This window comes from Balaenoptera borealis, assembly GCF_965194805.1.
Source record: "Balaenoptera borealis genome assembly, chromosome: 2".
Classification (NCBI taxonomy): Eukaryota; Metazoa; Chordata; class Mammalia; order Artiodactyla; family Balaenopteridae; genus Balaenoptera; species Balaenoptera borealis.
The window spans coordinates 158,944,441-159,016,529 of NC_138867.1; the positions used below are offsets into that span (position 1 = coordinate 158,944,441).

Genomic DNA, 72,089 nt, shown 5'->3' on the forward strand with positions numbered 1-72,089 from the left:
AGGGTGCCATCTCTTTAAGACGAGTTCTCAAGAGGAGCCAGAATCCACTCTTGGTGGTGCTAGTGATGTTGCTCGGCAGGGCACATCGCTTGAAGGTTTAAACCTCCCATGTTTTAGGATGTTAACTAATTCCATTTTTAAAGTAAACTCTGTGTGGTCCCAACAAAACCTATCCAAGTGCTGCATCTGGTCCGTATGTCATCAGTTTAAGGTCCTTAAACTGCTCGAATGTCCTTTTCAATACTCTCTGATAGCTGCTTACTCTGGCCCAAGGTGCTGCTACCCTCTTCGCACACCATCTCATTAACCTGCCAACCTGCTTCTGAGGAACGTCCCCCTGTGGGCTCTGTTTCCAGACAAGGGAGATGGTCCCGGACACAAGCTGCTGAAGGGGAGAGAAGACTAAGGCCGGGTCTGTTTGTCTCTACAGTCTGGGCAACTTGATTTTTCTCCTAATTGTGTGAATGAGAGATGAAGAGAAGATTTCCCATAAATGTGACATGTGAACTGGGTCTCATTGGGTTAGGAGTTTGCCAGGCAGAGGGAACAGCAAGTACAGTCGTCCCTCGGTATCCGAGGGGGATTGGTTCCAGGACTGCTCCTCTTCCCCCAGGCTCCGTGGATACCCAAATCCTTAGATGCTCAAGTCCCTTATATTAAATGGCGTTGTACAGTCGGCCCTCTGTATCCGCGGGTTCTGCGTTGACAAATTCGACCAACTGCGGCTGGAAAATCCATTGGTTGAATCCGTGGATGCGGAACCCAGGAATATGGAGGGCCGGCTCTGCACATTTTAGGGTCAGGGTATTCTTTATATCCCAGGGCATTACAACACAGGGTAAAGAGGGCACTGTCACAATTGTTCACATTAAGCTACTGCTGAGTCAGCGTTTGATAAATTCCATGAATGCCTGGAGTGGGCACTGTCTTTGAGATGGTCCCGAAACAGGGCACAGTGCATTGGGCATGGAAAAGCACCACGTGAGGGCCCTATGGAGAGCCTGCGGGAGACCCTCCGCGGGGGACCCCGGAGATAACTCAGCAAAGCCTTGCAAGGGGAAGACTAGCAGATGGTGGCAAAAGGCAGCTGTATTTGAGTTAATGTGACTTCCTTTGTACACACAGGCCAATGAAGAAACTTGGGGATATGTTTGTATTTACATCAATGAATATAAATATATCAAAATACTAACAGAGCTTCTTTTGGTGATAGAATGACTTTTTGCTCCATGTTATTCGTTTGTTTGTTGGGATCATCATATTCATCACAAGTCCTCTATTTATTGGCTATGTTTTCTAATGCACCAAATGAGCTGTTTATGACTTCTGCTGGATATTTAGAAATTTGACTCTTCCTATTTAACGTCTCAAAACAACCATTTTCGATCTCAGAATGTTCCCTTTTCAGCTACATGAAAATCTATGTTGATTTCCAAATACATACATACATATGCATGTATATATATTTTTTCCTGCTTCTTCCTTAGATGGATATTTATTCTTGACTCCTCAGATTGGAGTCTTCTCCTAAACAATGAATCTTCCAGGTGAACAAGGATTTTTCTCCTATTTGCTCCCTATTATGGGATATTTGTCCAGTACTGACAATTCAGATAAATTCTGGGAGAGGTGGGATGAGTCGTGACTTACGTTGTTCAGACACACAGAGGGTACAGAACTATCTAGAATGAAATGGTTTACTTCACCAGGTAACAGCCTGTGTCTGAAGCAGAAGTGGATATACTGTGAAGGATTCTTAGATGGGATATAGATAGCAATAAATATATAAGAAAAAATTGATAAATTAGACTTCGTCAGAATTAACTTCTACTCCTCAGAAGACGTCATTAAAAAGAACAAATATGTCATTATACATTTGTCCAAATCCGTAGAATGTACAACACTGAGAGGGGACCCTAATGTAAACTATGGAGGTTGGGTGGTAATGATGTCTCAATGTAGGTTCATCCTTGGAACAAAGGCACCCTTTGGCGCAAGATGTTGATAATGATAGAGGATGTGCATACGATGAGGCAGAGGTTATATGGGAAATCTCTGTACCTTCTGCCCGATTTTGTTATGGATCTAAAACTGCTATAAAAATAGTGTCTTCAAAATAATTTTTTAAGTGTACATATTTCTAAAATGAAAAGGCAAGATACAGACGGGGGAAATATTTGCAAAACATATACCTGACATGGAACTTCTGTCCAAAATACATAAAGAACTCCTAAAACTTGCTAATAATGAGACACAATAGCCAAGTTTAAAACATAGGCAAAATACACTTCAAAAAAGAAGATATCTCAATGGCCAATCAGCGTACAAAAATAATCAACGTCATTGTTTATTAAGAAAGTGTGAAATAAAATCACATTGAGATACCACCACATACTTACTAGAATGGCTGAAATTGTAAAAGAGTGAGAATACCAAGTGTTGGTGAGGATGTGGAGTTACAAAGACCCATTCCTGGTGGGAGGGTAAAAAGTACAACCACTGCAGAAAAAAATTTAACTGTATTTCATAAAATTAAACTTACATCAGTCATATAAACCAGCATTTACCCAAGAGAAATGAACACATATATCCATAAAATGATTTGGACATGAAAGTTTATAGCAACTTTATTCATAATAGTCCCAAACTGGAAGCAATCCAACTGTCCATCACTAGGAGAATGAATAAATCGACTGCAGCATATTTACACAAAGGAATAAGACTCAGCAAGTAAAAGGAACAAATACTAATATGAACAATTACATGGATGAATCTTACAGATCTGTTGAGAACAAAAAATCAGAGACAAAAGAGCACATGCTGCATGATTCCATTTATATGAGGTTCAAGAAGAGGTAAATCTAATGCATGTTGGAAAAATTCAGAATATTCCTCCCCCCCATCTCTGGGGGGAGAGGAATTGATTGGGAATGTCTATGAGGGAACTTTCTGGGGTGAATGGCAAGATTCTACGTTGTATGGAGATGTGAGTTACACGATTGTGTCATTTTGTCAAAATCCTACATTTAATAGTCATGTATTTCAATGTATGTAAATTTTACCTTAAAAAAAACTATAAAAGCAATGATTGAGTGGGGATTTGGGGGACTGGGGAAGCAAAGGTGCAAAAAGAATGACAGAATGTTGATCCTTGTTGAAGGTGGATGATGGGCATATGTGGGTTCCTTGTATTATTCAGTTTACTTTGTATGTGTTTGAAAAATCCCATAATAAAAAGTGTTTTTACAGTCTCATAGGATTTCAGAGCAGGAAATGCTGCTGTTTCAACACCTTAAGCTCATTCCCATCTCAGGGCCTTTGCGCAGCTATTCCCTCTGCCGGAAACGCTCTATTCCCTGATCTTGGAATGTTCAGGACTCAGCTTACATGTCACCTCCTCAGGCCTCCTCTGACCAACTTAGCTAAAGTAGCCCCCAGGCATTCTCTATTTCATCTGTACATTTCAATTCTCAGCATAGCACTTATTTTTATATCTTGTTTTCCTGTTTATGTAATATTTGGTGATCGTCTGTCTTCATCAAAAATGTAAGATCCATAATAGTGGGGATGTGTCTGCCTCATTCACTTGTTCCTCCCCACAACCTGGCCACTGTCTGATGTTGTGTAGGTTTTATTCAATATCAACTGCTGTAGAATGAATGAATTCAGCAGATAAGTGCCAGAGCTGGTGTTAGGGCTGAATTCATATGCTGAAGTCCTAACCCTCAGAATGTGACTTATTTGGAGATAGGGTCTTTCAAGAGGAAATTAAGTTAAAATGAGTATGAGTTGGCCCTAGTCCAATAAAACTGGTGTCCTTATAAGAAGAGGATATTAAGACAGTGACAGGTATAGAGGGAAGACCATGTGAGGACAAAGGGAGAAGGCAGCCATCTACAAGCTAAGGAGAGAGGCCTCAGAAGAAACCAGCCCTGCCAACACCTTGATCTCAAACTTCTAGTCTCCAGAATTGTGAGAAAATAGATTTCTGGTGTTTAAGTAACCCATTCTGTGGTATTTGTTACAGCAACCCTAGTAAACTAATAGAGCTGTTACCTGAATGCAATTGTGTTTGAAGCCTCTAGACTTATTTGCCTTCCAAATAAGAAAGCCAGCTGAATTTAGAGTTGCCAGATTGAGCAAATAGAAATGCAGGACACCCAGTTAAATTTGAAAAATAATTCTGTTGGATTTTTATAACATATTGAAAAAAAGCTAAATATAGAAAAATGTTTTATATGTATGAGACACAAAGAAACCCTAACAGAGGGGATTCTAGAATCCCAGTCTCCTGGCTCCCATTCTAATGAGGCACAATTTGAAGACAAGAAGATGGTTAATTGAAGAAAACACCCCCAATCATTCATTCCTGCCCACTAAGTTTCCCTGGACCAATCTGGTTTGGAATGGCAAGGTGGGAACTATACCAGTAGGTGAGGGAGGCTCCTTCAGAAGCTTACCAGGTGAGACACCATGATGGATACTTAAGTCTGGGCAGAAGAATGTTTTCCTAGGATGCTTTTTCACTTGCACAAGAATCTAATGTAACAGGGAAAGCCTGAGTTTTATTGGAGGGCAATTTTGAAGCATTAATAAAGTTCAAAATCCAACACCCACCAATTCCAATTCTCTGTATCCACCCTAGAGAAGCATCCCCACATGTGGTCCAGGAGGCATAAACAAGAATGTTTGTACAGTGGAAAACTGGGGAAAATGGAAATAGGGATATAAAAGTAATGGTATGACTGTTAAATGGAATACTACGCAGCTGTTAAAAAGGATGAGGGCCATCCATAGGATCCGTAGCACCATATGGAACCTCAAGATATATTATTAGATGGAAGACCAAGTTGTAGAAAGAACAGAATGCAGGATAACATATAATATACACACACGTAAAAATGCCATTTGTTTATTATGGGTAGATAGCTATGCGTGCAAACGAATGAGAAATGTTCTGGTGGGCAGCCTCTTAAACTGGTAACCAGTGGAGCAAATACATCTCTGGAGATGGGAAGGAGCCAAGATTGCACTGGGGGGAGGGCTGTCAAAAGAGGCACTAGCTTTACCTGTAACATTTTGAGTTTTAAAAGAAAAATATTTTGATGTCTTATGTAATTATAAGATTTTTTTAAGAGAAAGATTATGGGTTTTGCAATCAGACATACCAGTGTGTGAGTCCCAGCTCTGTCACTCACTGACTATGTGGCTCTGGGCACTGTGGTTGCTGAATAATGGTCCCCAAGATGTCCATGTCCTAATCCCTGGAACCTGTGAATGGTAACTTACATGGCAAAGGGGACTTTGGAGTTGTGGTTAAGTACAAGATCTTGGGATGGAGAGATTACCCTAGATTATCAGGTGGGCCTAAATGTAATCACAAGGATCCTTGTAAGAGGGAGACAGAAGGAAACTAGACTACAGGAGAGGAAGAAGGGGACGAGGGAAGCAGAGGCAGAAAAGATGATGTGACAGGGGAGGCGTGAGCCAAGGAATGAGGACAGCCTCCAGGAGCAAGAAAGGGCAAAGAAATAGATTATTCCTTAGAGCCTCCAGAGGGATGATGGTCTGGCCATCACTGGCCTTGATTTGCATCAAGTGAAATGCTTTTCAGACTTCTGGCCTGTAGAACTGTCGGAGAATATATGCATGTTGTGTTTGCACCACTAAGCGTGTGATAGTTTGCTATGGCGGCGGTAGGGAACTGATTCAGCAAGTTATTTCACTTCCCTGAGCCCCTGTTTGCTCATCTGTAAAATGGGATGGTTCCAGGACTTCACAGGCTGCTGTGGGGACCAGAGCTCACGTTTGTGCAGCCAGTAGTAGAGACATTATTGCAGCTAACATTGAGTGGACTCTTCTTCTCAGCCAGCTGCCATCCCCTGCAAGGCTCTGAGGAAGGAGATGTCTGCTAACAACTCAAGGCATGTCAACCCAGACCTATGCTCTGAATGCTGGAGCTATCCTGCCTCTCAGGACAGAGCCCATTCTGTGGTTGGTTCTCAGGAAACTCTCCTTGTAAGACGTACATGACCAATTACTCGATACGGTCTGGGAATTCCTGAAATGAATAACCCTGTTTAGAAGCAGTTCTCCCCTGGGTCTTGTTTCACTTCCTGGTGTTTTCCTCTTGTGGTTCAGGGATGACTGGTGCTGTCATAGAAAGTTTGGAATCGGTTTAATCATGGCTTCCAATGTCAAGGTTGACTAATTTTTACCATACTTGAAGATCATCATTGCCTAGTGCAGTAATAAACTCAGTCTCTGTGCTCGGGGAATTACATCCCTCTTGGGAGCAAATATCAGCAGTGAACTCCAAGAAGGCAATGTGTGTCACTCCCACAGCCTCTAGGCCCCTGATGGGAGGTACTGCTCGTATAAACAGAGAAGGAAGGCCCCTCTTGAGTCTGGAGATCCAAGAATCATCAAGAGGTAGAGAGGGTCCCAGGAGGCTCCCTGCAATGTCCACAGTTTATTACTTATGTCATGGAGAAGGCAAAGTCCGAGCCACTTCCTCCCAGTCCTGTCACAAGCTCCCAGCCTCAGGTGGGCTGGGCTCCAGGGGAACAATAGCTTGGAGACCTCCCAGCTATCAGCTCGGACAGGAAACCATGATCTCATGTCAGAATCAGCTGAAAATGAGCCCAAGCTTTTTGACATCACAGCACCTGTGCTTTATCAGCCAAAGCCTTCACTGTAGGCACCGAACACTCCACACTCCAGGCTCAGGGATGTTGTGAAACTGTGATCGATTTTTGCTCTGCTCAGAGGCCATTAACTTAAATATTAGTCCTTTCTTTTCTGCAAGTTTTCTTCGGCCCAGTCTTTATGTAGATTTCGGATGATCCAGGTTGGGAGTAAATGATTTTTGTTAAACAAAACTACGTCTGGGGCTTCCCTGGTGGCGCAGTGGTTGAGAATCTGCCTGCCAATGCAGAGGATACGGGTTCGAGCCCTGGTCTGGGAAGATCCCACATGCTGCGGAGCAACTGGGCCCGTGAGCCACAACTACTGAGCCTGCGCGTCTGGAGCCTGTGCTCCGCAACAAGAGAGGCCGCGATAGTGAGAGGCCCGCGCACCGCGATGAAGAATGGCCCCCACTTGCCGCAACTAGAGAAAGCCCTCACACAGAAATGAAGACCCAACACAGCCATAAAAATAAATAAATAAATAAACCCAAAGTTTAAAATAAAAAAAATTAAAAAAATTTAAAAAATAAAAAAAAATAAAAAAAATAAAAAAATAAAATAAAATAAATAAAATAAAATAAAAAAATAAAAATAAAAAAAAAACTACGTCTGGTGTGGGAGAAGAGAGATGGTAATTAAAAAAAAGAAGGACAAAGAATCAGCAATTCCACTTCTGAGTATTTACCCAAAAGAATTAGAAACAGGGACATGAACGAATACTTGCATTATTCACAAGAGCCAAAAGGTGGAGACAACCCAAGTGTCCATCGACAGATGAATGGATACACAAAATGTGCTATACACATACAATGGAATATTATTTGGTTGTAAAAAGGAAGGAAATTCTGACACATGCTACGACCTGGATGAACCTCAAAGACAGCATGCTAAGCCAGACACAAAAGGACAAATACTAGATGATTCTACTTATTTAAGGTACCTAGACTAGTCAAATTCATAGAGGCAGAGTGGAATAGAGGCTACCAGGGGCTGAGGGAAGTGGGAAAGGAGAAGTTAGTGTTTAATGGGTACAGAGTTTCAGTTTGAGAAGATGAGAAAGTTCCGGAGATGGATGGTGGTGATTGTTGCACGACAATGTGAATATATACGATGCCACTGAACTGTAAGCTTAATAATGGTTAACATGGTAAATTTTATGTTATGCATATTTTACCACAGTAAAAAAGGGAGGGGTGGCTGAGGAGTGTAGGGGGACCAGAGCCACTTGCACTGGAGCAGGATTCCCACCTAGCTCGTCACTGCAATCACCTGGAGCGTTTGAAAAACCTTGATGCTCAGGCTGCCCCTGAGACCAAGTACATCAGCATCTGTGTTTCTTTTTAGCTTCTGTGTGATTCCAAAGGGCAGCCAAGGTTGAGAACCTCTGGGAAAAACAGGTGCTCTGAATGAGAAGAATAGAGGGTGGGTGGTGGTCAGGGAATATTCAGGGGAGGTGACATTTTGCACAGGTCCCCAAAGGAGCAGAAAGAACCAGCTAGGCAACCTCTCTTTATCGACAGCTCGTGTTGCCTTCACAATAGAACTGATTTTCTAGTGCTAAGTGCATTTCTCATAAAAATGTGGCTCTTGTTTCATAGGCTCCCCTAGAACCACTGCTCTAGAGTCTTGCCACCAAAGTACAGCCAGCAGAGATGCACTGGGAAGAAAACTACCACCTACTGAGCCCCTACTCCATGCCCAGCTCCCTAGCTCATTCCAAACACCCAACAGGCTTGGTAGTATGTCAAGTGTACATCCTGGGTCCCCCGGCCCAGGACAGTCCCCATTTATACCTGTCCCAGTAGCATTATTAATGGAGCCACCCTTTCACTCTCACAGATGTCCCAATTTAGAAATTTAGGTGAGGAATGATATGAGCCCATGCCTGTGAGTTGGATAGTATCATTCTCCATTCTAAGTCTGAGGAAGCCAAACCCAAGAGAGATATGGAAACTTATCCAAGGTCACACAGAAATAAAACTGGGACTTGACCGGGGTTTCTTAATTTCCAAAGCCTGTCCTCTCTGCCCTGTGACCATCTGCCTACCCAGGAGCCAGGTCCAAAAAAAATCCATCTTCAAGGGCATTTGGAATGATTACATTTTTTAAAAAGAATTTAAAAATGGAATTTCTCTTTTGTTTCTTTTAAGAAGAGGGGAATGGGAGAGAGTGGGAATAAAATGCCCACTAACTGTGCACCTACTAAGTGCCAGATGCTTTTCTAAGCACTGGTGATATGGCAGTGAGAAAATCATCCTTGGGCTTCCCTGGTGGCGCAGTGGTTGAGAGTCTGCCTGCCAATGCAGGGGACACGGGTTCGAGCCCTGGTCTGAGAAGATCCCACATGCCGCGGAGCAACTAGGCCTGTGAGCCACAACTACTGAGCCTGCGCGTCTGGAGCCTGTGCTCCGCAACAAGAGAAGCCGCGACAGTGAGAGGCCCGTGCATCGCGATGAAGAGTGGCCCCCACTCGCCGCAACTAGAGAAAGCCCTTGCACAGAAACAAAGACCCAACACAGCCAAATAAATAAATAAATTAATTAATTAATTATAAATAAATAAATTACCAAAAAAAAAAAAAGCAAAGACAGTGAAAGAGAGAGAAATTCTTACCAAAAAAAAAAAAAAAAAATCATCCTTATGCCCATGGAGTATGAAACCAATACAGAACAGAATCATCTATCCACCGTGATCAGGGCTGTGGGAAAAACAGGGTGCTCTGAATGAGAAGAATAGACAGAGGTGAGGGTGGTGGTCAGTGAATATTCTCTGGGGAGGTGACATTTCGCACAGGTTCTGAAGGAGCAGAAAAAGCCAGCTAGGCAACCTCTCTTTATCAACGGCTTGTGTTGCCTTCACAGTAGAACCGATTTCCTAGTGCTGAGCTCACTTGTCATAAAATGTGGCTCACATTTCAGGGGCTCCCCTAGTAAAGCCCGACTCTGGATTTATATGGAGATTCAGTTGGAGACACCGGAAACTGAGAGCGGAGATGCAAATATACCTGCTGGGGTCTGGAGCACCGCTGTCGACTGCTATCAGTACCTACTTCTGCTGCCTGTAGAAGGAGATCTCTGTATCCAGTGGAAGGCGTTATTATTTTTAATATTTTATATTGAAGTATAAACTACCGGCAAAAAAGTTTCTCAATGAATTTTTACAAAATGAATACCCTCATGTACTAGATAAAGAAAGAGAATATTATTAGCACCCTAGATACCCCACACCCATCCCTGCAGCTAACAGCTCCTTTCCCCCCAAGAAAACCACTTTTGACACCATAAATTTGTCTTGCAATCGGCATATTTTTAAAGCTTTGCATCCCAGGCCCAACTTGCATCTAGTAAAGCTCGACTTGTTTATGTTCTCACTGATGATGCGTGAAATGCCTCTTTCCCCAAACACCACAAACCAAATCATCATCATCCTTCTTTAATTTTGATCAATCTGATTGATGAAAATATGCTCTCATGATTCTGATTCTTTTGGTTGGCTTTTGTCTAATGATGAATGAGTTGAAATAATGCATAATATGTTTAATGGCCACTTGGCTTTCTTGTGAGAATTGCTTGTTCATGCTCTTTGTCCAATTTTCCTTGGGAATATCCTACTCAATTAAACCATCCTGTTATAGCAAGCATATAATCCTTTGCTTGCTATTTTCCCCAGCGTGTCATGTGCTTTGTAAGTAGCTTTCTACGGTGCTTTGGCTGTTTCCCTGCTCTTCATTTACCCTCACTCCCTTGGTTATCTCATCCAGTCTCATGACTTTCAATACCGTTCACATGCTGCTATGGACTAAATTGTGTCCTCCCAAAACTTATACGTTGAGAATCTAACCCCCTATGGGACTGTATTTGGAGATAGGAGCTTTAGGAGGTAATTAGGGTTAAATGAGGACATAAGGGTGGGGCCGTAATCCAATAGAATTGTGGCCTTACATTAATATTAATTCTTTTTTTAATTTTTTATTGGAATATAGTTGCTTTACAATGTTGTGTTAGTTTCTACTGCACAGCAAAATGAATCAGCAGGAAATCCAAAAAAGAAGGGAGATATATGTGTATATATATATATAGCCTTAAAAGAAAAGGAAGATCTCTCTCCCTCTCTCCCACATGAGGACAAAGTGAGAATGTGGCCATCTACAAGCCAAAAAGAGAGCTCTCATCAGAAGCCAATCACGTTGGCACCCTGATCTCAGACTTCCAGCCTTTAGAACAAATAATTTTCTGTTCTTCAAGCTGCCCAGCCTATGATATTTTGTTATGGCACCCCAAACTGACTAAAACATACTCTGAGCCTGCCCCCAAATCTAGCTCCAGCCCAGACCTTTCTCCTGAACTTCACACTCCTCCATCTAAATGCCTCCTGACCCCTTGATGTCTAAGGCAAACTTCCAACTCAACCTGTCCAAAATGGGATCCTGACCTTCTCCCTTCACAACTGCTCCACTCTCAGCCTTGCCCATTTTCCCAGGGGCTCCAGCTGTGCAAGAAAACACATCCTGAAGGCATCCTTGACCTGGCTTTTTCCCAGTCACTCCCCATCCACCCCACAGGGAATCATCTTGACCCTGCTGCCTTCAGACTGTATCTAGACTTCAGCTCTGTTCACTGGGTCCACCTGACACAAGCTGTCCTCACGGTTGCCTGGAGGCTGCAGCCGCCTCCTAACTGCTCTCCCTGCCTCGGCTCTTAACCTCCTACAGTCTATTCTCAGCCTAGCAGCAGAGTGAACCACTTCAGACAAAGCAGATCGTGTCCTTCCTCTGCTCAAACCCATGATTCCCACCTCTTTTGGAGTAAAGCCAATGACCTTGCCATGATCTCTCCTTGGCTAGCTCATCTCCAGTCATAGGGTCCTGTATGCTAGTCCTTGAATGGTCCAGGCGTGTTCCTGCCTTAGGGGCTTTGCACATCTGCTCCTTCTGCCTAGAACATTCTTCTCTGGGATAGCCACATGGCCGCTCCCTCACCTCTTTCAAGATTGTCACCACTGTCACCTACACAATGAAATCTATACTGACCAGATTATTGACAATAGCAATCCCCCTTCTGCATTCCCAACCCCCTTAACAAATAAAGGAAAATGCTTTATGCATATTTATCTTTTCAACCTTCTACAAACTATACAGTTTATCACTTTCTAAAAAAATGTAGAGTTTACTTATGTATTAATCTATTATGCTTATTATCTATTGCCCCCAATTGAGGGCGGTGATCTCTGTCAGTTTTTGTTCACTGTGGCTCCCTGAGCACCTTTAATAGTACTTGGACATTAGAGATATTATTTATTTACTGGATAAATAATCAAATATATTTAAACCTATAGCCAAATACATCAGTCTTTTACTTTAACTTTCTGCTTTTGTGGTCATGCCCAGAAAGCCCTTCTCAACTCATGTATGGAGAACACCGGAAGGAAATAGCATTGCCTGACCACACATATATCCTTCCAGATTATGGCTGTATTTTGTGCATTTAGAAATTTCATCTATTTTGGAATTTATTTATTGTGTGGTGTGAGGTAGGGAAATAGTTTTCTTTTTTTTAATCCATGGTTTGTCTGTTTTCCAATATCTGTTATTTCTTTGCTGATTTAAGATGCTCCCTTAATTTTTTTTATCCTTAATTTTTTTAATACTTAGCTCTATTTCTGGACCTTCTATTACATTCCATTGATCTGATTATTTACTGCCCCACCAGTTAATAAACTATTTTAATTTTTTTAAATGCACATATTCCTTTTAAAAAATAATTAGAATTTCCAAAACTTTATCTCTTTATTTGGTCTTTCAAAGAATTGGTTCTCAGATTTACCAGTTCTACAGGGTATTTGTTTCCTTTATATCTAATTGATTAATTTAAACTTTTGTTTTTAGCAATGGCTTCTTTTTTAAGACTTTATTTTTTTTTTAAGTTTTTTTTTTTTTTGGCAGGATATTCAGCTCATTTACTTGCATTCATTCAAGAAGCCAAGGCTGTCTTTTCTTTAAGTTAAAGTTTGACTATGTCTCTTAAGATTTGATAGGTTTTCATCGTTATTGTCTAAACGGTCCATAATTACACTTTTAATTTTCTCCATTTTTAAGAGTTGTTTAGATTGTTTTGCATTTCTCATAAATACACTTATATTGTGATTTTAGGATAATTATTTTGTTTCAGATCTCTATTATTGGGGTCAAAGGGTATTTCTGTAAATTTTTTAACTTTGAAAGAGGGTTTCTTTTTGAGATTTTTCTTTATGATTTAGATTGGTCATTTTCTGCAACTGTCGTTGCAAAACTTGAGAAGAATGCATATTCTTTGTAGGTACTGAGTTCAATACATACCCACTAAATTGAGCTAAATAATCCTTTTTTTTTTTCCATTTGTTTTTTGATGCTTGTTTAACTCTCAAAGAGAGAAAGCTTGGTTAATGCTCTCCTTTCTCCTGGGGCTCCTGTTAGTTTCTTCCTGCCTTTCTTTATGTATTTTGAGTCTATGAGTTTGGGAAGGTCATTGATGATACATTAATCCATATAAGTAGTTTTTTGTTGGAGAGTTCCTAGTCATGTCTTTTGCCAGTTTCTCTGTTGGGGTGTTTTACCTTCTTATTGACCTGAAAGAGCTTTTTCTATATTAAATATACTAACTCCCTGCCATCTGTGTTGCAAATATTTTCCCAAATTCTTGGTTTAAAAAATTCTGTTAATGATATATTTAATATACAGACACTTTAAGTCTTTCTATAGTCAAATATTATGCTTTGCTTGTATTCTCAAAATAGTGTGGTGAGAAGATGTTAGGTGAGGGGCAAAAGTCTTGGTCTCCTCTCCTTGATCAACCTTGAACTTCTCTGCCTGTTGGATTAAGTTTCTCAGCCCCTATTTACAAGCTATGGTCCCATGTCACCTCTCTCTCCTGATCCTTCAGGATGTTCCAGGGGCAACTCAAGGAAAGAGGGCACTCCTTTTATCTTGCAGAGTCACAGACCTAAAAGTATAATTAAGAACCATACTTTGACACCATTGATCAGTGTGTAGGTAAAACGGTATATACTTTTTCTGTATCTTCTGTTCTGAAAACTTTTGCCCCAGGTCTTAAAATATATTCCTTTCTATACACACAAGACCTCTGTGTATATATTGGATTGGCCAAAAAGTTTGTTCGGGTTTTCCGTAAGATGCTACGGAAAAACCCGAACAAACTTTTTGGCCAACCCAATAGAAGATTTCAATACAGAAACAGTGATTTCAGTTTAGCACCTACCATATCTTAAAGATGAATACTCTACACCTCTGTGCTTAAAAATTCCACCTCCACTGCTGATTATCCCTTCCCCTCTCCCCACCCACCTGTCGCTCCCAAATTCCTGCTTACATCAAATGAAAAGAAGTCAGGATGAAAGCAAACTAGCTCAGAGAATTTGATCGTGACTCCTTGGCCCTTGTGTAGGACTAACTTAATACTCATGAGAGATTCCTGTGGTCAGGGAACATGGGGCAAAGAACACTGAGGACAGGGTACCTAGATGCAAATCCTCTCTCACTTGGGATCCTGAGAAAACCTCAAAACCTGAGCTTCAAATGCCTCATTTTTTATATGAGACGCACCATACTCTTTTTGCAAAGTTGAAATGGAGATTAAAATAATTTGTATGGCCAAAACAGAGTGAATACTGAATTAATGGTCATTACAATTTGTTTACTATAATGGTAGTCATGGATGTACCCTGTGTGTGGAAGCCTTGAAATTGGAATTGAGGGGATTTGGGGTGACTCCACTGATTGATTAAGCATGCTCTAACATCAGTCCTCTAGCTAGTTAAGGACTCCTTTCATCTTGAAACTTCCTTTGCCAACGGGAAAAACAGAAAGAAGAAGGGGAAAAAAAAGGTTTTTCATTGTTGGGAGAGAAAGCATCCTTCAACCAAGCAAAACCGACCAACCATTCATCAAGTCCATTTTGTTATTAAAGGCCAATAGGATTAAAGATCTAATTACAGTGTCCTAGGTTTGGTATTATCCATTGTTACCAGGACTGAGTCATGCCTGGTCCCTGGCTTTTTAAGCAAAAGCATGACAGCATTTGGCTCACCTGCATATGTTTTCATTTCTCTGGAATAATCAAGCACGGTTATTAGCATCTGCAAACTCAAACCAGACAAGCAATCTGGGTTTAAGATAGAAACGGGCTGATAGGCTGCTCCCCCAGATTTCCTTCTCTGACGGCCCGCCTTTATGGGTCTGGGCTATGCCCAACTACTCCAATCGGGCAGAATGTACACAGCGTATATTAAGTGAATTTTGGACATTTAATGAGGTAATTGCAGGCTAAATGTATTCCTGGAGAATCAGAGATATAAAGTTTCCCACCATTCTTTTCCCCCTTGTAGTTTTTTTGGTTTTTTTTTAAGGTCTTATTAATTTGCAAACCAGCTAATTACAACTCCTCCGGGCAAAATAACTGTGCAGTTGGCGCTGTAATAGATGAGTGGTTTGGGCTGGGAGAGCAGGTCCTGTTTTTTTCTTTGCCTATTACACACATTGTTTTAGGTAATTAACATCCACTTTGTAGTGGCAGCTCTGACGCCTCCCTGTCTGAACAGTGTCTTGGCTGACAGCCTCCGAAACAGCCCTGGTGAACTTCTTGCAAAATCATGTGATATTATTATATAATTCCTCCCGATGAAAGCTCAAAGAGAATTTGCACACATAGCTACATGTGAGCTTTTGGATCTAGACACACTCACACGAAGTGGCTTCTTGAAGGAGTGTTTTCTTCTAGCGGGGCAGGGACTGGGGTGGGAGCAAAAGAAAGAATCGGGTGTGAATTCTGTCGTTACTGCCACCAGATGAGATAAGTCACACGGACCTCCCAGAACTTATGCGAGCATTCCACGAGTTTTTAACAATACTTGGCAAAGAGCAACCTTCCACCAAATTAACAATCTCTTCTCCAGAGTTAATAAAAATTAACAGGCAGGCTTTCAAAAGAATCTATTATTTTTTCCCCTTGTATTCTTGTCTCTGAGCACCATTTTGAATAAAAATCTAGAAGTTTGGATTATGGCTACATGGGTCAAGTGAAGACCTCAGCCGTTGCCCAAGGCTCTTGAACTGTGTAGGCTACTGGTCTTAAATGTGCTCCTTCCTCTCTGCTCCTGTGCTCACTTTTGCTTTGTAAGGGCCTGAGGCATGTGGAGAATTCACTTTCAGGGTCCTTTGCAAAATCGGTTGATGGCTGGCGTTTGATGGAAAGTGTTTCTAAAATACTTTGCAGCTCTTTGCTTTGCTGAGTCCCAGAAGAAATGGGGAGAGGGCATTTCCCAACACTTTATCACCTACCTCACAGTGTTTTGTTGGTTTCAAAAAAATACAGCAACAGCAATAAAATAGATGGCTAGCACTGTGTCATTGGAAGCAGCCTGACACCCAATATTTTCTTGCACTTGTGACATCTAGAAGCCTTCATTAATTACCAGTACATCCTCTTTTCTCCAAAGCTGGGGAAAGTTGGACAACCGATGAGTCTAGAATGACACTGGATGACTTTTTTGTTTTCCCTTCGTCATTTTTTTTTACGTTTTATGGGGGATTAATTCTTAACCACTCCCTCCCCCTAAGCCCAAATTTTCCTCAGAAATAAATCTCACCAGCCCAGCGTGGAGTTATGCCGCTCTGATGGTCCGTGGGCTGGAGCTGGCTGACTCCTATGGTGGACATATCACAGTGAATAAGCGTGGGGAGTAGACAGGGTTGCCTCTCTGTCTCCTTTTGGAAAGACCAAAGGACCCAGGTTTGAAAACACAACAGATCAAAGGATCTGCAGGTCTGAACAGGGACGAGAGAAAGGCCAAAGAGAAAAGGATTTGTGGGAGGTGGGACCTGGCTTTAAAAGGACACATATTGAATATGTACCACTCACCTGGCACGATCACATCATCATCTCATTTAATCCCCACAATTTGAATCCTCTGAGGGGAATATTAATAACTTACAAAACAGGTTAAGTGACTTAGGCAGAGTCACACAGCAAATAGGTGGCGGAGTCAGGATTCGAACCCACGTGCATCTGACTCCATAGACCTCACACAAACACCTTTCCCTTTTGGGAAGCCAAGAATGGGAAACCGACTTGGGGGGGAGAAAAATAAAGAAAAAGAAAAAGCTGGATTCCGATGTCTGTACTCTGGTAGCTGACCAAAGGAGAGTTCAGTCTGCTTTGTTTCCCTGAACTCCACTTACAAACCCAAGTCAGAGCCGAGTCTTCCTTGTAGAGCATAACTTTCACTCACTTGCATTCCAAAACACCAGAGGTCACAAATTGGCAGCCTGTGGGCCCACACTGGCCTAAAGATATGTTTTGTTTGGCTCTTAAGAGTTGGATCACACAGTATATTTCAAAAATTAGCTCCGTTGCCAACACAAAATTCAGGGGTTACATCGTTCACTTCTAGCCACGATGGACTGGCTTGATTCAGAACAACCCTAGAACGAATGACTAGAAATCTGGACTTAAAAACCTATCTGTGGGATAACACGGAAGAGCGGCTGAGGATGCCAGGGCTTGAGGAGCTACGGTTCCAGAGGGAAGGAAAATGCTTCAGAATGAAGCCGACAAGTTCAAGGCGTGTGCCAGTTCCTAAGCTGTGCAGTTGGAGGCTGAGGAGCCCTGGAGACAGCAACCGCTAGAAGGGAGAGGGGCTGAGCAGAGCTTTCACGAGTTTCACAGGCCAGAGAACCAAAAGGTAGAGTCCAGGGCTGTCAAGGCAGACAGGACTTCAGGAGCCAAAGAAAATACACAGAAGGGAACCCAATGTTTGGTGGTGCCCTCCTCTGCAAAGGGGAACAGGACGTTGCTTCTAGGAGTGTCACAGATATGGGGGGATTAAAATTAAAATAGAATTCAGGACCTGTTAAGGAGGAGGGGCTTTGGAGAATACTTGGGTCTTTCAGTTGGGATTCTGCAAGGGTGAGATTCTAGGAATAAGGACAAACAGAAATAGATGGTACCAAAGGAACACTGAAACCCACCTTCCAAAAGCTCACTCCCTGAATGGAAAAAGGTGATTTGCTCCTACTCTGACTGCCTTCTAGGAGCACTAGAAATCCTCTCTGCAGGGAGATAACATCATCCAGAGATGCTGAAGTGTTTTATCTGGGCCCCATAGGTATTTGTGCTTATAAAACCCAGATTGGCTTATGATGAGTAAAGGTAACAAATGAGTAGATGGAGGACCAGAGGACCAGGAACCATAGATGTGACTGTCTCTGGAATGTAAGTCCCAGGATAAAAGGAGATAAAAGTCAATGGGGGCTTCCCTGGTAGCGCAGTGGTTGAGAATCTGCCTGCCAATGCAGGGGACACGGGTTCGAGCCCTGGTCTGGGAGGATCCCACATGCCGCAGAGCAACTGGGCCCGTGAGCCACAACTACTGAGCCTGCACGTCTGGAGCCTGTGCTCTGCAACAAGAGAGGCCGCGATAGTGAGAGGCCCGCGCACCGCGATGAAGAGTGGCCCCCAGTTGCCGCAACTAGAGAAAACCCTCGCAGAGGAACAAAGACCCAACACAGCCATAAATAAATAAATAAATAAATAAATAAAAATGCCTGTAAAAAGTGTGTTTAGTTTAAAAAAAAAAAAAATCTTTACCAAAAAAAAAAGTCAATGGTCTTATCCATCTTTCCCCCAGGGCAGGCATTTACTCTGCAGAAACCCTGTGAAGTTTCCATGCAGCTGTGTATTAGAGCTAATCTCTTCTTTTCTAAGCATCTCTCAGGAAAGAGCACACCATCTTGGAATGTAGCAGGTGCTCATGGAACGCCTGTGGAATTGATGTGTATTACACAGCCAAGCAGTGAGACTGCTGCCGACTTGTAAGAAACCCACAACCAGTGAGGTGCTGGAGCAGGCTGACACCTGCTCACAAGAGCTGATTGTGCGGATTTCTTCCCAACCAGCATTTAGGGACCTCACAGAGCTCGCTTGGAATCAACCATGGTGGGAGTATTTGCTCCATGGAAATTGGCCATGCTCTAAATCGGAGTGCTTTTTTTCCCCTCCAGATTGTCCATCGTCAAACATTTACCAATACACCCGCTGTTCACAGCCATTTTAGGTTAAGACTGTTTTAAAAGCACAGAGAGCAGAGTTGCCAATTTACACATGCTTGTGAGCATGTATGTACGGAGCTTCTTTACCCACACTGACTGAATCTTCCTCATGCACCTCCACTTTGCTGCATATCAGTGGGCACAAGAAGAGAGAGATGGGCCGTCAATTTAGTTTAATCCGGAAAACTCAGTGTGAGTCAATAATTTAGATCCTCAGCTGTTTCAGTCTCTTTGGGGTAAAATGCTCAGATATTCAGAGTTTTTTCCCCCTTTCCTATGTGTAATAGGTTAAGTTCCAGAGAAATAGACTCAAAGATAGAGACTCAATTACAGAAGTTCATTCGGAAGTGCTCTCAAAATCAACACTGTCAGGGAGGGAAGGAAGATCTGGAGAGAGAGGTTGAACAGAGAAACAGTTACAACAAAGACCTCAGCCATTCCCACAGGAATCCTATAGGCCAGATGCGTCATATGAGCCTGTATGGAGTTGTAAACTGTTTTTAAGTAATTACCAACATTTTAGAATTGTTCCATAAAAATCAGGCTTCCCAGTTTCTATGGAGGAATTTGAAGATATGGCAACGATTGGCTGGATCTGGAACCCAGCTGTGCCTTTAAATAATGCTTATGGCTTCAGTTACTGCAGGCTGTACCTGGCCAAATTCATAATAATTAGGAAACACGGCTTTTGAATCAAATAACTCCACAAAGAAATGCAAGTCTGAAACAGTAGCTGTGTGACCTTAGGCAAGTTACTTAACCTCTCTGAGCTTCAGTTTCCCCTTATGTCTATAAAGTGAGGATTTAAAATACCTACCCCACAGGGTTGCTGTGAGGATTAAATAAGATCATCTTTTGAAAGTTCTTAGCACAAAGTGAGTATGTAATAAAAGGTGCCTATTTATGCTTCACTGATTCAAATTGTCTCTGAATCCTCTTTGGATTTTCATTTATTCCTGGAAAATATAAGAAGTAGCTGGCTCTTGAGCTTTACAACCCCATGAAGGCTTCTGTTGTGTATTTTACAGATGCAAACTGATAAGCCTTTCATTTTATGGAAATCGTAGCTACAGATGTGAATCCATTCCATAAATTAAGTCAACCTTCTGGGTATGTCATCAACTACCTATGTAAGTAAGATGAAAACAGAAATTGTATATCTTGCCTTTAAAAAAAAAGAAAATTCCGTGGTGGTCCAGTGGTTAAGAATCCGACTTCCAACGCAGGGGACGCGGGTTCCATCCCTGTTCAGGGAACTAAGATCCCACATGCCGTTGGGCAACTAAGCCCGCGTGCCACAACTATTGAGCCTGTGCCCCACAACTAGAGAGAGAAAACCCACACCCCACAACTAGAGAGAAGCCCGCCAGCTGCAACAGAGATCCCATGTGCCGCAACTAAGACCCGATGCAGCCAAAAATAAATAAATAAATAATACATCTTTTTTTTAAAAAAAAAGCAAAAAGGAAAATTCAACAAACCTCAAAGAGATACAACTCTCTAAAGACAGAAGTTTTCCTTTCGCTGGACTACTGTGTCCATCACATTTTGACTAATTTCATTTTCTTGGAGTAGATATCCTTTAATGATCATGCTGCCAAAAGAGCATCATGCCAAGAGAAGAAAAGAGCCTGGGAGAGTTAGCAGGAGAAATGTACCAGCTTGCATCAGAACCTTGTCATGAGTAAACATCTCGTGACTGTTAGATATATCAATATCCTTTTACATTCATATGCTTTTTTATTCTAAAGAGAAACTTGTAAACAATAGTCTTCAACATTTTTTTTTTTGGCCTCCACACTATTCATAGGTCAGTGGGGTCTCATCAATGATATCTCTCTTAACTCGGAGTGATTCTCAAAGTGAGGAAGTTGGGGAAGCCCCTCTTTGAAAGTTGCATCAGGATGGGGGTGGTGATGAGAGCACAGTTTGGAGGGCCCCCCTCCAGCTGGAACTTCTAATGTGTAATCAATTGAGGGCTGGTCCTGGTGGTGGTAGTGGCAGATAACCTGCCTGGTTAGGTATATCAATGGTCAACTCTGCCATTAAATGCTTTCTGAGTCATTTCCTTACTTTTGGCTCATTCAGTCATTCAAAACATTTTATCGAGCATTTATTATGTGCCAGTCTCTGATCATGGTGAATAACAGAAGCCCCAGCTATTGAAAAGCAAAAACACAGTCTTATGGGAGAGACAGAGATACAGATACAGAATTATATTCCAACATGATACTTCCTGAAATGTCAGTGCATGCAAGTGAGTTTGATGCCTTGAATGGGGATAAAGATGGGGCTAGCTCTGCCTGGGGGAATTCAGTAGATCTCCTAGAGGAACTGGCTTCTGAGCTTGGCACTTGGTAGATACAGAGGAGCTCACCAAGTTGGGGAGGGAACCATGAATTGAGGGACAGTGGAGAAAGGGCGTGGAGCAAAGGCAGAGCATTTAGGGAAGAGTGGAAGGTTTTGCTGAACTTAGAGAAACCTGTGAGGGAGAATGCAGGACTCAGGGCTAGGCAGGCAGGTCAAGGGCCAATTTGTGAAGACCCTGAAAGCCAGACTACAGCATGTAGACCTCTCCTACCAGCAGAGAGGAGCCACTGATATTTCCAGCAGGAGACTGCTTCAGTCAGCTCCTCTTCTAGAGATATGACTGTTGATATATATTTTTTTTATAAATTTATTTTATTTATTTATTTTTGGTTGCATTGGGTCTTCGTTGCTGCACGTGGGCTTTCTCTAGTTGTGGCGAGTGGGAGCTGCTCTTCGTTGGGGTGCCCAGGCTTCTCATTGCGGTGGCCTCTCTTGTTGCGGAGCTCTAGGCGCGCAGGCTTCAGTAGTTGTGGCACGCGGGATCTAGAGCGCAGGCTCAGTAGTTGTGGTGCACGGGCTTAGTTGCTCCACGGCATGTGGGATCCTCCTGGACCAGGGCTCGAACCCGTGTCTCCTGCATTGGCAGGCGGATTCTTAACCACTGAGCCACCAGGGAAGCCCGGTTGATATTTTGCCATTCCCCATTGTGAAATTATACAAAGGGGATTCTCTGAAGATGGCAAACCTGGTGGAAAAGGAGAAATTGTGCTGCAAACTCAGAACAATATTTCTCAAACACGTATGGTCCAATTTTTATGGTCCAAAAATGAACGGGAGCAAGTGCACATAATTCAAAATGGCAACAATTCCAAGAACGTCCTTTATATTTTACTTGGTAACGTGTCTTTATGTTTAAATATTATGTGTGTCGCAAGTCCTAGAAATTCATTTCAAACAACATAGTGGCTTTTAGTCCTGGAACACTAAAGCTATTCGATAAATCTTCCACTTGCAGACTCAGCATCATCTCAGACTATTCCAAACAAACTACCCAAAATGACTAGACAAACATAAATATATACAAAAAAGTGTCAAGCAAGAGACATGGCTCATAATGGGTCCTCTCTCCATTTTCCCTTAAAATAATGCTTCTCATTCTCCAGATGCATCAGACCCACCTGGGAGGCTTGATGAAACAGGGATTGCTGGGCTCCATCCCCAGAATTCCTGATTCATTTGGGTGGGGGCAGGGGGCAAGAATTTGCATCCCTAGAAAGTCCTAGAAAGCTCCCAGCTGATGCTAATATTGTTAGGAGACTACAGTTTGAGAAACATTGCCTGAAAACATGTATAATGCTCTAGAGATGCTATTCAGGTTCAGGGGTCTTTCTTGTACATTAAACCCAAAGAAACAGCAGGTAAATTATCAGAGCACTCAATGAAATATTCAAAGTCTTAACTGTCCACATCCTGATGGCAAGATCTGCTCGGGCACAGTGTGGGTTTGGCTCTATTGGAGTGGCTGAGGATGGAGGTCCCATCTCATTTTCTTTTGAACCCTCAACCCTCATTCTGTCCTGGATCAGGCTGGGTGGTCATGCAATGCTACTTCCTTCCAGACATCTGTGATGAGACCTGACTAGTAAACTCAGGAATGGAAGTCCAACCGATGTCCAGGGCTGGATGCTGGACTCTGGCCCTTGGACGAAAAGCGGAGCCCCAGGGACTGGGGTCAGCAGCAGAGTCAAACAGCTGAAGCCGCCCAGTCTGACGCAGGGTGAACCCTAGCGTCAAGAGAGCAAAGAGTAGGAATGGGTGCAGGGGAGCCTGGAAATGTACACCAGTCCCCCTTCTCTTGTCTCAAAGGGGCCCTTCTCTGGACCCGTGGCATCCCTTCTTTCCCAGTCCCCGGCAGGCTCAGGGCAGAGCAGAGACCCTGGAATTCAAGCCTTCTCTGGAAAGTAGAGTCGGGTTTTGCTTTAGCAAAGAAAGAGCTAGGAGAAACTGGGGGTTCCCTGGGCCCTTCCCCAGAGCAGTTACGCCAAGTCAGGATTCACCATTTGGGTTGTGGATGCTAATTTATTGACTCATGGAAGGTCAATCTGATCCCCACTTCCCCACTGTTCATATGAGGCAGACATGAGACCTCTCACACTGCCTTCCCCCTCCTCCTTGGGGAGGAAGAAAAGCTGGGCAGATGTTCTCAAACCCTCCTTTGCTGCCTTCATGCAGCCCCTTGCATGTCCCGGCAGAAGCCACTTGGACACCAGAGGGTGCTGCAGCACCAGCTCATTCCCCAAAGTCTCCTTCCGCCAAAGATTCCAGGCTCCAGGGCAACCGAGTTTTGAATGCCAGACAACCACATCCAACAGACACGAGGTTGGAAGTGATCCAGGAAATGGGAACTTTGTGTTTTTGCTCACTTCGAGTTGTCACTGGTGGTTCAACAGCTTTTCTGGAGGAAGGGAAATAAAAAGAGTTACCACTATCCTAACTGTGTGTAGAGATTTTAAGACCTGTTCTGATTTCAGACAGGTTCAGAATTTGAAACAAATAAATAAATACCTTGAAAACAAGAAAATGAGGTAGTAATCGTCGGGGAAAATTCTACAGGGATCTATGCAGAGGCCCATTTGCAGGTTGCGGCCAACGTAGGGACTCATGTGCTGGTCAGGAAAATTCCAATTGCCCAGGAAATAGCCACAGACACGACTGGACTGGATTTCAGGCTGGGTATCAGCAAAGGAGTTCAATCTCTCCACTTGAGGGGAAGCTCGAGGGATAATTGTTAGTACTTACTGAGCACTTACTGTTAGCTAAGTGAGTAAATGTGTTACATGGATTATCTCATTTCATCTTCACCAAAACCTTCCGAGATGAAGACGATTTCATGGATAAAGAAACTTCGGCTGAGAAAAGCTGAGTGCAGCTAATCAGCTGGTGAGCAGTGATACAGGATTCAAACCCATGTCTCCAAGAAGGAGCCCAGGCTCACAGGTCTCACTGACTGTCCTCTCCAGGCCAGCTCTCAGCCGTGCCCAGCAGCAGTGACCTGGGCCCCAGTCAACCCTGACACTCTTAAAGGCAGTGGGGATCACAGACCAGCACAGACGGTTAGCTTAGAACTCATGGGGGGCTGGAGAGGGGAAGGCATGATGTACAAGCAGGTGAAATATTTCTGTGCAGAAACCAAATAAAATAAGTTTTCTCGGACAGGCTCATTTCAGATATTCTGTAACATCTGCTGTCGGGGGATGCATAAATGATGGGTAGAGTGATGGCTCCTGATTTTCAGTCTGCAGATTATGAAACTAAAGGCATTTTAGGCAGAACTGAGCCTCTAGAGATAGGAGCCTCAAGTATAGTCCAGGCTTGGTGGTGATCACATCAGCCACGTTTTATGAGAAGATGAATGAAAAGGCTATTGAAATCAGGAAGCACCATATGAAAGAAAGAGAATTGTATGTGATCCAGACCAAGAGCCCCTCTCTCTCTCTCTCTTCCTCTCTCTCATGAGAACACCTTCTCCCTTCCCATGGAGAAGCCTCACGACACACCGCAAACAAGCACGACCTGAATCACAAGTGGGTTCAAATCTCTGCCCTGCTGCTTCCTTGTTGTGCAGCCTTGAACACGCAGCTTCACCTCTCCGAGCCTCAGTTTCTTTGTCTCTTAAATGGGAATAATAATAATCAGACCTCACAGAGTAGATGATAACAATGACAGCACACATTTATCACATGCTATGAGCCAAACACTGTCCACTGCTTTCATTTCAGCCCGTCGCATCTTCCCAACAGACGGCTGGGCAACAACTGCCATTATCCCCCGATTTATCCTTAGGAGGAGAGTCCCAGAGGGGCACTGCTCATAAGTTACAGAGTGGAATTCAAACTGAAGTTTAGCAGAATTTAGGGCTTAGAACTTAAACACCCACTGATTGCTCATAGGAGCCAGGGATTAAATCTGAAAGGGGCTGGAGAAACAAGACCTCTGACAACTTAAATGACGTCATAGGTCCTCACATAATCTAATGGCACAGAGTGAATTTTGTTAAAGAAAGAGAAGCAAAGGGAGAGGAAAGAGGTTTTCTGATGTTCTTTTTTTTCTTTTTTTTTTCTTCTCTTTGGACAGGACTTTGTATTTTCCAAGACACTTCCCATACACAATCTCTTTTGATCCTGATGGTAATCCAGTGAGGTGCACAGGACAGATTTCATTATCTCCATTTTACTGAAGATAAAATGGGTACTAGTAACTAAGTGACTGGCCAAAGGTCCCACTAATGACAAAGGTGCAGGTAAAATTTCACAGGGTGGCAGCAAGATTAAAAGAGCCAGATCATGAGTGAGGACTTGGCATGTCAACTGGCATATAGCAAGTGCTCAGTAAATGCTTGTAGGATCTGAAAGGGTTTGAAAAGGCTTCCTAGACCATACTCATTCCCTCTTGCCCCAGTCATGGCTCTCCCTCTATGTGGCACGTTTCAGCTACGGTGTGGAGAGAATGTTTTGGATCACATGGACCATTCAGTGAAAAACTTGGGGTTGTTTTGAACACTGTCAGAGTTGGGTGGAAAGGCCTGCAAGAAGCCAGGTGACAGATTCTACCAGTACCTTCAGAGAACCTTAGAGCAGGAAATAATCTAGAGATGGTCTGGTCCAGTATTTTCCAGCTCTCAGGCACTGTATCATCCTGAGAGAGCCTGCCATCTCTGAATGCCACCCGCACTGCTGTTTATTTATAGTTTGCTTGAAATCAACTCATTTTTTAATTTACATGAATGTATTGAAATACATTATATATATATATATATATAATTAATATTTATTCATGAAACCGTGGATTTGATTTGCTGGATGTAGATTCTTCTAATATGTTCGACTGTTCCAGTTCATGCATTTCTAATAAACACATAGTGATTAGAAAATTAAAATGTGTTCATGTTCCACACTTTGATCAGAAACTCTGATCCAGTCACGTGCCTTATTTGTCTAAAGCAGAAAACCCAGCATGAAAGAAGAAAATATGGCACAGATAATAGACTCAAGTCTTGGAATCTAGGGCTCTTTGCAACTAAATATCCCCTTTTGACCTTAAGATCTGCAACATTAGCACCCTAAAGTTGTGTGGCACAACAGTGTCAGGAGGTAGGAGATATACACGCCCATCAAAGTCTTCCCAGGGGGGCCCTGGGGGGTAGGGCCGTGGGCGAGTTGAGGCTCTCCTTCGTGCCAATCACCATCTTCTCCCAGGCTGTGTATCACTTCTGTAATCTTGGTTTCTGCTTAAAAAAAAGGAAGGTAAAGTTATTTTAATATTTTTATAATATGCATCCTTCATAAATCCAGAAAGATGTGCATTGCCCTTTAAATTACGGGAAAAAATCATTTTTGCTCTTTGCCAAGTGCTTCCTCTCTGATAATCATACCTGTCAGTGGTCGAGCATGTGCTTTGCACCAGGCGCTGGCTTAAGATTTATCCATATTATTTCCTTCTCACCAGCCTAGAAGGTAGATAGTATTATCTGTGTCTTCCAACAGCAGTAAGGGGTAGAAACGGGGTCTGAGCTCAAGTATCTCTCCTACGTTGATTTCTTGTCAGAGCAGCAGGACGATTTTGTTGTTGTTGTTTGTTTGTTTTTGGTTTTTGGGGGGTTTTTTCTTTGTTTTAGTTTTTGTGGTGTTGTTTTATTTTGGGGGGAGCGCACTACATAGCTTGTAGTGGGATCTTAGTTCCCCAGCCAGGGATGGGACCCGCACCCTCTGCAGTGAAAGCACAGACTCCTAACCACTGGACCGCCAGGGAATTCCCCAACGCTGATGTTTTAGAGGTGGGACGACGGTCACGCTTGACCTGATAATGGCATTAAAGCCTGCACAGCGCTGCCTCCTCTGAACCTGGCCTGGAGGTGGGCGGGATGATGCTGGTTCCCATTATCCAAACTGCAGAAGCTCACAGGCAAAGGGTGTCCATGACGTGCCCATAAAATCACACAGCTGAGACCTGGAATCCAGACACTTCTGGCTCCTGGCTCTTTCCAATCGTTGAGCACGTTGCCCACAGCTGGTTGGATGCAGTTATATCTAAGGGTGGAAGCAGAGGTAGTTGGGCGCGCCCGGCACAGACTACACCTGCCCGGGCGACGGCCTTGCTGTGGGGAGCGCCTGTCTGCCCGCCTCCCTACAAAGGGCGATGTCAGAGAGGCTTGTCATCTGATAGTCAAGAGCTCATCCTGCCAGTCAGGGGAGAGTCAAAACATAGTTAAAGTTTAGTGGACTTCATCCCTTAAGAATAAAAATAATAATGGTGCAATTAATAGCAATCCTGTGCACTTTTATGGATGCTTTCATCTGAGAATCAAAGTGGTTTGGAAGAGAAGCCATCATTAGGCTGATTTTACAGATGGGAAAAGTCAAATGACTTGCCCAAGGTCAGGGCCGAATCAGCCCTGGAGCCACGGGGAGAAGGTCAGGCTCTCTCCCTCCATCCCTCTCTGTACCTGGCACTTTGGTAGTTATCCTTCATCTGAGGATCTTAACCTCCCAACAATTATCACCGTTCATCAGTGGCCAAAAGAAAAAGAAAATCTCTACCTGGCTTGCCCATCAGCGGAGGTTTCCATCCTATGCTGCCTCTCCTGGCCGACAGGGAAGAGTGAGTGCCATGCCCCACTACCATCCCCCATCCCCCTACTCCTCCCCCACGCCCAGGCGGGGCCCAGGGTCCTGGTCTCACCACTCGGTGGGGCTGAGGCCCCACGAAGTCAAGACCACCTAGAGGGGTGGGATAGGGAGGGTGGGAGGGAGGGAGATGCAAGAGGGAAGAGATATGGGGACATATGTATACGTATAACTGATTCACTTTGTTATAAAGCAGAAACTAACACACCATTGTAAAGCAATTATACTCTAATAAAGATGTTAAAAAAAAAAAAAAAAAAAAGAGACTGGGAGTGAAACAGGCAGCCGGCCCAGTATGTGAAGCCATTTCCAATATAAAATACTGAAAGTCATTTTGATGATGCCGGTTTTGAGGGTGTGTTTATTCCAACTCACATAAATCCAGACATTATGGCACGAGGTAAAAACCGGTTTTGGAGTCAGACACACCTGGATTTGAATTTTGACTCTGCCACTTATTAGCTTAAACAAATTGCTTGGCTTCTCTGAGCCTCAATGTCTTTTCTTCCCCCCAATCCCAGAGCCTCAACGTCTTTATTCGTAAAATCAGTATGGCTGTTATCTTAGGTACCTTTGACTCAACAAAATCAGCTACTTGTGCTCTCTCTTTCTTTAATTGAAACAGCGTAAAATGATATTTTGCATATATAGTCCTAAATATACTGTACATTGCCATATACATTATAGAATGTGTATATATACCCAGGGTGCAGAGGATACATCGCACACCAGATATATCAAAATGTATGGGTAAATATTTTTAAAGGCCTTTCGAGAAGAATTTTAATAATATTCAATTTTTGTCTTTGCACTCTGATTTGGGGCTATAATGCCCTTCCACCGTAATAACCATTCGTGATTGTTGGGAGGTTAGAGCCCGTGGGCTCTCCACCAATGGGAACGATTTCTATTAGGCACAGTCTACCAAAAGTACAAAGCTGAAAAAAAATTAAAACAAAAACTCTTGCCTCTAGGAAGGAAAAAAGGAGGTGGAAGAAGAAAGAAGAAGAGGCAGAAGAAGAGAAAGAGCCGCCCTGAGCAGCTGTGATTGGCTAGCACCGTGTGGGGCTGTCCTGATGGTCCTCCTCAGCCCCCCAGCCCTGGAAGACGCGTCGTGCATCTCGCTGCACAGATGAGGAAGCAGGTTCCGCGTCATGACAGAACCTGTCCAGGTTCACAGAGCCAATAAACGGCTAATAGGGATTTGAGCTCCCGCCTGTCTGATCCCCAGGCTTGTGTTCTCTATTGCGTACTTGGAAGTCTTCTTCCTTAGAAGACATTTTTCACAGATTAGATGGTAGAGAGGTATCTGCTTGTATCCATCAGGGTCTGGGCAGGAAACAGCAAGCACACTCACCCCAGGCCCTGATGGTCAGTGAAAATCAAAGGTGTGGGCGAGGTGAGATGCCTGGGGAGCTACTGCCCCAGACCCAAAGGGATGACAGGAGGTAGCAGTTCCCGGAATCTGAACAGAGAGAGTTATGTAGAGGAGCCCCTTCACCAGGGCGGGGTTCAGATGCGGAGGATACATACCCCACCTCCTTCCTCTACTGCCCCTGACCTCCAGATGGGCTCCCTACTGCCCAAATTATACTGAAAAGCAGAGGGCGAGGGAGCTACTTTTCCAAGTCAGCCTCCTAGGACAAAAAGCAGAAGAGAGACGAGTAAGGAGCACATGTGGGGTGGGATGATGGAGGACCAGTCTTCCTTCAGTCAGGAACAGTCCCAGTGGCAGGGAAAGCATCCCTCGGAGCTGGTGAGAGAAGGACAACCAGTCCATTTTACAGATGAAGAAGTTGAGGTCCGAAAAGGGAAACGATTGGCACAAACACAACTAGGGACATCACCAGAAAGAGAAGACGGCAGATGGATTGTTCATTCTGGCCCCTAGCTGGCGTCTTAATCCATCCATCCCTTCATTCATTCATTCAGCAATTATCTAATTATCTGTGGCACAGCCAAGGTGTCCCAGACGTCCTAATCGACAGAAAGCCTGGGGCGATGATGTATTTGTTTTCATTCTTCCACGGTTCAGTTATAAATAGTGATAATCACTGACATCTATTCAGCGCTTACTGTTTGCCAGGGACTGTGTGAAGAACTTGCCTGTTGCCTGCATTATCTCATTTAATCCCCACAATAACTCTCAGAGGGAGGTATAATTGTTACTGTCTCCAGTTTACAAATAGGAAATGGAGACTTAGAGAGATTAAGTAACTTGTCCACCATACGAGATTAAGTAACTTGTCCACCATCACCCAGCTGGGAAGCGATGAAACTGAGCTCAGAGCCTAGATCTTTCTGACTCCAGAAGCTAGTGTTTAAGCCCTGGGCTGCATTTCAGAGGCCCAAACTGGCCACCAGTAGGCCGGGTGCTGCCCATAGACATGCTTTATTTGTTTTTAACCAAGCCAACGTGCAAAAACGGAGAGATTTCATTTTTAAAAATCCAGATTTCCTTACTTTTCTTTTGAAGGTCTGGGAGATTTGGCTACACGGGGCATGCGTTTCTTCCTGGCATAGCTGCCCGCTATGCAGCTCGCCCATGGCTGTCTGCCGCCTCTCTCCATAGACAGCCCGGTTTGTGGTCCTGGCTGGTCTGCCTCTTCATTCCACGGCAAACTGCAACAGATAGCATGATACGGGGTGAGTGCCCCCAGGATGGGGACTGGAGCTTTTGCCCTGGGCAGGGTCACTTTTCTTGCCACTTGGCCCAGACCCATGGGAAACCCTCCAATACAAAGGATTCAGGGCAGTACAACAGCTAATAACCTACCTTTCCTCTGCTCCTCCTGGCCGGCCCCGGCAATGGAGCGCAAAAGGCAGCCCCACAATGCCAGGAAAATGCCCAACCGAAGAGGTCTGTCTCCAAATGCAGCCCATGACAACCCCACTGAAGGCAGATAAAACATTTTCAACAATATCACCTTTTATCTTCGCTCTGTGGGCCAAACGGGTAAAACACAGTTGCCGAACACAAATTAATGTGTAATTATTTTCCTTGCCTGAATCATTTTCTTTCATGTGTCAGAGCATGCTGAGCAAATAGCACCACACCTTGAACTTTAATTGTGGTAATCAGGGCTCTGAGCCACAGGAAAGTCTTTTCCTAATGCCTCCTTTAGCTCTGACTTTCAAGTTGAAGCAACTGATTTTGTTTTTTCCCCTCCTCATCTCTTCTTTTTAAGGAAAAGAGACATATATTGGGGGACGTCTCAGGGCTGCTGCAACCAATATCATGCCTGCTTGGCTATGGGAAAGTGCTCCTCCCACCACAAACCAGATATAAATACAGCCGCCTTTGACAGGTGACTTACTGAGTTAATGGCTGTCCTTTTCTCTTATTCATTTGGTGACTAATTATTTGCCTAGTGAGTTTTAGACCACCTATCTTTGTATTAATACTCTAATGGGATACATGCTATATTGTTTATCTGCTAAGATGGTCTTGAAGTTTGAGTTGCATGAAACTAGCAAAGGGAAAGGAGAAGTGGGGGCTTACTGTGGGCCTCTGTTGAAAGGAACATGGGTTGGCATCTTCTGATCCTCTAAGCCTGGTTTTGTACGTTATTTTGAGCTGTTTCTTCTTTCTGCCTCGGCAGACGTAAGGCGACACTCCCAGGTACATGGTGATAGTGATGGTTTAGACACGAGAAACCAGCTCTTCACTCACAGGAAAATCGCCTCCCTCTTGTCATTGGGGAAGATCGAATTCAAAGACATCTATGGGGAATCAAAACACAACTGTGGTTCTCCATGAATTCCAGTTCCTCAGCCCCGGGCAGGACATCGTCATTGAGTGGAAGTTCAATCAGTTCTTCCTGAGGCTCATTTGGGATCCTTGGAGATGAGGGAAGATGGCGAGGTTGATGACTTCGCTTTCCTTTAAGTAATTCATGAATCTGGGTGCTGTTTTGAACACGAGACACAAAAAGTCCTTGAGTCTAGAAATTTTTTATCTCTTCCATTGTAGTGTTCCTCATTACGATGTGCCCAGCCCATGAAAGTTAGTATTAACATGACTGACACCTAGTAGGTACTCAGCAATATATGATAAGTAGAGGAATAAAATATGCATAAATGGATATCTTAAGAATTCATTTTGTTGGGGATAGGGGATTTCGTTGGGGATAGGGTTAATTCTTTATTCATGCAGCCATGAATGCATGAATTCATTTACTCAACAATAATTAAGTGCCTACCCCAAGAACTGAGGATTCTATAAAGAGAAAGACTCAACCCCTGCTCTCAATAGGAGTCCGGAAGAGGCGAACGTAGGTGGGAAAGTTTCAGAGCCCTGGAGTTAGGGCTACTATGGAGAGAAACACAGCTGGTGTGCTTGCTGAGTGCTGAACAGCGATTCCTTGAGAGTAATTCTGACATGATATTTTCATTGACATTAACAATGAAGATGAAAGTTAAACAACAAGGACTATGTTGGAACCCCACTTGTTTATCAATATTGTTAGCAACTTCTTTGCCAAGTTGAATACTAGTTTTCAAATATCGAAAGAATATTTTCTTCCATTTTTGGGGGCTATTCACAATGCAATGCAGCAAGCTGAAGGTGCACTGTTGAGATTTTCTCCATCACTTTGTTAAATCTAGTCAATCAACACAGCAATAAACTAAGCCCTGATAGGTAGCATTTGCCAATTTCCGTGGTGTAAATATTCCAGCTGTGGCTGAGCTCAAAGCTACGATTGTGATGTCGCTGAGAGTTGCACAGCAGTGCCCTCTTACATAACATCGCCACCATACAGATGCACTGGATGTAAACCATCTTCAGAGCATAGATATTAATAAAATGTAATAAAATAATGAGGAAGTGGCAAGTTTTGAGTATTTATGACCTTTGTTTTTAATATAATTTACTTAATTATGTGTTTATAATTGAATCTTTAATAATTGCTGTGTTTAACAACCGGCTTGCAAAATTCTGGACAATTTAATAATTGGCTTTCATAGATTGGTAAGGGCAGGCTCCGGCCCATTCCTGGGCCTAACCCAACAGAGAGGTCAAGGAGGGCTTCCCAGAGAAGGAGATCCCTGAGCCGAGAAGCACCATAGTGTGGAGAAGATATTGGGCTCCCTCCAAAGTCCAACTCCAGGGATTTCAATCTCAAGTCTGCCTCTTCCTGGCTCCGTGACCTCGTTGCTAGTTGCTTGGCTATTTTGTGACTCAGTTTCCTGTTCCTTAAAGTGGGCATGATAATGCCTAACTCCCAGGTTTGCTTTGTAGATGACGTATCTGGCCTCTAGAGATGCTCTCACATGCTAATTCTTATTGCAAGACAAGTTGGAGCCCAAGGGGAGGTAGGGGAGGATGGCGACCATTCCAGACAGACTGGGAGAGCTAATGCACAAAGGCAGACAGGGAGAGAGCCAGGGGTTCATAGAAAGAGCCAGTTGTTCTGCAGACACAGAATCCCTGAAAGGACAAATGAGGCTGGAAGAGTAGGCAGGGGCCTTGAATGTCATGCTCAGAAACCTCACCTTGATCCTGGAGGTGGGTCCCTCTGCTCTAGGGGAGGTCTGTCTGGGCTTGTTTCCCCATCTTGAAAACAGAGCTCACTCAGCCCATCCCATCACTTGGGATGATTATAGCGATTAAAAGGACTACCTGGCAGACAGTAAAAATGGTTTAGTTATCATTGTTTTTATTATTCTGAGAGCCCTGCTCGGTACCTGGGAATGACAGGAGATGAATGAAGGTTTGTTATTTATGCTGGACTGTCCCAGGCAGAGATACTCCCCTCCTCCTCCCTCACCCCCGCCCCTGCCCCGCCATGCCATGGTCAGATGGCCCCCAGGTAGAGCTGGGAAGGCCTCTGGAAAAGATCTAACTGCTGCCAGAAGTGGCTTTCCCCAGGTGGCGATCTGGAGAGCGCAAGAGGTCAACACCTAGGGGAACTCTATTTGAGTCCCTTTGAAAGAGTGATCACACCAGGCGGTGTCCTCACAGCCCACAGAAGCTGCTGTCAGTTTCCCAGGCGGCTGCCAGCTGTTGCTGGGGTCCACAGGATGCCATGTGGCCCCATCATGGCTGCCCAGAGACCTGGCCCTGGGACCGCCTTTTCTTCCCTGCGGTGGGTAGTCAGGTTGATCATCTAGATAATTTTTAGGCCCTAAATGTTATTGCTGAGGAAACAGTCAGAGACATTTGCTTGTTTGTTCTGCATGAAATCACCAGTTTGCCAGTTTATAGAAAGCTATTCAAGTCTCTGCCATTTGGCCTGAACAGACGCAAGCCAAGAACTTACTGTTGCTTTTTTAATGAAATACCTACTGTGTGCCAGGGGCTTTCCCAGACTACCACCCACAGTTGTTTGTGAGAGATTTCTGGAGATAAGTCTGGTGGACAGAGGAGCAATGTGTTTACGAAGCATCTGCACGGTGTTGTCTCATTAAAGCCTTAGGATGGCTTGAGGGGCAGCTGGTAAGAGTGCCTTTTCAGAGATAAGAAAAAGGAGCCACAGAGAAGTTAAGTGAATAATGATAACCAGGATGAGTTTTGAGCATCTAGGACAGTGCAGTAGTTTTACATGCATGAACCCATTCCCCAGTTGCTGCACCAGGGTAAAGGAGGTACTATTATTAACAGCCTCATTTTACAGCTGAAGACTCTGAAGCTTAGACAGATCTTAGCTGCTAAGTGGTGGAACAAGCGTGTCAGCCCTGTTATCACTCCAGAATCCAAGCTCTTAACCATGACTGGCAAAGGGCCCAGGGCCGGGAGGTGGAGTCAGGGTTGCAACCAGCTGGGTTTGTCTCTAAGGGGCTGCGTTCTTCCCGTTCCCCACCACTGTTACGGCTGCCATCTTCTCCCACTTAGAGTGGAGATTTTCGCCCTCTGTACCTGGAATAACATCACCTGGGGCTAAGATTCAACCGCCAATGCCAGCGCTGTGTGGGTTCAGGTTTATCCACTGTTTCTGGGTCCACTTGAGCCAGTTCTCATCCATTTCTAGATTTCAATTTAGAAAATTAGAATGAAACTAAAAACCACCCTTTGTCCTCCCTCAAGCTTCTTCTCTCCCCCCACAACAAAGGTGCAGCCCCAGGGGTGAGTGAGGCATTGCTCCGTGTCCGGGGAGGGCTGGGGAGAAAGGTGCTGGGTAAACATCACGCCAGATGTTTTTGTTCTGCCTCTGCGCTACCGGCGGGCTAAGAGTGACCAGCTCCTCCGGGAACTGCCAGCTTTGCTATTTCTCACTGCAGCCGCTGCTCCGTGCCTGGACCAGACACTTCATAGCGTGCATCTCCTCCCAAACAGCATCTCATGTTTTTTGTTTGTTTGTTTAGTTTTCCCTTTTTTTCTCTTCTTTTATGGTAGCCAAATTCACACCAATTTAAGAGAGCTCATTCTCCACCTCTCCCCTAGGAAACGAAGCAGAGAGAGAATGAGAGAGGACACGAGGCTGGAGGAGCATAAAACCATCAGAGAGCAAATCTGTACGCTGTGCTAAATGCCACTGGGAGAGAGGTTTTTCCCATTATTTTCTGCTTACCTCTGTGAAATCTGTTTCTCATAATAAAAATATAGTCAAGAATGACTGGTGGGGGCTTCCCTGGTGGCGCAGTGGTTAAGAACCCGCCTGCCAATGCAGGGGACACGGGTTCGAGCCCTGGTCCAGGAAGATCCCATATGCCACGGAGCAACTAAGCCCGTGCGCCACAACTGCTGAGCCTGTGCTCTAGAGCCCGTGATCTGCAACAAGAGAAGCCACCTCAATGAGAAGCCCGTGAACCGCAACGAAGAGTAGCCCCCGCTCGCCGCAACTAGAGAAAGCCCACGCGCAGCAACGAAGACCCAATGCAGCCAAAAGTAAAGACATAAAATAAATAAATTAAAAAAAAAACAAAAAAGAATGACTGGTGGGCCCCTCATCTCTGAGGAGGGTGAGGGAGCACTGTACTCAGAGTCATTTGGAATCTCAGCTCTGCTATCCATTCCTGTGTGACCTCGGGCAAGTGTCTTAGCCTCACTGAGCACTCGCAGTCTCCTCTGTGAAATGAAAGAATACGGACTGGGGCTGGTTCACCCTTCCCTGAGCCTCTCAGAGCTCTGTGGAAATGATCGTTGTGCCCATTTTACAGATGAGAAAACTGAGGCACAGAGAGGTTAAGTAATTTGCCCTAAGTCATAGAACTAGAAAGTGGCAGAATCAGGATTCAAAACCCAGGCCCTCTGCTCAAAATACTCATTTTCTTCCCCTTCTCTTCCCATCGCTTAACCTGAATTTGGTAACTATTCAATATCGTCTCTCTGCCTAGGAGAATCTTGGCCATAGGAGGGCTGAGAGAGGACTGACCTACCTACAGGAGAACCATGGAGGTTCTCCACTGTCAGTTTTCTCCCCCACAACCCTTTTCCTTTGTAGAACATTTTCAAAAGAGAGTTAAGCCAAAATAATAAATTACAAACCATCCATAATCCCACCCACTCCAAGATAATGACTTTTAACTCCTAGAGCTTTACTCCAGACACCTTGCTATGTATATAAATACGTGCTTTTAAATATCTAACGAAAAATAGCATTATGATACATAAGCTTTTGCTTTGATTTTTAGTCCTAACGTGGATATAGCTTTATGAATTTATATGATTATAGATATACATTGTCAAAACCATGTAGATGATGCAGGAAATGATGAGGTAAAAAATCACCCCCACACCCCCAGCCTGAAGTGATCGCTGTTTACTTCACCACGTAGGTCCTCCCCAGCCTTTCTCTGTGTAGGATAATGTATGTACACTACATTTGTTTTTGTACAAATTTACTGACATGGGAAAATGCCCACAATATAATATTACAGAAAAAATAACCATTCAAAAAACTGCAAGCATGGTTACATTTTTGAATGGTTATTTTTTTCTGTAATATTATATTGTGGGCATTTCCCCATGTCAATAAATATAGCCTGCATTATGATTGCCAATGACCACACAATATTTCATTTTATGCATGCGTCATAATTTAACCATTCTCCCGCTGTTGGTCGCCTAGATTGCTTCTAACATTTTACAAACAGTGCTGTGACGAATAGCCATATGGCTGAGTTTTTGAGCATCCTTAGTTATTTCCTTAAAATTAATTCTGAGAATTAGAAAGTCATGGACTTAAATAAGAACTCTGCTCCGGGACACTCAAATGCAAAGATTTTCAGGAAGAGCTCATGTAACGTGGGGTTGGTGAGCCAACTGCATTCTAGAGGATAAATTTGAATAATTAGTGTTTATTTTGCCTCCTGAAGAGGAAATGCTATTTCCCAGTTGGACTCAGTCTCTCTCTTTTTCTAATGTTCACATCGTGCATGCTTACGTCCGCAGGTCGGATGCCGGCCAGGCTCGCTCCAGATCTTGAGGTCCAAATAGATCAAATCCCCATTATCACGTCTTTCTGAATTTTCTAGATTCCTGTGTGTCCTCCCTCAACTGCAGGTACATCTTGGCCAGTTTCCACAGCAAAGCATTGCCCATCAAGCATTTCTTCCATTCCTGCAGAGTTTTCTGCGAGATTCCGATAAGGTATAATGTTCACTCCCACAAGATATCAAGGTATTTCTTCCAAATGAATGCAGTACTCTCCGAAAGAAAAATTTTGTTGAATAAATTTCTCTACATCTGCCTTACCTTACCTATCTCCATTTTATTTATAATACATCTATGGGACTGTCTCAATTTAAAATATTTTGTTCAATTGTGCCCATCTACCTAAGGCATGTGCTTAGAAATTCCAACAATAATTTGTTATTCACACTGCTTCTCCGAACCAAAGTGAGTATAGCTCTCAATTGTGTGCTCTGATTTGGGTTCTAAGATTATACTTAGCACACTTGACACAAATAAAATAATAAAATAAAGTAAAATTAAATTTGTAGAATTTTAGCTCCTTTCTCAACATTCTGCCTTGCACTATAATTACTTGTTTATATTTTTATTTCCACCTTTACCCTCCATTGGTTGTTCATTTATTTAAGGCAAAGACAAAATTACTCAATTTCAGACCCTTCATCTCCATCTCCCCAGGCCCTAGCCCCAGCATGATGCCTAAGACAATGTTAGCCTGCAACAAATGCCTACACATTTAATTGACCATGATGCCCTTGGATCCTCAGAGTGTCCACAAAACTTCTCAGGTGGAGCCCCATAAATAGCAACATTGTCATTAACACATACAAAGTTACGCAGACTGTGTCAACAATGAACTGGACAAATGTTTGTTTTTATCCATCTCAGGAGTTGGTTCCTTTCTGGTGCAATGAGAAAATAAACAGAGATCAGACTCTGAAAGCCAGTGGGTTTGGATGGCTTAGGCAAGGCTTTCTTTCCAGGTGGTTCACATTGGGATTTGTCCTTGAAGAGTTGAGGGGTCTCCAGTTTCTATCTCTCAGCCCACTGGATCTCCTGCATATACCAGAATTCAATTTGGACTAACAGCTGAAGGGATGTTTTCCAGCTACAGAATCCAAGGCTCCCTAGAAGGCAAGAATTATAAGCCTAATTGGAGCCCCTTTTTCCCGGATCAAAGAGGGTCACAGTCTTCCATCCCTATCTCCAAAATTCTTCCATTTTACATAGTATTTCCTCTCTTTGTTTACCCTAATATCTCAAATTTGGAGGGGAAAAAAGCTATCTAAAACCTTACCTAAAGCTCTTTATACGAAGATATCTATCTTATGCCTGGAAAATAATTGTTTGACCAATCAAAGATGATAAAATTTCCTTCTAGTACAGAAGCTCCATTCTTCCTGAATCTATAATTTGGCAGGCACTATCAAATGCTTGCACATGGATTATCCCTTGTATTTCCTACAATGACTCTGTGAGGTAGGGGGGAAAATGCCCATTTTAAAGATCTGGAAACTGAAGCTCAGGGAGGGAAAATGACTTGAAGACTTGGGACCTACTGCTACTACAAGACGGACTAGGGCATGCTTGTTAATATAAACTTATAATCACTCTTTAGTTGCTGCTGTATATATGCCTTATGACTCCCAAGCCAAATTATTATCATCTCCTTCAGTAATATAATCATGTGTTTAAATTTTGTGCCTCTCCCAGAACCTAGAACAGGGTTGAATTCACTATCAAGTTCATAAAGTGCAACTTGGAGTCCATCACCCCCTTGCTCAGGTTTCTCATTTCTTGCTAAAGAAAATGCAACCTAAATAAATTCTTTGGCTTGATACTGAAGGACCACTACAACTGACCCCAATCTCTCTTTTGAACATTTTTTTCTCAGGATTCTCTTAAACAGCATCTTCATTACAGTCAAACCGATGTGTTAAGAATTCACCAAGCCTGTCTTGTGCCTTCCCACCCCAGTGCCTTTGCACATGCTATTCCCTCAGCCCAATCCATTCTCTCCTCTTTTATTCCCTGCCTCCACTCCTCTTCACCTACTGACATCTTCATTTGGGCAACAAACCCATGACCAGATTCTGAATTCAGAGGGTACATTTCTGGGGACAGAGCTGAGGGGGTATGGCTGTACCACTGATTGGTGAAAAAGTAAAGAAAAAACATGTTTCACCCTTCTACCACCTTTTATGTGCATATCACAGTTTGACCACTGGCATGTCAATCACATGTTACACTCTTCTGCTAATATCTTTTCATCTTGGTCTTAATAATAATTTTGTCCATAAATATTACCTTTAAACATTAAAAAAGAGGCCACTTTGGAGGCTATGCTTGGGAAGAGCACGTGCTTTAATTTTCCTCTCCCTGTCTTCCCAGCTATGCTTTGCTTGGATATTGTCAGTTTTCTGACAGTTTTCTCTGTCTTCCCAACACCGAGTCAGGGCCCTCACAGTGTCCCCATAGCCCTGGGTCTTCCCTTTCACAATACGGACTATACTGAATGTAATTGTACCTTGATATTCTATCTTTTCAACTAGACCGTGAACCCTTAAAGGGCAAGGTTGTGAATATTCACCTTTCTGGCCCCAGGAACCAACCTAGGCCTGGCACAAGTGGGTATCAGGAAATATTTTATGAAATCTTAATTAACCAGACTGACCCTTAGCCTCGGACTCTCCCGTTGCTTAAGCTCTCACCCCTCCTTTCCTGCAGGGGTAATGGCTCCTTGTAAGAACTTTTTGCCGTTTCATCCAAGTAAAAGGCCACTGCTCAGGGTTCTGTAAAGGATGCGCCAGCATGGTCAGAACAGACGACATACATGCAAATATCATGTGTAATGTACACACAGCTCCCCCAGTGAAACCTGATCGCGCCACCCAGCTGCCGCCACCAACGCATGTTCCGTATCACCTCTTCAGAAGAGGTGTCTTGATTTGCCAGCAGCCTTGTTGGCTTGAGTTGTGCCCCTCTCCCGGGTGGGCCTGAAGTCAGACAGCCAGAAAGGAGTTCTTTTTACCCAAATAGACTGTCGAATTACTGATGACTTCAGATGCCAAGAGGCTTTGATCAAAATTTCTGCACCAGGCCCTGTATAACCACCAACACTTCAACCAGACTGCTTTTCATTATTGTATGATCTCAACACATTAAAAAAATATATCATTTAGCTGGTAACGGTTTGCACAGAAAGAGATGGTTCATTGAGCTCTGCTTCTTGTCTAGTTTTCTAAGTGGGGAAGCAAGTCTGCACTGTGAGAGTGGGTTTTGATATATTTCATGTACTCTGGGTGCTACTGCAGTGGAGTGTGCTGTCCCCACCTGCTTCGAATCTATTAGGAAACTTGTATGGGGTTTTGATTGCCACAGTTTGATTGTGTGCTAGGGCTGGAGATGACGAGGTAGCAGCAAAACAAGACCAACCCCTAATCCTAACAGTCAGTCTCTAATGAGCTGGTGTTTGTTGGAAGATATTTTCTTGTGACAAATGCTGGAAATTGTCACGGCCTTTAATAAAGTGTAACTGGGAATCCATCAAGCACAGAGGTGGATACTTCACTACGGTTCTCTGCAGAAGGACTCTTCTCCCACCACCAAAAATAAATGATAATGATGAAATCCTGGGAGCCTCTAGACGGAGCTAATAAGCTAGCCCCTTGAAGAAAGAGATTTCAGAAACTTCTGGAAGTTGTGTTGATTTTTTTCAGATGGCATGCTGAGATTATAGATGGTTCCGGCAAAGAATGGACCATGAGATTTAGTGCAAATGACTCACTGTGTCTGGGTCTCAGTTTCACCAATCATAAATTAAAGGAGAAGAGATTCTAAAAAGAGGTCCGGGTAAAGCCCAATTCTGTGATTCTAAGTCCCTCTTTCCTGTTGGAATCTGTGGTGATTAACTGGAAAGGGCCGTGGTCAGGGAATTGAGCAGCCTGGGTTTAGGGCCTGCTCTGCTAACTATTAACACAGTTGACTGCTAACTCTGAGTGTAACTGGTTGAACAGTGGCCCCCTTAAAGATGTGTCTACATCCTAATCCTGGAACCTGTTAATGTGACCTTATTAGTGAAAAAGGTGTGTACAGATATATTAGGTAAGAATTTTGAGATGACGAGATCATTTGGATTATCTGGGTGAATCCTAAACCCAATGACAAGTGTTCTTATAAGAGAGAAGCAGAGAGAGATTTGACACAGACAGGAGATGAGGAGGCAGATATTGGAGTGATGTGGCCTCAAGCCAAGGAATGTGGGCGACCAGCAGAAGCTGGTAGAGGCAAGGAAAAGAATCTCCCATAGAGCCTCCAGAGGGAGCATGGCCCCACCAATGTCTTGATTTCAGACATCTGCCCTCCAGAACTGTGAAAGAACAAATGTCTGATGTTTTATAGTCATCAACTTGTGGTAATTGTTATAGCAGCCACAGGACGCTAATACAGTGAGTGTGAGAAGTATGTAACCACTTGGAACCTCTGTTCCTCCCTGTAGAGGACAAATAAAATTCCAAGCTTGCAAAGCTATTTCTAAGAGAAAATTCCACATAAGAAAATGTCCAGTGCTGTGCCTGGTGCACTGTAGGTGCTCAGCACATGTAGTTGAAAGGAGAAAGAGGTAGCATTAGCATTTACTGGAATGTGTACTAGTCAGGATGTTTTTTTTGCAAGGGATGGAGCTACAGAGTAACTAGCTTAGGTTTGGTTGAGAATTTATGGGAAATTTCCTGTAACTATAGAAGACCAGGCTTACAACAGAGCCCCAGAGAAAATAAGATCAAGTAATCTAGGAATAGAGGGAAACTTCCTCAACTTGATTTTAAAACATCTACAAAAAAAATCCTATATTTAACATTATACTTAATTGTGAGAAACTATGAGCTTACCTGCTAAGATTAAGAACAAAGCAAGAATGTCCCTTCTCACCACTCCTTTTCAATATTGTACTGGAAGTTCTAGTGAATGCAGTAGGACAAGAAAAGGAAAGAAAAGGTATACAGATTGGGAAGGAAGAAATAAAACTGTCTTTCTTCACAGATGACATAATCATCTTTGTAGAAAATCTGAAAGAATTGACAAAAAGACTCTTGGAACTAATAATGCAATTATAGCAAGGTTGCAGAATACAAGGTTAACATACAAGAGTCAATCACTTTCCTATATACCATCAGGAACAAGTGGAATTTGAAATTTAAAACACAATACTATTTATATTAGCACCAAAAAAATACTTAGATATAAATCTAATAAAATATATACAAGATCCATATGAGGAAAACTACAAAACTCTGATGAATAAAGTCAAGGAAGGACTAAATAAATGGAAAGATATTTCATGTTCACGAATAGGAAGAATCAATATTGTCAAGATGGCAGTTCTTCCCAACTTGATCTATAGATTCATCACAATTCCAATCAAAATCCCAGCAATTGTTTTGTGGATATTGACAAACTGATTCTAAAGTTCTATAGAGAGGCTAAAGACCCAGAATAGTCATCACAATATTAAAGGAGAAGAACAAAGTCAGAGGACTGACACTACTTGACTTAAAGACTTACTGTAGAGCCACAATAATCAAGACAGTATGGTATTGGTGAAAGAATAGAAAAATAGATCAATAGAACAGAATAGAGGCCCAGAAATAGACGCACATACTATAGTCAACAGATCTTTGACAAAGGAGCATAGGCAATATGATAGTCTTTTCAGCAAATGATGCTGGAACAACTAGCCATCCACATACAAAAAGAAAAAAAAAAGGAATCTAGACACAGACCTCACACCCTTCACAAAAGTTAACTCAAAATGGATCATAGACCCAAACGTAAAATGCAAAACCATAAAACTCCTCGAAGATAACACAGGAGAAAGCCTAGATGACCTTGGATATGACAATGACCTTTTAGATATAACACTAAAGGCACCGTCCATGAAAGAAATACTTGATAAGCTGGACTTCATTAAAATTAAAAACTTTTGCTCTACAAAAGACAATGCCAATGAGAAGACAAACCACAGACTGAGAGAAAATACTTGCAAAAGACACATCTGAAAAAGGACTGTTTTCCAAAATATACAAAAAAAAAAAACCCTTAAAACTCAACAATAAGAAAACAAACAACCTGATTAAAGAATGGTCCAAGGATCTTCACAGACACCTCATCAAAGAAGACATACAGATGGCAAACACACATGTGAAAAGATGTTACACATCATATGTCATCTGGGAAATGCAAATTAAGACAACAATGAGATACCACTACATACCCATTAGTACAGCCAAAATCCAGAACACTGACAACACCAAGTGCTGACAAGGATGTGGAGCAATGGGAACTCTTATTCATTGTTGGTGAGATTGCAAAATGGTACAGCCACTCTGGAAGATAGTTTGTCATTTTCTTTCAAAACTAAACATACTGACAAAGGATTAATCTTCAAAATTTACAAGCAGCTCATGCAGCTCAATATCAAAAAAACAAACAACCCAATCCAAAAACGGGCAGAAGACCTAAATAGACATTTCTCCAAAGAAGATATACAGATTGCCAACAAACACATGAAAGAATGCTCAACATCATTAATCATTAGAAAAATGCAAATCAAAACTACAATGACGTATCATCTCACACTGGTCAGAATGGCCATCATCAAAAACTCTAGAAACAATAAATGCTGGAGAGGGTGTGGAGAAAAGGGAACCCTCTTGCACTGTTGGTGGGAATGTAAATTGATACAGCTACTATGGAGAACAGTGTGGAGGTTCCTTAGAAAACTAAAAATAGAACTACCATACGACCCAGCAATCCCACTACTGGGCATATACCCTGAGAAAACCATAATTCAAAAAGAGTCATGTATCAAAATGTTCATTGCAGCTCTATTTACAATAGCCAGGACATGGAAGCAACCTAAGTGTCCATCAACAGATGAACGGATAAAGAAGATGTGGCACATATATACAATGGAACATTACTCAGCCATAAAAAGAAACGAAATTGAGTTATTTGTAGTGAGGTGGATGGACCTAGAGTCTGTCATACAGAGTGAAGTAAGTCAGAAAGAGAAAAACAAATACTGTATGCTAACACACAGATATGGAATCTAAAAAAAAAAAAAAAAAAAAAGGTTCTGAAGAACCTAGGGGCAGGACAGGAATAAAGACGCAGACACAGAGGATGGACTTGAGGACACAAGGAGGGGGAAGGGTAAGCTGGGACGAAGTGAGAGAGTGGCATGGACGTATATACACTACCAAATGTAAAACAGATAGCTAGTGGGAAGCAGCCGCATAGCACAGGGAGATCAGCTAGGTGCTTTGTGACCACCTAGAGGGGTGGGATAGGGATGGTGGGAGGGAGATGCAAGAGGGAGGAGATATGGGGATATATGTATATGTATAGCTGATTCACTTTGTCATAAAGCAGAAACTAACACACCATTGTATAGCAATTATACTCCAATAAAGATGTTAAAAAATTTTTTTTAAATAAAAAAAATTAAAAATTGATCAAAGAAACAGAACAAATCTAAACATAATTACCATATGATCTAGCAATCACACTTCTTGGTATTTACTCAAATGAGTTGACAAATTATACCCACACAAAAACCTGCATACAGATGTTTACAGTGGCTTTATTCATAATTGCCAAAACTTGGAAGCAACCAAGGTGCCTTCAGTAAGTGGATGGATAAGTAAACTGTGGTACATGCAGGCGATGGAATATTATTCAGCACTAAAAAGAAATGAGCTATCAAGCCATCAAAGACATGGAAGAAACTTCAATGCATAATACTAAGGAAAAGAAGCCAATCTGTAAAGGATACATATTGTATGATTCCGACGATAAGTCATTCTGGAAAAGGCAAAACTATGGAGACAATAAAAAGATCAGTGGTTACTAGAGGTTGGGTATGGAGAAGGGATGAATAGCCAGAGCACAGGGGAATTTTAGGGCAGTGAAATACCCTGTAACTTCTAACAACGGATACAGGTCATTACACATTTGTCCAAACCCATAGAACATACAACACCAAGAGTGAACCATAATGTAAACTATGGACTTTGGGTGATTATGACGTTATCAATGTAGGTTCATCAATTGCCACATAGGTACCACATTGATGGGGGATGTTCATGATGGAGGAGGCGAGACAGGTGTAACAGCAGGGGGTGTATAAGAAATCTCTGTACCTTCCTCTCAATTTTGCTGTGAGCTTAAAACTGCTCTAAAAAATGTTTTTTAAAATAAAATAAATAAAACCAGAAACTCTAATACCTTCAGAACTCTCTTACAGCCTCTCTCTGAGAGCAGAAGTCATTATTTCTCACTGCAGACTAACTTTCTCAGCCAAGTGAGGCTTCAAAGTTTCCTGCAGCTTCAGGCTCACATTTTTATAAGAGTGCACTTCCCTCCTCCCCTTGACATTCATTAAAAAAACTTCCAGGAGAGATTCTGATTGATCAGGCTTGGGTCAGGGTCCCACTTGTACCCGGAGGCAACAAAGTAGAAGTTGCATCGGTTGCCTTCACTAGACATAGTGGCTATAGTCAGGCTGTGAATTATCAGGCTGTGCTTACCCCCAAAGAGAGGAGAGGGCTGGGCAGGTCCAACAGTAGATACCCACCTCCTCGCATTTGGCAATGTTTAGGGGTGCAGGGTACAGGTATTGCTTTTATCAGTCACCATCCTTCCCAGTTTGATTAAATAATTTGGTGGAAATATTCAGAGTTGAAGAAGTTCAAGTTCCTACAGTATTTGTCATCTTTAAAATGTAGCATTTGATTAGACAACCCAGTAGATTCTGGCTCCCTTTCAGCAGATCCTCCTTTAGGAAACTTGCCTTTCTAGTATAAAGACAGGAGAGGGAGGAGAGAAGACTGTAAGTTGTAGAGCAAAGATCCTGGTCTGGGCTTGAAACTTGTACCAGAGTCCTGGCTTTGCTGCTAGCTCTCTGGACCTTAGTTTTCTCCTCTGGAACATGAGAGCTGGGGTTACCTTTGCCTTTTCTAAATGAGACTACCCCTCATCCCTAAGGGTCTTTGACAGTACTGATGGAAAGCCCAGTTGCATATTTCAAAGAAAGCTGTACATGTCCCCATAGTCATGAAATCATCAAGAGTCTTTATTATGGGCTGAACATAACTCAGGGGGGTTACTCTAGTTATTTTATTTTTCCCATCAGGTATACAAATCTGTGCTTAATAAAATTTGGAGGCGATTTATTATTCCGTAATAAACTCAAGGATTTTTTTAAACTAAAAACCTTTTTTAAGACATGGGTGAAGAGACAGGTGTAGGGAGAGGGGGTAGGCAGAGATGCAAATCTGAGACGGAGAGGTGAAGAGGTTTTCCCAGGAAAACTCAGCTGACAGGAGGCACTGAGCGTGGTCACTCTGCCTTGAGGCCCATGGATGTGATAACCCCACTCTCATACCTGAGCCAAGTCCCCTCCCATGTGCTCTGGAATGAGTCCCATTCAAGGCCCTCTGATGCCTTTCTTTCCCCTCCCCAGCCTCCTCCTGTCCAGTGTAGGGTCAGCACGAACTGATCCAAGCCATCCTCCAGGAAGCTTGTAAATGGCTGGTCCCTGAGGGCAGCATGACTAACACATAAGACATTGCCAGGTAATTGACCTCAAGAGTTTTCCTAATTAAGCAAGATGTAGAGCAAAGAACACAGAGACTCTTTAGAAACTGCAGAGTCTTGAATGTCTGATCTAGCTTGGGTGGGTACAGGCAGACTCCTTTTTCCCTGGAAGGAACCAAATAAGTAGCAGAAGCTTTCGGCATCTCCTCACCTAAACTCAAATAGTATCTTCTTTGGCATCCACCATTTCCCCACCAGTCATTTGTCTATTTCTCTAAAGTGTTGCCATGATACGGTGGTTGTCTCTCTATTAAAGCCCTGATTATGTGAGATGTATTGCAATGATTTTACTTTTCCGTCCCTACCAGAGTAAGCCCCCAGCCCAGGGACCAGGTCAGCGCTCAGGAAATATTAACTGAATGAGTGAATAAACGAACGAACAAATTAACGGACAAATAGACCTAATTTTTCTTGTCCTCCTTTGCCTGGATGCTAAAGTGGCAGGGTGCGAGACTTCGTAAGTGACCCCAGCCTCTTAAACAAACCTACTCTTATCTGCATATGCCAACACCCAACTCTGAAACGGTAAACTCACACTTCCAAATGACTCTGTCATTAAGAGTTCTGTAACTTTCCTCACAAGGTAAGCAAAATCATCCCAGGATCTTTTGGGCTTCCATGAGCCTAGTCAAAGGCTACTCTAGATTTGTTCCAAGAGACCTTGCATCTGTTGATGGACATTTAGGTTGTTTCCATGTCTTGGCTATAAAGAAGATGTGGTACATATGTACAATGGAATAGTACTCAGCCATAAACAAGAATGAAATAATGCCATTTGCAGCAACATGGATGCAAGTAGAGATTATCATACTAAGTGAAGTAAGTCAGAAAGACAAATACCATATGATATCACTTATATGTGGAATCTAAAATATGACACAAATGAACCTATCTACAAGGAAGAAATAGACTCAGCATAGAGAACAGACTTATGGTTGCCAAGGGGGAGGGAGGATAGGGAAGGGATGGAGTGGGAGTTTGGGATTAGCAGATGCAAACTATTATATATAAGATGGATAAACAACAAGGTCCTATTGTATAGTACAGGGAACCATATTCAATGTCCTGGGATAAACCATAATGGAAAAAAATATAAAAAAGTATATATATATGTATATATGTATAAATGGGTCACTTTGCTCTACAGCAGAAATTAACACAACTTTGTTAATCAACTATACTTCAATTAAAAAAAAAGACCTTGCAGATCTTGTAACAGAGGTGGGAAATGGTCTTTGCCACTGGATTGATTGCTCCATGAAAGCTGGAGCTGCATCTGCCTTCAGTTGTTGCCTACTTGTTGCTCTAGGTTCTACCCCAGAGCCTGGCACACAGAGTAGCCCTTTCTTTTGCATAAGCTTAGACTCTGTTGAGCTGGCTTGGGGTCATGGCAGGGGCAGGGGCGGAAGATGAGGGCTGAATATGGGGTCATATTCATAAGCATAAGGTCTCACATCTCCAACTCTTGCTTCAGCTAGAGAATTTCCATTTTTATCTGTATAACATATCAGGCATCCTAATGAGTCTTTTTGAGAAAAGAGCTGTGCTACCAAATAAGTTTGACAATCAATCACCGGACTAGATAATGCCTCCGCTCCCTTCCAGCTCTGACAGTCAGCAAATTAACACCTGGTCCCATTAGGAGAGGTGGAGGATCCCCGAGGATAGGTTCATGGCAATTTGTTATTTGCATTCTCTTGTGATATTCACTTCCAACTCTCAAGTTATTCCAAATAAATGACAAAAACTAAGTGCATTTGATTTTCAATTACTTCTTGGGTGTCTAAACTGGGAATCTGTGTGCTTGGAGTAGAGACAGCTCCAAAGAGATTCTCGTTCGGCTCATGGCAGCAGCGGCAGCAGCAGTTAACAGTCAGCAAAGCTTGCAATTCATAGCCAGTGCCATATAATTATTGCCTTCTCTAGCACTAGCGTTCAGGCAATAAAAAAATCTCTGTCCATCTTTTTTTCTGTGATGCAATAGAAAAAAAAAAGTTATATGCCTTGTAAATTGGTGCAGCCGCTATGGAGAACAGTATGGAGTTTCTTTAAAAAACTAAAAATAGAGTTACCATACAAGCCTGCAATCCCACTCCTGGGTTTATATCCAGAGAAATCTCTAATTTGAAAAGATACATGCACCCCTATGTTCATAGCAGTACTGTTCACAATAGCCAAGACATGGAAGCAGCCTAAATGGCCATCGACAGATGAATTGATAAAGGAGATGTGGTACATATATACAATGGAATATTACTCAGCCATAAAAAAGAATGAAATAATGCCATTTGCAACAACATGGATGGACCTAGAGATTATCATACTAAATGAAGTAAGTCAGAAAAAGACAAATATAATACGATATCACTTATACGTGGAATCTAAAATATGATACAAATGAACTTATTTACAAAACAGAAATAGACTCACAGAAATAGAAAACAAACTTATGGTTACCAAAGGGGAAAATGGGGTGAGGGATAAATTTGGAATTTGGGATTAACAGATACACAATACTGCATATAAAATAGATAAGCAACAAGGACCTACTGTATAGCACAGGGAACTATATTCAATATCTTGTGATAACCTATAATAGAAAAGAATCTGAAAAAAAGAATATATGTATATATATATATGTATAACAAAATCACATTGCTGTACATCTGAAACTTTGTAAGTCAACTATACTTCAATTTGAAAAATTATATTCCTATCATTGACATTATAATTCTTCTAAGGGAGGGAACTGCCTTTGTTTGGGAACAACACCATCATAAGTTGTTTGTGGGAAGAAGTTAGAATGTTAGCTGGTTCAAAGTTCTAAAGGCATGTGTGTGTGTGTGTGTGTGTGTCTGTGTGTGTGTGTTGGTGTGGGAAGGGAAGAAAGTTGTTATACATAAGGCAAGGAAAGAATTTGTTGCTCCAGTGGGGGAGGTGGAGGGATGAGAGAAGAAAGAAATGGGAAGGAACAGTCCAAGTCAATCACATTGAGGACACCAGGGACTCAAGTCCCTGGTCAGTGGTCACGGAAAGACCCCCACAGAATAAAGTGGCCAAAGGACATTTTAAGAGCTGTGAAATCTACTGTTGCATTTAAAGTTGTTTGCACTTTTATAATATGAACATTTCCTCTGCACTCTCTCCCTGCTCCATAAACAAGCAGAATTTTTCATAAATTCTACTGTTTCACGATTCTTGGAAAAGTCTGTGAAAAGTCAAAAAAAGTCTATACTTTTTGTTTGTTTTGTTTTTTTAGGAGAAACTCAAAAGTTTGGGCTTGGAAGTGCCAAATGGAGACAGCACCAAAGAGAAAAACCCAAGGAAATGAATGCGCAGGAGGTGAAGGAGGTGATAATGTAAGCCCCTGGAGAGAAAACTTTGGACTTCTACAGGCCCTGAGAGGGGAGAAATTGAAATAAAATTGATCTGGCTTTTAGGGAGCAAGACCTAGCTGACTTCTAGGTTGCCTGTCCTCAAAACATTTTATTATCCACGCATAGTCTAGGAATTTCCCTTAGATTGTAAACTTATCTGGTGTGCCTGATGGGGGTCTGATGAAGGTAGGAGGGAATCTCCTACTAATGCCTCAAGACAGACCTTGCTTCTTCTGGACAGTGATGCCCTCAGACCCAGGCAAGAGGCGCCCTGCTCTGGGCCCTGCACTTCAGAGGATGCGACACGTCAAAATCACACGCAAAAATGCATTAACTAAATATCACCCAGTGTGTTAGTATCTGGGGACTGGGCACACAGCACAATCTGTGGGCCTAAACAGCCACTTCTCTGCTAACGTCGCTCAGGCCCCTGGAAAATGCTTCCACATCTTCTGCTTTCTGTCCTTGAAACAGAATGCAGGCGCGTTCGAATGCTGGGAAGATTTGCGTGCTATACCGTGATCGACATTGGAGTGATGCTGCTTCCGAGAGCAGAGTGTGTGAACCACGGGAGGGCTTGGGTAAGAGAAAACACAAGTTCATTAAGTCACTCAATCTTTCTCCTCAGATAGTATGAATGGATGGTTTTACAAAACGCCAGGTTTCCCATTTTATGACCTCTCTTCACTTTGCAAATCAGGGTTCTAAACAGACTCATGAGTTGACATTGAGTTTGCATCAGCTGCACTTGGAGCCTGAGAACTTTGCAACATTAAGCAATGGATTTGACACTCTAATTTGTACAGATGGAGGCCTAGGTGTAACATGCATGAAACCTGCTACTGACTCTTTTACTTTAGCAGTTGGATGGACATTGAAACGTTTTTGAAAAATGTTTAGATGTGAAAATGTTTAGAATATTTAAAATGTCTGCCTTTTATGGAAGGAAATTCTGACACATGATGAAGCTTGACATTACAGTAACTGAAACATCAGTCACAAAGGGACAAATGCTGTATGGTTCCACTTATATGGGGTCCCTAGAATAGTCAAATTCACAGAGACAGAAAGTAGAGTAGTAGTGGTTGCCAGGGGCTGGGGGGAAAGGGGGATGGGGAGTTGTTTAATGGGGACAGAGTTTCTGTTTTGCAAGATGAAGGAAATTACGGGGATTGATGGTGGTAATGGTTATACAATATGAATGTACTTAATACCACTGAACAGGGTAAATTTTATATTACGTGTGTATTACCACAGCTTTTAAAACTTGTATACACAACATTGTACATCAACTATACTTCAATAAAATTAAAAAACAATTTTAAACTTGCATAAACTTACAAATAAATAAATCATATTTTTAATCTGCTTTAAAAATAATTTCTCTTTGTTTGATATTTATCAATTATAATTTATATTTTTCCTTTTAACTTGAATGGATAACTTTGACTTTTTTAGAAGAAAATTTATTTCAGAAAAAAATATATATATATAGAAAAATAATTTTTATTGCTTAATTTTTTCCATTTGCTGTACATTTCAGATCAAATATATTCACATTTTGTATATTTTGAATAGAAATATGTTTACTTAATAGGCAGTTAGCTTGTTTAATTATTTTTAAACCTTCAGACACAAGATAAGGTGTGCTCAATTTGTCTCAAAAGCAGGACCTTCTGCTGGTGATGATGGGTCCTCCCTGAGTGCCCTGCTGCTTCCCAAGCACCTTGGTTTTCTTGCTGTTCACACTGCCCAGGAAACCCTTCTGTTCATTCTCTGCCTCCTGAATGCCTAACTATACCTCAAAGCCCAGCTCCAATGTCACCTCTTCTGGGAAGCCCTCAGTCATGTCAGGCAGAATAAATGTGCCCCTGTCCATTCCCTGCATTGTTACACCCACCCCTCACTGACTACACACTTTCTGTTACCCATCAGGACCCTATGGGACCTTCCCAGGGCAGACCCGTCCCCCATATCCTCTGCTTTAGCTCCTCTCTGAAGTACCTAGATAATAGTATCTGATGCACATTTCCTGAGTTGTTTTACAGATGTGAAAACCCCCCACCAAATGGAACATGTTAACTACTTGATGAACATGAACACATAGACCCCAGGCCTCCTGGAGCCTAAGGACTGATATGTTCACCCCTGTGACACCACCCTCAACATCAACCAATTAGAGGATTGTACACCAGTTGATCACATATCCTGCAATCCTCCTCCCACACCTGGCCTTTAAAAAGGCTTTGCTGAAACCCTTTGGGGAGTCTGGGGCTTTGGGGGCATGAGACACCCTTGCGCATCCCTGCAATAAACCTTTTTCTGCTCCAAACTCCGAAGTTTCAGTTTGTTTGGCCTCACTGTGCATTGGGCACACAAATCTGCGTTCAGTAATAATTTCACTGCATTGCTGTTATTTGTTTTTCTCACATCCCTTTCCTGCTCCAGGCTATAAGCTCCTTGAAGTCTGATACTGTGCTTTATTCATCTTTACTTCCCAGTTTCTAGCCCAGTGAAGATGATCACAACCGGCTGTTGAATGAATTTGTTTTCTTGATGAGGCAAAGTCATCATTTTAAATATAAGGAGCTACTGAGCTGAATAGAGCTTAGCACTAAAAGTTCTCTCTAGACTTTGCTTTTTGGGGTAAAGCATCCTCAGGCTGCCATTTGTCACTGCTATCTGCTTGGGCTCGACACCTTTCATCGTCTTTCTGATTTGCTGCTGGAGAAAACGAAGAACAAGCAAGTTGTACGTAAGGAGGAAATGACGGTGCATCTCTGAAGATGATGCTTGGACTTTAGCTCATGAGCTTTGTGACAGCTGGTCCAGCTTCATGCAACACTCTATTCCTTACTCCAGCTGTATAAAGATGCCAGATCAGCAGGGTAATCTTATATCCTGGTTTGCCTGGCACAGCCCAGGTTTACACCTATTGTCCCGACATAATTATTCATATTACCTGCTTATCGCTCTCAATGTGTCCTGGTTTCACAAGAAGTCAACTACAGTGAGTAATCTTTGATGATGTTACCTTGCCTTCCCTACTGCATGTCGCCATCATTAAAAAAAAAAAAAAAGGAGAAATGGAAAATATGTTCTAATCTTCTAAATTCTGAATGGTGAGTGGGTCTTTCTCACTCTCTCAGATCAATCCATGTTCATCACCCCGAGAAACCTGAGTCGGGGGAGTTTCCTAATAACCCCACCCCCTCCCCAGCTTGACTCACCTCCCTCCACCTCCCCCTGCACACCCATCAATGTGTGTGAAACTCAGGAAATTATATTCTTAGAAGTTATTGGGATGTAAACGGTTGAAGGGCAAATAGCATCCTGTTCACCTTTGCCAAAGACAATATGGGATGGAATTAATTTGGGTCTGGAAAACAATCTGATTGTAACCTGGGCGGACACATGGTTGTCAAAAATCTTTGATGGCATAACCAGCCAGTTACACAAAATATATTACCCAGCACTAGTTCAGGGAATACAACCCGAAACGTCGCCTCCTTGGAGCCCCCCTGGATGGATCCTTTCCACGGGCCCCTTTGGTCGTGTCAGGGATCCACTGTGGTCTGAATGATACTAAACTTTTAGATTCATTTATCCCTTTAAGGAACGAGGAAGAGGGAACTCAGAGGAAAATATCAATTCATACTGTATCTTTACAAGACCAAAAAAAAAAAAAAAAAAAAAACTGAAAGTGAAGAAAGAGGGAGTGATAATGACTCTCTGCCCTCAGGTCCTGACGGAGTGGTGAGTCTCTCAGACACTTTAAGCAGGCGCCATGGATTGTGTAAGTGCTGACCGGCTGGCGGTCTGCCTAGTTCACATGACAGTGATGTCTGATGGTTTTGGCAAGGGAGGCGGGGTGGAAAGGTGCCTGGGATCTAGGAGATGAAGAACGGGGGAAGGGAGGGGACCACGAGAATCCTGAAAATGAAGCATACAAGGGGCACAGATATCTTGATGCCAATGACATCCCTTTATTTCTTGCACTGGGGACACCACCCCACTTTGTGCTGGGGAATGGAAATGAGGGCTGCACCCCATAAAGGATGAACCCACATCGCTCCTTACTCACGATCTTCATTCCCCGGCCTTGGTCTTCATTTCCCGTGTATGGAGAACGATAAAATGTCCCCTCCTGACTTCCTGCTGGGGTGGCTATCTCCACCTCCCACAGCTCAGCCTCCTGCTTGGGAATTTTGAAGATTTCTGTTTGTTGCAGAATGGGAGCAGACAGAGGCAAAAAAATGGGAACAGGATCTAACACCAAGTTCCCACTTCCTGTGTCTCAGACCCTGTCCTGGGTGAAGCCACACGTTTTTCTTATGTAATCCCTGTCACAACCGGAAGTACTTCCGTTCCTATTGTGCACAGAAATCCAGAAGCTCAGAGAACGTGAAAAGGCTAGTCTGGCTTTGCCTGTGAGTGGCAGAGCCATGATTTGAACCCAGGGATTTCTGGTTCTTTCCAAAGGGCTTGGCAGCTGTGTGACCACAGGTGCACAGGACATCTTCCACCAGCAACCCACGTCGCCTCCCTGCATTTCTTGCCAGTTCTCACTTCCCAGACTAGGTTCACACTGCCCCCTCCCCCCACACACACTGCCCCATTCTCCACCTGTTAATTTCTAAGCCACCCTGTGAGGTCCAGTGTAGATGTCCTGTTTACCTGAGATGTCCCAATCTCAAGGTCGCTAGTATTTCCTATTTCCCCAGCCCTGTATGGATCTTTTGTAAGGTATATTACCTTTTTTTTTAATTGCTAAGAGAAACACTTTCCCTATTTTATCTTTTCTGATATCAGAAAATGAATATATAATATAGTAATATATTTTCCATAAAATTTTTCATAAAAAGTTCCTATTAAGTTCATGGGTCAGAGAATGGAACACAAATAGCCCTTCATCCTGGCTGGTGTGAGAATTAGTCCTTCATCCGTCTCCCCCCCCCACAGGTTGAGTTTCTGGGCAATGCCCCGTGTTTGGCCATCTTTGTGTCCCAACGCCAGCCCAGGGCCTCTTAGTAATTGCACTTAGTAAAAATGCTTTTATGTGCCACTAAGAGAAAGGTCTTATTTAATCCTTGGATAAATCCTGTGAAATATCTATCATTATCCCTGCTTTGCAGGTGAAGAAACTGACTCACCTGAAAGTTAGGGATCCTGTGAAGGGGAGAGGCTGAATTTGGACCCACACGTGTCCAATGTCTCAACTCCACTCCCTCCTCTTCCTGCTGTTGGATAGAACGCCACTAGATTACGGGAAATACATGCTCACGTAAATGAGTTAAATACCAACATAAACGACTTCTCTGTAGGGTGCAATGTGCTATTAACTTGTATTCTTTACCTGTTGTGTCCCTGAAGGTCATAACATCCATCTCACAGAAGGTGAGCTGTATTGCCTTATTGACTGATTGACTGATTGATTGATTGATTCATTCATTCATTCATTCAGCAAGCCAGCAAGCAAGCACATGCTGGTCTCATCTCTACTGCGTACAAAGTCCTGCAAGTTTGTAATGGTGGACCCGATGTGGTCCATGCCACAAGAAAACTAAAGCTTAGAATTGAATTCGATTTGATTGCAGGTATCTATTGAGCATCTACTCTGTACGGGAAACTGCACTAGGATTTGGGGAAAGGAAGATGAACAGCCATGGTTCTTCCTTCTGGAACTCATTAGAGTTGCATGCAAAACACCATTACATCCAGACCCTGTGAATTCTTTCCACTGAGCTCCCAGTTAGCCCAGGTGTACAACCAGGACAGCAGGCTATTTCATAGCTCCTACACAGTTACTTCAAGTCTGGCCTTCCATCTTCTCTTCTGGGGCCCTCAGGAGCAAAAATGTAGACACTTCATCTGTTTCTTCCCAATATAATAGTAATGATAATAATTTAGGCCCTTTATTACATTTTTGAATCCTTACCATGACCCTAGGAGGATCATTACTCTCTCAATTATACGGATGGAGAAATGGAGGTCCTGAGAGGTTAAGTCATTTTCCCCAGGTCACACGGTTAGGAGGTGAGGGAGCCGATTTGAACTTGGGCAGTCTGGGTATATTGACTCTGGGGAGTGAATGCTACATGATATGGAAAGGGGGAGAGATGATAACACTCCAAGTAACTGTAAACAACTATCCAAGGCATACTAGAGCTCTATGTGGGCTTCAAAGTTGACTTCTTGGCCTTGTTTATGTATTAAACCGTCTGTACAGGGGATGCTGATTTTACAAATACAAGCCTAGTGCCCGTCAGTTGGTTGCAGCCAAAATGAAGAGAGAATTAAAGCCTTGATCTGGCAAATTCTGACCAAAAGATTGGCTATGGGGGGGCAGAGGGGAAGAATTTCCTCTACCCTGCTTCCTCCCCCCAACCTCGCCTTGGCTCAGCCTGGGACCAGGCCTTTGGGGCAAATGTGCAACTTCATTTAGAATTGATGGTTCATTGGTTGGCAACTGTGCCAGGTGCTGCTTCATATGATATATAGAGATATATATAAACTTCCTGGTATTCTTTGGCACCAGGCCATTTCATTAAGGGGACTTGGCCACACTTTCAAATGATCCAATAAGGCCTGTGTAATGGGTCAGTCATTTGTCCTGGCTGGTTAGAATGGCAGTGCTTCATATCTAATCCTTGAGGCCAGAGCCAGGGGGAGTAGAACAGGTATTTCAAGCTTCTTTTCTCAAGACAGTGAAAAGAAACATAACAATGCACAACATCAGGTCCCCGCAGAGGGTAGCCAGACACCTGTCCAGCAAAGCAATGAATGAATGAATGAACGAACAAATGAAGTATGTACTTCTGCCAGTATTGTATGGACCAGCCACAGACTGTACCAAATATGAGATTATGGTCATGTCTGGACTTCAAAGTAAGAGTCTAGCACAGTGGTTATATGGCCTGTGTTCTGAGTCAGAAGATTGGATTTGGCTCCTCCTAGAGAACTTGGACAAATTCCTTCCTTAATCCTTGAAAGCCTTGATTGCTCTGTAGTGTAAGGAGACGGTGACCACAGTACCTCCAGCAAGTCCAAAGCCCATAACCCATTGCCCAGGACATAGTCAGCCTCAGTGCACATGAAAGGCAATCATTTGTCATTTTCTTATTTTTAATAAACTTTATTTTTAGAGCAGTTTTAGGTTCCCAGCAAAACTGAACAAAAAGTACAGAGATTTTCCATACTTACACCTCCTGCCCCTCCACATGCACAGCCTCCCCCAACTATGGACATCCCCTACCAGGGTGGGACATTTGTTACAATCCATGAACCTGTACTGACACACCATCATCACCCAGAGTCCATAGTTTACATTATGGTTCACTCTTGGTGTTGTGCATTGTAAGCGTCTGGCCAAATAATGTATCCACCATTACAGTATCATACGGAGTATTTTCACTGCCCTAAAAATCCTCTGTGCTCTACCTATTCCTCTTCCCCCAAACCCTGCCAACAACCACTGATCTTTTTACGTCTTCAGAATTTTGCCTTTTCCAGAATGTCACATCGTTGGAATCCTACAGTGTGTAGCCTTTTCAGATTAGTTTCTTTCACTTTATAAAAAACATTTTAAGATCCTCATGTCTTTTCATGGCTTGAAAGCTTATTTCTTTTCAGTGCTGAATAATATTTCATTGTCTGAATGTACCACAGTTTACTTACCTACTGAAGGACATCTTGGTCACTTCCATGTTTGGACAATTATGAATAAAGCTGCTATAAACCACCATGTGTAGATTTTTGTGGGGACAGACTTTTTCAACTCATTTGAGTAAATACCGAGGTGTGCAATTGCTGGATCATGTGGTAAGAGTATGTTTACTCTTGTAAAAAACCACCAAATTGCCTTCCAAAGTGGCTGTGCCATTTTGCATTCCCACCAGCAATGAATAAGAGTTCCTGTTGCTCCACATCCTCATCAGCATTTGGTGTTGTCAGTGTCCTGGAGTTTGGCTATTCTAATAGGTGTATAGTGATATCTTATTGTTGTTTTGATTTGCCACCCCTAGTGACATGATGTTGAGTCATTTTCTTTTTTTTTTTTATTACCCCATAGGGTTTCTGTAAGGACTAAATAAGCGAACAGAAAAGTGATTAGCATGGTGTCTGGTCCATAATAATTGTTCAATAAACTGTAGGCTTAAAAAGGAAAGTGCTATTACTGGTACACTGAGTCACCTTGTCTTCTGGGGCTAAAGGACACAGGGTCAATTTGGTGCCCATGGCTGCTTCCCAGTCAGTTACTACTCTTGTTAAATACCCTTTACATACCCAAATCACAGCACTCACCAGCTAACATCATGATTATCTATTTTCATAGCTGTCTCTCCCATTTCAGGGAAGCTCCTGGAGGCCAGGGCTGTATCTTCCTTCTATGTTCACCCCCTTCACCTAGCACAGGGCATGGTACCCAGTTGGTGCCAGGTCATATTTTTTAAACTAAATTGAAAATACTGACTAAACTGACTCATACTGGACTTTGGTCCAGTCCATACATAGATTGGATTTAGAAAAAAGTAGTCAAAGAAAGCACACTGTGGGGTATGCAGTGCTGGTCACTCTCTGCCCTGCGTACCCTCTTCACCTCCCAAGGCTTCTGTCGTGGACTGTTGTGCTGTGACAGATCACAGCGAGCTCCTGTCTTTCCTGCTAGGATGTGAGTGCCATGGCCAAGATGGCGGGGCATGGAAATGAACATACTGGATGGCATTGAAATGAGAGTTTTCTCTCTATGCCCTGAGAGTCCAGGCCCTGCCCTTCTCCTTCCAGAACCACTCATTTCCCCTACTTCAGTAACATAAAATGAAATAAAACAGAATGGAACGAAATAAAATAAAATACTAAAATAAACACTGCCCTCTTTCTTCCTCTAATGGAAACCTTGGCTTTTGAATGCAACAAAAATTCTCGCAGAGAAGGCAGCCAATTGCCACTAAGGAAAAAGTTTATGAGAGATTGCTGGTTAGTCATAAATTTGCTAGTATTTTAAGCTCACTGATTAATTAAATTCTTTCAAGGCACCTTGGAGGGGAATGATTACAAATGCAGCTCCCTACATGGCCCAGATCACGATTGCAAAGTTAACAGAATTAACAGAAAAAAGGAAAGCTTTTTCAATGTTCTGAGGCAAAACTTAGAAAGAGAATAAGCCCCCACTCCGTGCCTGTCCCTAATGCCCTGTGCTCCCCACAACTTACTCCTCAGTACATTTTCCACCAGACATTCTGCCCCAAGTTTGATTTATTGTTCAGTTGACATCAAACCCAACAATAGTATAATTAGAAGGTTGAGATGAAGGTGCCTGGAGGGAGAGTAATTATTTGCTGAAAGATGAATAGTGATAAAGGAGAAGCACAAGCATATTTTTCTTGGGCTGAGAGCCTGCTGTTCCTAACTTGTTGACACCAAAATAGAAAGGGATATTTTGACTAATGATGGCAATTTTTCCTTAGAAGATGCAGTTTACATTTTCTCCGCTGGAGACCAGGTTTACCAGGCTCCATCCTGACTCCCTTCCCCTCCTGGGTCCACAGAGAGAGCTGAGAGTGAAGCTCTGGGGACCCAGACTTGTCAGACCCAAGTGCTATCTCCTGGGACAGCACTCTGCCTGCCCAGGATGATACCACCCTTCCCAATGAGCATTGCACTTGCTGCTGGAACTAGCTGCAGAGTCTTGGCGGGGGTGGGGGTGGGGTGGGGTTGGGGGGCAGTGAACTCTGCAGGCAGGTTCAGACCTGGACTTGGGGGAAGAATTATGCACAATGAAGGGAATTGATATTTACAAGCATCTACTCCTGCATTAACCCTTTTGATTCTCATGGAATATTGGGAGGTAGAGATTCATATACCCATTTTACAGATGAGGAAACTGAGGCCCAGAGAAGTTAAGAAGCTCATCCAAGACAACATAACCAGTAGTTAGAAAGGTCAGGATTCGAACACAGGTCTGTCCCCTGCTTTTTCCTCTGATACAATCTGCCTCCCCCAAATGGGAGAAGAGCTCCCAGAGGGTTCAGACAGAACACATCAGAAGGTTGATCACCTCCAGAACTCTTGGGGTCCCCACTCCTTGTCCTTGGTTAGGTCCTGGTTAAAAGACTGCTGGCTTTGTCTTTGTAATTCCTTGTCCTGGTGAGGAGGGACACACAGCTCATGTTGACTTTACAATGTGCTCTGTCCTGGGTCATGGTGACCCCACTGCTCCCCCACTCTGGGTGTGGTTCCTCCAGAGGAGAAAGGCCAAGCTGTGGGTTGAGGTGTGTCAAAGAGCGGGCTGAGCTTCCCCACAATTGCCAGGCCCGGGATTTAGGCTGGATGGACCATGGCCTGGCCTCTCGTGAGGCCCCCTCCCTGTGGCACTGCAATTGAAGGGGCCTGGGCAGCTGACATTTTCCCAGTGCAGGTTTTGTGCCAGCCACAGTCTCATGGGTTCCCTGCCTTTGTTATCTCACTGAATCCCCACATATGCTCTTTGAGGTGGAGATCAGCAGTCCCATTTTACAGAGGGGGAAACTGAGGCTCAAAAAACCCAAGCAACGGGCTTCCCTGGTGGCGCAGTGGTTGAGAATCTGCCTGCCAATGCAGGGGACACGGGTTCGAGCCCTGGTCTGGGAAGATCCCACATGCCACGGAGCAACTGGGCCCGTGAGCCACAACTACTGAGCCTGCGCGTCTGGAGCCTGTGCTCTGCAGCAAGAGAGGCCGCGATGGTGAGAGGCCCGCACACCGCGATGAAGAGTGGTCCCCACTTGCCGCAACTAGAGAAAGCCCTCGCACAGAAACGAAGACTCAACACAGTCATAAATAAATAAATAGAAGAACGTGAATTTCTTAAAAAAAAAAAAAAAAACCCAAGCAACTAATTATACATCATACATCAAAGGAAACCATGGACAAAACAAAAAAGAAAACCTACTGAATGGGAGAAAATATTTGCAAATGATATGACTAATAAGGGATTAATATTCAACATATATAAACACTCATACAACTCAACATCAAAAACTCAAATGACCCAATTCAAAAATGGGCAGAAGAACTAAATAAACATTTTTCCAAAGAGGAAATGCAGATGGCCAACAGGCACATGAAAAGATCCTCAACATCACTTATCATCAGGGAAATGCAAATCAAAACCACAATGAGATATCACATCACACCTGTCAGAATGGCTATCATCAAAAAGAACACAAATAACAAATGTTGGCAAGGATGTAGAGAAAGGGGAACCCTTGTACACTGTTGGTGGGAACGTAAATTGGTGCAGCCACTGTGGAAAACAGTGTGGAGGTTTCTCAAAGAACTAAAAAAAAAGAACTACCGTATGACTCAGCAATTCCACTCCTGGGTATATATCGGAAGAACACAAAAACACTAATTCAAAAAGATACATGCACCCCAATGTTCACAGCAGCATTGTTTACAATTGCCAAGATATGGAAGCAACCTAAGTGTCCATCAACACATGAATGGATAAAGAAGATGTGGTATATATACACAATGGAATGCTACTTAGCCATAAAAAGAATGAAATTTTGCCATTTGCAGCAACATGGATGGACTTGGAAGGCATTATGCTAAGTGAAATAAGTCAGAAAGAGAAAGACAAATACAGTAATATACCATTTATATGTGGAATCTAAAAAATACAACAAACAAGTGAATATAACAAAAAAGAAGTGGACTCACAGATATAGAAAACAAACTAGTGGTTATCAGTGGGGAAAGGATGGGTATAAACTATACTTGTGAACTCAAACAGACAAGGAAATGAAGAGCTCTTGGAACCCTGCACCATTAATGGCAAAACTGGGGAACCATGGCATGGAAAATGGGTGAGCCAAGGAAACTAGTGGTGGCAGGAGTCCAAGGTTTTTGTAGAAATTGTTAAGATACCACTGCTGGTGGCCACTGGATGGTGCTGATGACGCTGTCAGAATTCATCTAAACTGATCTGGCATCTTTGGGTCACCCCCTTAAAATTCAAAGTCCTAGGCAGGGGCATCTGGTTCCAAAAGTTGGAAGCAGCTAAAATATCCTTCCGTAGATGAATGGATAAGCAAATTGTGGTACATCCATACATACAATGGAATATTATTTAGTGATAAAAGGTAATTAGCTGTTAAGTCATGCAAAGACAAGGATGAATCCTAAAAGTATATTGCTTAGTGAAAGAAACTAGTCTAAAAATTCTATGTACTGTATGATTCCATTTATATGACACTCTAGAAAATGCAAGCTATACAAACAATAAACAGATCGGTGGTTCCCAGGGGTCCTGGAGTTTGAGGGGATATTTTTAGGGTGGTGAAACTATTCTGTATAATACTTTAAGGATTAATACATGACACAATTTGCTTGTCAAAATCTATAGAACTACTACAATGAGATATCATCTCACACCGGTCAGAATGGCCATCATCAAAAAATCTAGAAACAATAAATGCTGGAGAGGGTGTGGAGGAAAGGGAACTCTCTTGCACTGTTGGTGGGAATGTAAATTGATACAGCCACTATGGAGAACAGTATGGAGGTTCCTTAAAAAACTACAAATAGAACTACCATACGATCCAGCAATCCCACTACTGGGCATATACCCTGAGAAAACCATAGGTCAAAAAGAGTCATGTACCAAAATGTTCATTGCAGCTCTATTTACAATAGCCAGGACATGGAAACAACCTAAATGTCCATCGACAGATGAATGGATAAAGAAGATGTGGCACATATATACAATGGAATATTACTCAGCCATAAAAAGAAATGAAATGGAGGTATTTGTAATGAGGTGGATGGAGTTAGAGTCTGTCATACAGAGTGAAGTAAGTCAGAAAGAGAAAAACAAATACAGTATGCTAACACATATATACGGAATCTAAGGGAAAAAAAGCCATGAAGAACCTAGTGGCAAGACGGGAATAAAGACACAGACCTACTAGAGAATGGACTTGAGGATATGGGGAGGGGGAGGGGTGAGATGTGACAGGGTGAGAGAGTGTCATGGACATATATACACTACCAAATGTAAAATAGATAGCTAGTGGGAAGCAGCCGCATACCACAGGGAAATCAGCTCGGTGCTTTGTGACCACCTAGAGGGGTGGGATGGGGAGGGTGGGAGGGAGGGAGATGCAAGAGGGAAGAGATATGGGAACATATTGTATATGTATAACTGATTAACTTTGTTATAAAGCAGAAGCTAACACACCATTGTAAGGCAATTATACTTCAATAAAGATGTTAAAAAAAAAAAAAATCTATAGAACTTTATAACAGAAACAGTGAACCTTAATGCATGCAAATTAAAAAAAAATAGGAATTTGGGGATCCTAGGCTGAAATGCAGACTGTGACTAAATAATCTAACTGTATTATAATTGTATGAAATAACCTCACAGAAGGGGATGGGGGAGAAGGTCCTCAGCTGAGTAACTGGAAATGCCTGGAGTCTGTAAGACTAAAGGCAAAAGGAATTACACATAAGCACTGTCCACTAGTTAATAAAGTTCTCCTATGTGAGTACAGGTTAACAATTCTGAAACCACTGTATGTGTAAACTTAAATTGAACAATTAAGTAAATGGATGGTAGGTGGTGGTAGCCAAGTTTCTCACTGTTGGAGTGGAAGATAACAGACAAGCAGAGGGAAAAGGCTAGAATAACCCATGGAATAATGGATTGGAGCTGGAAACATCAGTAAGAGCTTATGTTTAGTTTAATATAGATACAGATGCATATATGTAGACATATTTATAGATGTAAATATACGTGGGTTAGTATATACACATATATTTCCTTTTTCTGTCAGCTGAGAGGGCCTGGAAACAATGAGCCCTCAGTAGCAATGAGCACAGCTAACACCCACATCTTGGTTTCTAAGACCATTCTCCACTAAAGAGAATGAGGGCTCTTTGGAGAAACGACTGATCTGGACCTGGAACAGGACATATACAAGACATATACAAGATAAGCCTGGAACATTTTATAGTGCCAAAAATTAAGGAATTGCTTAAAAAACTTGATAATCTGTTAAAGGAAAGAACTCCCAATGGCTAAAGCTGGAATAATTTGAGGAACAAAATAAAGCAGTATTATCTTATAATCTAAAGTATAAAATAAATATCCATGAATTAATATTGACATAAATAAAGTATTGAATAAATAAATACATGGGGAGAAGAGACAACATACAAAAGGATTCCAAAATATTTACATAGCTACTGCATCCTCAAGGAGGTGGGATGTGACCCCTCACTCCTCACGTGTAAGCTGTGCATAACATCTGCCCTCCAACTAGGATGGTACAGAAACGGGGAAGGGGAAGAGACCTCATAGTGGAGGAACCTGACAATCACTACCTCAGCCATGTGATCAAGGTCAACATCGACAGTGCTAAGTCATGTTGGTAGCATGTACCCTTGATAGGATGTGATAAGAATGGCACTTTACCTCTGTGGTCTTACTCCCTAAAGCCTATAATTCCATTGTAATCATGAGAAAAATGTCCGATAAATTTCATTTGAAGGACATTCTACAAAATATCTGCCCAGCGCTCCTCAAAACTGTCAAGGTTACGTAAATAAGGAAAGTCTGAGAAACTGTCACCATGAAGAGGAGCCGAAGGAGATATGATGACCAAATGTAATGGGGTGTCCTGGATGGGATCCTGACACAGAAAAGGGACATTAAGTAAAAACTAAGGAAATCTGAATAAAGTGTGGGTTTTGGTTAATAATTATGTGTCAGCGTTGGTTCATTAGCAGTGACAAATGCCCAGGCTAATGAAGACTCAGAGCAATACATTAGGAGTTCTGAACTTAACTGTGAAAATTAATCAAGGAGGGGAAATAAAGGGTATGAAACCACCACCCCCTGAAACAAAAAACTAGTGACAAATGTACCATGCTAAGACATGCTAACAATAGGGGAAACTGGGTATAGAGTATAAGAGAACACTCTGTATTGTCTTTGCAACTGTTCTGTTAATCTAAATCTATTCCAAAACATTTCTTTTGTTAAAAAAGTTTTTTAAAAATAATAAAGGTAGTTGCATCTTCAGACTCAGGAAGGCTGCGCAGGAACCAGTGTCTAAAATAGACAGGTTATCTCCATGACGACAAGGTAGAGACTTGAACCCTACTATTCAGATGCGAAAACCGAGGTCTGAGAGAGACAGCAGATTACCAAAGGCCACACAACTGACAAGGGGCAGAGCTGGGCTGGAAACCCAGCCATGGCAGCCACTAATTTCCACGCTCTTTCCCCTCCTGCCCGGCAGCGCACACCAGACTGGCTGGCCACCAAGTTAGTATAGGCAGGACTCTTACACACAAATACACACACACACACACACACACACACACACTCCCAAACCTTCTTCAGCCCCAGCCCAGCCAGCCTTGCAAATCACTTTCAAGCTGCCTCCGACCTCGGGATTTGCATTGGCTCCCCTTCCTTTTCCAGGCCGCCTCTTCTTTGCCGATTCCCAGGCTGGGCCACCGTTTCCCAGGCTCCCCCAGGCTCTTGTGTGTGCTGCTAAAGTGCCCTGAGGCCTCTGCTTACAACCTTGCTGTCCTTCGCCAACTTTGAACCTGCACTGGGGGAGGAGGTGGTGAGAAGGAGGAGGGGGGAGGAGGGGTTTGGGCTGGTATTAAAGGGCAGTGTTCATGGATGAAGGTGCTTTAAGCCCATAGCGGTGGTTGGAGAAAACCCTCTCCCTCAGTGTAATACATACACCGTGCTTAGCTCAGCCCCTGGCATGAGGGACATGCCGCAATTTTAGATTCAGAAATTTCCTATATAGTATGTGATCAACGATGGGAGCCTACACTTTGATGCTCCCCCATTGTCCACTTATCTACAAGCTCTTTGTGAGCCTTTATTGGTCTAGTCAATGAATAGTTACTGAATGCCTCCCATATGTCCTGAGCCTGTCGGGGTCACCCTGCAGCCGCAGGAGCTCAGGGATGTCTGGGGCCAGCAAGCTGGTTCCTATCAGGCCTGAGTGGGTAGGCCGGTGAGTCCTGGAATTAAGTGGCTATTGAGTGAGTATATCCCAGGACTCAAGGGAAATGCCCCAGACGCTGCTTTCCATGTCACTTTGGGCTGCAGTTCCAAAGTCCCAGGCTGTTGAATGCTATCCCTGAGCTATAGAGAAGTATTACAAAGAGGGGTGGGACCATTAGGACTCAAACAATCCCGTAGCATCTGGAGGCTGGCCTAAACTTGAGCATGGGGACAAGGCCATCCAGTTGCAAATATCTTTCCAGTTTGGCAAATGACCCTTCCCATCTTCCTCCTCCAATTCTAATTCTAATTCTAATTTCTAATTTGATGGTGACGTAGAACGTCACCATCAAAACAGGTATGGAGGGGGCTTCCCTGGTGGCGCAGTGGTTGAGAGTCTGCCTGCCGATGCAGGGGACACGGGTTCGAGCCCTGGTCTGGGAAGATCCCACATGCCGCGGAGCAACTAGGCCCGTGTGCCACAATTACTGAGCCTGCGCGTCTGGAGCCTGTGCTCTGCAACAAGAGAGGCCGTGACAGTGAGAGGCCCGCGCACCGCGATGAAGAGTGGCCCCCACTTGCCACAACTAGAGAAAGCCCTCGCACAGAAACGAAGACCCAACACAGCCAAAAATAAAAATAGCGTAAAAACAAACAAACAAAAAAACAGGTATGGAGTCTCTGTGACAGGGTGTGTTAAACCTAAGCCTTCAGTAGATGACAGTCACCATTGATCAAGCAGCAACCTTAAGCCAGACACTGCCTGGTGTGCTTTCTCCTGTGTTGTTTTGTTTCATTTCATCCTCAAAAAAAGATGATGTCAGGCTAGAAATAGCAGATGTGAGGCACATACCTTTGATTTGTATGTAAGGTCTAAAGCCTAAATGATAGGATCCTGACATAGTCACCCTATTTCTTCCCTGATGCAAAGAGGCAACCAAGGGGGACATGGGGATGACCAGGTTGGGGTGAGGGGGCAGCAGGGTCTTTCTCAGCAGGAGAGTAAAAGGAGGGGTCCACGAGCTGTTGGGATCATGGTGTCCTGGCCCCAGTGTGGGCCTCTCTGTACATTGGAACCGGCCTGGGAGTCCCATACATGTGGAAAGCGACCGGCCCCACTAGCTGAATGGCAGTGTCTGCTGGGGCCATGGCACCTGCAAATCTATTCAACCAATGACAGTTTAGGATGTCAACATGTGATTCACTTTGTCCTCTTTACATGGAAACAAAACACAAGGCCACCCTGCCCTTCAATCAGTAGGACACACATTTAAGATTTTTTTTTTCCACAAGAAGCTGTGTGATGGGCAGTCATGAGACTTTATTTCTGTCATATCAAGACAGCCCAGTTGCCACAATGAGGTATCATCTCACACTGGTCAGAAAGGCCGTCATCAAAGGGTCTACAAATAATAAATGCTGGAGAGGGTGTGGAGAAAAGGGAACCTTTCTACACTGTTGGTGGGAATGGAAATTGGTGTAGCCACTATGGAGAACAGTATGGAGGTTCCTTAAAAAACTAAAAAAAGAGTTATCATATGATCCAGCAATCCCACTCCTGGGTATATATCTGGAAAAATGAAAACTCTAATTCTAAAAGATACATGCACCCCAATGTTCACAGCAGCACTACTTACAATAGCTAAGACATGGAAACAACTCAAGTGCCCATCAACAGATGACTGGTTTAATAAGATGTGGTATATAGATACAATGGACTATTACTCAGTCACAAAAAGAATGAAATACTGCCGTGTGCAGCAACATGGATGGACCTAGTGAATATTATGCACAGTGAAGTTAAGCCAGAGAAAGACAAATACCATATCACTTATGTGTAGAATCATAAATAATACAACTGAATCTATATACAAAACAGAAGCAGACTCATAGACTTAGAAAACAAATTTATGGTTACCAAAGTGGAGAGGGAGGAGTAGAGGGACAAAGTAGGAGTATGGGATTAACGGATTCAAGCTACCCTACATAAAATAGATAAGCAACAAGGATTTACTATATAGCACCGGGAATTATATTCAATATTTTGTAATAACCTATAACGGAAAAGAATCTGAAAAAAAAAAATAACTGAATTACTTTGCTGTACACTTGAAACTAACACAATATTGTAAATCAACTACACTTCAACTTAAAAAAAAGAAAAGATGGCCCGGTTGTGATTATATTTAACAGACGGTTTTCGTGCCGGCCCAGGGTTATACCCCTTACGTATATGTTCCTCTGAATCTTCCCAAAGACCCTAAGGGATAAATATAACTGGACCCACCGCTGCTGCTCTGGTCAGCGCTGCCTTGTGCCTGGGTTTCTCTGTAGCCTCCCAGCTGCTCTCCTTTCTCCCGTCCATTCTCCGCACGGCAGCCAAAGAATCCTTCTAAACTGTATGTCAAATTATGACCCTCCAGGGCTTCCCTGGTGGCGCAGTGGTTGAGAATCTGCCTGCCAATGCAGGGGACACGGGTTCGAGCCCTGGTCTGGGAAGATCCCACATGCCGCGGAGCAAATGGGCCCGTGAGCCACAATTACTGAGCCTGCGCGTCTGGAGCCTGTGCTCCGCAACAAGAGAGGCCGCGATAGTGAGAGGCCCGCGCACCGTGATGAAGAGTGGACCCCGCTTGCCGCAACTAGAGAAAGCCCTCGCACAGAAATTAATTAATTAATTTTTAAAAAAATAGAAAAACAAAAAACCTGGCAAGGAGTAAGGAATTGCTGTTAGTATTTGGCCAAAAATTCTTCTTAAACCTTGACCTTCTCAGGTTCTGAGTCTAGATGAAGGAACAGAAAATTGATGATTAAAATTAAAAAAAAAAAAAAAAAAGAAAAGAAAAGATTATGACCCTCCAGGAACCTTCAAGGGTCTAACTCTCCTCTCCCTCCACGCCAGCCACACTGACCTCCTTGCTGACACTCAAACCCTACCAAGCTTTTCCCCACTCACCTGGGAACTTTGCATATGGTTTTGTTTCTGTCTGAAACACTTCTTCCCAAGTCAGGCACCGGGTGCCTCCTTCGATTTCCCCAGTTCCCATAGTATCTTATCAGTGTGGGCTTTCCCAGATCAAACAGCAACCCCACGCCCCTGCACAATCTTCCCCTTACTCTTCCCGGCTTTGTTGTAACCTTATCACCACGCAACATACTATAGATTTACTTGTTCCTCAGATTTTTATCTGCCTCCACCCCTTAGAATGGAAGCTCCAGGGGCCAGGATTTTGCTTTGATCACTTGCATCCTCTTGGTGCATCCTCAGTGCCAAGAACAGTGCCTGACACCTGTGAAGCTCAGTAAGCCTTTGTTCAGTGAATGAATGAACTGATCAGATGACTTAAAGGCACCCAGAGTCAGGATCCAAAACCAAACATTCTTGACGAAGGTGCCAAAGACAGTTTATAATATGAGGACCACTGTACATGCATTTTCTCAAATCCCAACTAACGGTTCTCATTTCCCTTTTACTGCTGCAGAAACAGAAGCTCAGAGAGCCTAAGTCACCTGCTGCAGGTCACACAGCTGGTAATCAATAGAACCAGGATTCTAACCCAGGTATATCTGAGCCCCAAACCTTGCTCTTTACCACCACCATTCCATACTGGTCAGAGCTGCTGGAGGCCTGACACCTGATGGGCTGTGGATCAGGCAGCAGAAAGGCTGGATCAAATAGAGAGCGTCTCCCTCTTCTGGAATGCTCTCTCCAGGTCTTCCCATGGCCAGCTCTAGCTCCACATTCAGATCTGTTTTGTGTGTTTCCTGCAATACTCAAGAACATTCGATTCTGCTTTACTGAGAGCAAGAGAAACAAAGAAATAAGGCGGCTGGCTGAAACTAAGTCAGAATAGTAAGTAGCTTGTGAGCTGCGTTGGACACAGATGAAGTGAGCTGAGCATCCGTGTGTGAACATGGGTGGGATGGAGTGAAGGGGCCAAGAAGCATCATATTGTAAATATCCGTGGGCACTCAGTGTTCACAGGGTCTTAAGTTGTCCACCATGGACGACACCCATTCTGGCCAAACGTGTCCTGTGTCCAAGACCCTCAGAGAGAAACCACAGTACCCAGCAGCCTGCATGGTAAGTCACGGTTCGGGCTGGGGGGATTAGCCCCGCAGCTCTCCGGCGGAACACACATGCGCTGGCTCCGGGCATCTCCCATCTTCTGAGCCCCCTTGCTCACCCTCAGTTCTGGTCTCTGTAACCTTACTGTCAGTGGGGTAGGCTGACAAGGCAGAAAGAGAGAACACAGAAGCGTCGCATGGCCCGTTCAGATGGTGCGTTCCTGAGACCCACTGCAGCCTGTCCCAAGTGCATTAACCAACCCCAGCTGTTTCCTCTGGCTTCTCACTGTATGTTTTAAATGAATTTAATAAACTGTGTGCTTCAGACATCTTCATTTGGTCTGTGAGTCTTTCTGTTTGGTGGTCTCTGGGACAGCCTGCCCAACAACATACCTGGGGGCTACTATTTGATCAAGGGGGGGTCTCCCATGGAAAGATCTCAGCTCAGATGTCACCTCCTTCCATCCCAGGGGGAGAGAGGAACTCGGAGGGAGGCGTGGCTAACGCCAGCATCACTGGTTTTCTTCCCCAGCGTGGCTAGGGCAGAGTGGGAAGCCGTTTCCTCCCAGCCACAGTACGTGGAGCCACAGAGTCGGGATTCATGGCAAATTAGGCTGCTGATTTGTACGTTAAACAAGGTTAATTCCATCCATTAGGCAAAGATGCTTTCAAAGCGCCTGGCACTAGAGCGAGAAGCAATTAGTGTCTTTGTATTAGTGGATGTGGGCATGGGGCCAGGACGTTAGGGGAGGGGGATGAAATTTATACACTCTTTATGATATCATCAAAAGTAAATGAATTATGAAAACAAAAGAGCCAATCTGAGGCTGCCAGGACTAATTACCGGGTAGGACAGAAAGTTCACAACGAAGGAGGGAAGAACGATCCCGGAAGCACGAGAGTGCCAACCAGCTTGGTCCACAAGTGTCTCTAGACGAGACTGTGGCTTCCACAGCTCCGCATCCGGATTCAGGGAAAAAAGCTCTGATTTTGCTTCAAATAAAGAGGTTGGATCGTGAGGGGTGATTTCATTTGTCTTGTTGTCTTGGGTTTTGGCTTTTAATTTTCTTCCTGGTCTGAGCCTTCACAGTGCTGGACAAGTTGGTGGACTTGATGCAGAGGGTACTACAGACTTGTTGGACGTAGTTAACTCACAAAGTCCCAGAGTCTGCTGCTTTGTGTACTGACGATGGTAATCATAATACATCCCATCTGCAGAGAGCACAGGCTCTTTCTCATGCCCTGGGGGATGCAGTCTCGAGTGGGCCACAGAGCCAGCCTGGGGATACGTGGAGGCAGTGGGCTCACCCTGATTGGAAGAGGTGACATGTGGGTGCCATAGTACATGCGGGTGACATTCAAGAACACCGGCTTACCCAGGGAAAGCTATTTCCAGTTCAATTTTCTTCCAATTCTTCAAATTAGATCAAGGGAAAGAGTTCGGCAAGGTGCTAATCTGTCTTTAATTTCTCTCTTAGCAATGGCTAACCCTCTTTTTAACAGAAGTCTGGCAGGCAACCATATCAAGCTAGAATTTACTAAGAAGTTTTCTGTGTTTTAATGTACCTATTTGTACAATTACCTTCTGTTAATGTCAAATGATCATGGTTTTGCATCTGTGGTAATGCTGCAAAGTTGTAAAAATAGCAAATTGATTTTTAAAATGATCAAGTATATAATTTTATAAATGATCATACAGCATAATGAAATTGATACTTGAATAACCAATGTCTGAAAAATACCAGTGTAAGGGAAGGAACACTGCCTGGAGGGATTAGGAGAATAGATTCCTAGGTGCTGTTCCATTGCTGTGTGACCTTGGGCAAGTCTCA

At 43.1% G+C, this 72,089-nt stretch overlaps 1 protein-coding gene across 6 annotated transcripts; it reads right to left on the minus strand.

Annotated features, from left to right (window-relative positions):
• Positions 1-8,817: 8,817 nt before the first annotated feature.
• On the minus strand, positions 8,818-31,359 carry LOC309623764 (uncharacterized protein). Of its 6 annotated transcripts, XM_082380950.1 has the most exons (6): positions 31,285-31,359; positions 30,559-30,723; positions 30,246-30,404; positions 27,059-27,185; positions 23,665-26,386; positions 8,818-23,554 (listed from the first exon to the last, which is right to left on the minus strand). In XM_082380950.1, exons 1-5 carry the CDS (start codon positions 31,317-31,319, stop codon positions 26,363-26,365), a joined length of 510 nt encoding a protein of 169 aa, XP_082237076.1. In that variant the 5' UTR covers positions 31,320-31,359; the 3' UTR covers positions 8,818-23,554; positions 23,665-26,362. The 6 variants fall into 6 exon arrangements, 4 of the variants coding, with proteins under 4 accessions (XP_082237076.1, XP_082237075.1, XP_082237074.1 ...); XM_082380949.1 differs by lacking the exon at positions 31,285-31,359 and having other exon boundaries at positions 23,665-26,383; positions 30,559-30,980; XM_082380948.1 differs by lacking the exon at positions 31,285-31,359 and having other exon boundaries at positions 30,559-30,980.
• Positions 31,360-72,089: the final 40,730 nt, after the last annotated feature.

Coding starts and splice junctions, on each gene's coding strand:
- LOC309623764 (XM_082380948.1), bottom strand. CDS start 30,806: ATGAAAGAAAATGATTCAGGCAAGGAAAATAATTACACATTAATTTGT. Junction 30,405..30,558: donor CCAGGAGGAGCAGAGGAAAG/GTAGGTTATTAG, acceptor TATCTGTTGCAG/TTTGCCGTGGAATGAAGAGG. Junction 26,387..27,058: donor GTCATGGACACCCTTTGCCT/GTGAGCTTCTGC, acceptor CTTTTTTTTAAG/CAGAAACCAAGATTACAGAA.